Source organism: Bidens hawaiensis, unplaced genomic scaffold (assembly GCF_021521415.1).
Source record: "Bidens hawaiensis isolate Kalapana, Puna unplaced genomic scaffold, B.hawaiensis_p1.1 tig00004551_1, whole genome shotgun sequence".
NCBI lineage: Eukaryota > Viridiplantae > Streptophyta > Magnoliopsida > Asterales > Asteraceae > Bidens > Bidens hawaiensis.
The window spans coordinates 1148195-1220283 of record NW_027491277.1 but is presented as its reverse complement, the minus strand read 5'-3'; the positions used below and the strand labels follow the sequence as shown (position 1 = coordinate 1220283).

Below are 72089 nucleotides of genomic sequence, written 5' to 3'. Positions count from 1 at the left end.
AATTTATGTGTTCATATAATGCAATAATAACAGAAGAAACTACATATACATTTGTAGATTTCATTAGAATTCGAATTCTATTAACAAAACTTGTACATGCAATTATTTTGGTTGTAAGACATCAACTTTAATTAAGTAAACTTTAGAAGAGTTCAATGAAATCACATTAAATATCTTAATAGTTAAGGATAATACTAATAAAATAAGTAATCATGTGCTAACTAACATTCAATCATATATAACCATAGCTATTTAACTAACATAACAGCATAACAATACCAATGTTCAATCTTTATTACTCTCTACAACAGATTGTTTGAGTAAGCTCCACCCTAACCTGATAAACATCATCATCAATGAAATACAAACTATCTTCCCGAATAAAACGATTCCATGGAATTGATTTCAAACATAGGAGTACAGTCTCCTTACCACCCGTAAGCGTAAAACTCTTTTTGTATATGCTAACAAACTCTCGAGTGGGCTTTGAAAATCTTATTGCAAACTCACAATCAAACGCAAGAGTACCCGCCTTTTTCACAATAGCTAAAAGAAGCCTGAATCGGTCCATGTAACGTCGGGCCTTAAAATAAAAACGTTGATTACCCAAGTGAAATGATCGAGAATAAACATGGCCAGATGTAAACAAATTCGCACACAGATCACGTTTTAATTCTAAGTACGCCACGCAATGTGGACGTGGTTGTTGGAATTCAACCACCTTAATGGGTCGCAATATGTAGGCCCGTTCCACGAATCTACGGTTAAGATTAGAGGTTTCATCACGGATATATGTATGCTGCTTGCCTGGGACCTCGGCTTGAAAAGACATTGCTTCGGTTAGTACCTTTAGCACAAATTTTTGGTCAAACTCATCACAAGCGAATGCACTTATAAGCATTGCACGTGTCATGTAAGGGTAACGAATAAACTTGGCAAGCCGGGTCGCGATGATTTGACGACGCTCCTCTATTTCAGGGTACTGGGCCCGCGCCCATTTGATGACAAAATGAAAAACTTCATCTTCTAACACTACTCGGAGATCATCACTAGCTATAATCGCCTCTACACCATCAAGTGGCAAGCCAAGAATCTCGTCCGAAAACCTGCCATTATTTATAAAATTGTAGAAAAATCACGAAACATTAATCACTTTGGATTTGGTTTTGATGAAGCTATACCTGGTTATGTCTTTGAAATGGACAGCATAGAACCGCTTGACAGCAATAGTTAGTGGCTGAAATGCTTCAGATACTAAAATGGTTGAAGGAAGATTAAGATAAACTAATACAGATTCAGGTGTCATCGGTAGATTTCTTAATAAACGGCCGCAATATCTTATGCATGAAGCAACATCAAACTTGTCAGCAACTTTTAGTACATCAAGTACGGCAGAAGCAGTTGTAACTTTCAAATTATTGCTATACATAAACACTAATAGTTTCATGAGACCAGCTTCCTCTGATAGTAAAGACAATAATTAAACTAAAAATTAGACATGAACGTAAAACATAAATAAGAAATTACTACAAACCCGTGGCATTGATTCGCAAGGTTGCATGACATGGTCTGGATTCTCTCATCCCGTTTGAAAACAACTACATGTCTGAAGAAACAAGAGTAAAAATAATATAGGGTAAATACGATACAAACCAATATATTTTTAGTGTTTTTTTTTTCATAAAAATCCCTCAACATTTTTTTTTGTAAATTAAAGTCTCTTCACATGTTAAATATCTACAAAAATCTGACATATTATGTACCAAAATATAAATATGACTTAACTTATTAGGCTCAAACTTTTTAATCCACAAGTTTTGTAAAATAAAAAATCCTTAGATTTATAGTTATTTAATAGATTTGAAAGTGAAGCTACATTGCATAACAATTTTTCATATTCATATATATAACCGGACTTTAACCTACAAATTAAAATTTCATCGATAAACAAAACATAAAGTATGTTGGTGTTTTTATGGTATTTGACCATTAATATAATAACAAAATTACAAATTTAAAGTCTTGAACATTAAGAAATCACCTTGTAGAAAAACGGACTTCTTGCCGCTAAAATTGGCGAGCTAATATGCAAGGTTTGATCTCTTCCTATGGATCAACAAACCCAAGTTTTAGTTCATATCATTGTAATATATAGTGGGAAAAAAAACAACGATAAGAGTAAAAGATTGATACCTGATGGTGATGGTGTAGACTCAGTCGGGTCAGAAAGGATATTGATGTGAAGAAGACGATCGGAGAATTTGCTATTGTTGAACGCAAAAGCGAAGTCGCCGTGGTCACAGTCATCTTCAGGAGCAAAGTCAGAATCTATGACCAACGTTGTAGGATCGAACATATCATAATTATTGGAACCTGTCATTGTATTGTATGTGAAAAACATACGAGAAAGATGTTGAAAACCCTAGTTTAAATCCTTTAACAAATGTGAATAAATTATAAAAATTAAATAATAGATATGTACCAAACCTAAAGAATATGTTAAATTTATTTATGGGTTTTATCAGTTTTGGACAATTTTAGGAGAAATAATTATTCTCCTTCTAATTAAGTTTATCTTGTTTTAGCATAGATGCATGATATTGTTTGTGTTGGCTTAGGTTACTCTCTTATGAGCAAATTTAGGGTTGAACTTAAGTTTCTCGCTTTTAATCATCCGACCCTAGAAATTGTTAACCTGAACATGAAAGTATTCGTACTCATGAAACCCTAACCCGAGTTTAACAAACCCGAACCCAACTCTTTTTTTAGTCGAGTAGTTATTACAAACCGGTTAGCCAAATATGCCCTAATTAATAGTATTAGATGCTTGATTCCAGTTAGCCCACCTAGATTACTATTCGGTTGATTACTACTCCGCTATTGCCTTAGTTCCATCGATTACTTAGGACCAAGACAAAGATGGTGTTGTAAGCGAAAGATGTACACATTGTGACGTCGTGTACAAATGTGATTCCATACTTAGCAAAACAAGCTGATCGGCAAACATAAATTGCATTTTGATCAAAAAGCAATTAGGAATGTTCGTAGCCCATATAACCTAGCATTTTATTTATTTTGTTATTATTATTTTCATAGTTTTTTAGACCAAATACTTAAAACTCGATTAACACAACCCGATAAACTTGAACCCAAGAAACGTGAAAGAGATTGGGGTTGGTCTCGGTGCCCAAATTAAATTTCTCAAACCTGAGAATCCTAACCCGAAAAACCCACAACCAAACACACATGAACTCACCGTAGTGGTGGACCCATGGTCAGAAAGATAACCAAAGATATTGGTTGAGTTGACCAGAGATGATGGTGCGATTGTCGCCACATTTTAGTAGTCAAATTCCAAAACTCTCTTTTTAATAAATTGAAAACAATCAAACGCTTAACTTTTTTTAACAACTATGTTTCATTAAAAAAAGAAACCTGCATCAATTTTTTCCATTCAAAACTCGCTAATTTTTCTTTATTCTTCACCCATATAAAAAAATCATTTTACACCTTCTTTTAATCTATTTTTCAATCTATTGATAGATACTCTCGTGTTGCTAAATGATAGAGTAGTTACTGCAGAGATAAACACATGTGCATGTGAACGTGTTTGTGACCGTTGAAGTTTGAAGAAGTCCTGAAGTTTACGTTTATTGCTTTTAAATAAAATGAACCAGTCAAGCATGTGGGATATGCTTGTATACCGATTCTTAGCTTTATTTTAGTTCATCTTTAGATTCCTTTTATATAGTACTTTGTGTTTAGTTTTGTTTGAGTCTTTGATGTATTTAAAACCATTTTGGCTCGTTATGAATGCAAGCATTTTTGTGAGAAACTAGATACCTAGCGATACTCAATTTATCATTAAACAATGTCTCGTTTATTATCTTCCACAAACGCCAACATGTCGTGATTCATGAATATGAGTGATTGAATAACTTTCTTCTTAACCTCTTGTCCCATATGTTTAAGCATTCTTTAAGAAGATCTCTTACCTCGAAAACATAAACAAGAAGAATACCACACCAATTCCCCCAATTTTAAATAAGTACCCTTCGTTTACGCAACTCGTTCAAGATACCAATTTTACCCATTTCCGCTTTCCACCTGGCAAAACTAAAAAAACCTTGTCTCCTAAACACACACCATTCCACAAAATCATGAGATCAATTAAACCCCATTTTCGAGCTCTCATTAACCCATCATACAAAAGCACAATCTCCACTTCATCTTCTTCTAAAACCTTCTTCAAATCCCATAACACTGAACACAAACATGAAGAAGCCATTATCAATCTATGCCAACGATCCCAATTACCCGAAGCAATTCAGTTGCTTAATAATATAACCCACCCATCTCAATCACTCTACTCAAATCTTCTTAACCTCTGCCTCCAACAAAAAGCCATAGAACCCACCAAAAGGGTACATTTGCATGCAAAGAGTGTTAATTATTCACTTGGGGTGTCTAGTTACAATCGAATTATTGATATTTATTGTAAATGTGGGAGTTTGGTTGATGCACGTAAGGTATTCGATGAAATGCCTGAGAGGGATTTGTGTTCTTGGAATGTTTTGGTTTGCGGGTACGCGAAAGCTGGACGGATTAACGATGCGCGCCACCTGTTCGATGAAATGCCGGAAAGGGATAATTTTTCGTGGACTGCGATTATTTCGGGGTATGTTCGGCATGGGTTTCCGAATGAGGGGTTACAGTTGTGTAGAGTGATGTTGAGAGATTGTAATGTTAAGTGTAATAAGTTTACGATATGTAGCGCGCTTGCGGCTTCTGCTGCGACTCAGCGTTTAAGTATTGGGAAGGAAATTCATGGGCATATTGTTAGGACCGGAATAGATTCGGATGCGGTTGTGTGGAGTGCTTTGTCGGATATGTATGGGAAATGTGGGAGTTTGGATGAAGCTAGACACATATTTGATAAAACGTCGGATAAAGACGTTGTTACATGGACCGCGATGATCGATAGGTATTTCAAACACGGTAGAAAAGAAGAAGGATTTTTGTTGTTTTCGAAACTGTTAAAATCTGGAAATAAACCTAATGAGTTCACGTTTGCTGGGATATTAAACGTATGCGCGCTTGATAACCTTGAATCGCTTGGAAAACAAGTGCACGGGTATATGACACGCATAGGGTTTAACGAGTCTTCGTTTGCAGCAAGTGCGTTAATTCATATGTATTGTAGATGTGGAAACATAGAGGTTGCAGATAGAGTGTTTAAGTGGATACCGAGACCAGATTTAGCTTCATGGACTTCGTTAATTAACGGGTACGCTCAAAACGGTCAACCTGAAGAAGCGTTAAAGTTGTTTGAGTCATTACTCAAGTCAGGAATAAAGCCCGATCATATAATATTTGTTGGTGTTCTTTCGGCTTGTACACATTCGGGGTTGGTTGATAAAGGGCTTGAATATTTTAACTCCATAAAGCATAAACACGGGTTGGTTTATACAGTTGATCACTACGCGTGCGTGATTGATCTTCTTAGCCGATCGGGTAGGTTTAGTGAAGCTGAAGATATAATTACCAAAATGCCCATGAAACCCGACAAGTTTTTATGGGCTTCGTTACTCGCAGGCTGCAAGATTCACCGGAATCTTGATTTGGCGGAACGTGCGGCTGAAGCATTGTTTAAGATTGAGCCTGAAAACGCAGCCACGTACGTCACGCTTTCCAATATTTATGCGGCTGCGGGTAAATGGGCTGATGTGTCGAGAATTCGAAACTTGATGGATGTTAATAAAGTGGTGAAGAAACCGGGACGAAGTTGGACTGAAATTAAACGAGAAGTATACACATTTTTAATGGGAGATACATCGAACCCGAGATTAAATGAAATCCATGAGTTATTAGAAGATTTGCAGAAAAGAATTAAGGAAAATGGTTATATACCGAAGACGGATTACGTACTTCATGATGTTGAAGATGAACAAAAGGAGCAAAATTTGTCGTATCATAGTGAGAAACTTGCGATTGCGTTTGCGATTCTTGTTACTCCACCTGGGACTTTGATTAAAGTGTATAAGAATTTGAGGACTTGTGTTGATTGTCATACGTTTATTAAATACGTGTCGAAAGTTGTTAGTAGGAAGATTATTATTAGGGATTCGAGTAGGTTTCATTGTTTTGAAGACGGGAGGTGTTCGTGTAATGATTATTGGTGAGATTAATTGATTCGTTATTGTGAGTCGAGGAGGCTGCATGTTTGACCGTTGACTAATCAAGACTCTTGTTCAGTTTTGGTATCAAGTTAAAGAGTATTACTGAGTTGCTATAATGTTGTAACCTTAATAAAACATGTTGAATATCATATTGGCTTGAAATAATCAAATTAGTACTTCAACATTTATTTTTGAATAAAGACCAGAAGGCGGTTTAAGCAACACAACTTTTTTTTTCATGTAATTTTAATAAAATAATTTTGCTATGCAAAAGGATAAAAAAATAGCCTTGAATATTAGCCATACGTTTGACTCGGATCCATGGTCTATATGAGATTGAACCGTTGCTAAGCCCTCTGATTCTCGGTTTTAGAGGTGCAAATGCTAATTGGTTAACCTAACCAAAACCGTTTAACCTAAAATAATCATAGGTTGGGGACTGGTTTGGAGTTTTCGAGCACAAGCTGATTAGAAACCAGTTAACCGAAATCGAATGGTTTTTAATAGTTTAATAACTGGTTAGCATTCTAGTTTGACTACTAGTCTTGAAGCCCACCATCCATGAGCCTATTCTTCGATCAGTCAATGTATATGATGGGTCATATAATCGGTTATTAATTTATTATCCTCAAATGGTGACGAGTCTGATGAGTTGATTATCACCAATTTAGTTGCGAACCTATCTTCGTTTGAGGTTTTTTTAGTATGAAAGACCCGGAGACCTGGGATTACTTTGGCAAATAGATCACTCTTTTGTCAGATGACCCGGCCCATCCTCCCATGAAGAAACTTAGGGGTGAGCAAGAAACCAAAAAAACCGATCCTAAACCGAAAAAACCGAAAAATCCAAACCGAAAAAACCGAACCGAAACGAAAACCGACGGTTTGGTTTTATGTTTTTGTAAAAACCGAACTTATGTTTTGGTTTTGGTTTTGCATGAAATAAAAACCGAAAAGACCGAACCGAACCGAATTTTTGAATTTTTATATTTTTATTTATTATTTTAAATAATTAATAAGAATTTAATAAATATGTAACTCGAATATTTTTCACCAAATGTATAATTATCAACTAGTTAACAATTAATAGAACTATTTATACTTATATTCATTATTTTTCATTAATTTTTCTTCGGCTTAAAATTTTCAAGCTCAAATGAAAAACTCGAAAAAACAGAAACCGAACCGAAACCAAAATGAAAACCGGAAAACCGGAACCGAAAAAACCGAAACTGAATGATTTTAAAAATCCAAAAACCGAAGTTTTGGTTTTGGGTTTGGTTTTACCCTAAAAGCACCACGCACACCCCTAAAGAAACTCATAATTTGGCAAAATCCCCTAGCTTAACCCAGAGGCCAGAACAAAATATTGCACGCAAGGCTCGAACCCACGGGCCACGGAAAAGTTATGAAACCACCACTGAAGAAACACTAAGTGAACCCACGGGCAGATTATAGATAATCTGGAGGTTAAGTAATGTTTCCCACGAGGATGAGGTCCAGCAGAGAAGGTTGTTCTTCAGGGGACCTGCAAAACAGACACCGTAAGCTCGTCACTGAGAAGGGGGGGGGGTCCCTTCTTGTGACCACCCTCCGGCGTGAGAATCAGACTAGATTGCTCTGAATATAAGTGTATATTAAGAGATTGCTAGATAAGATTGAGATATCAGATGATGTCCTTACCATTCCAAGGTGTTGGAGTATTTATAGCCGAAGGTAGGTTTCCTAGAAGGTACAGCCGGCTGAATAGTATTCCTGTTCTACCAACAGTGGACTACGCACAGGCCATGCTGGTTGGTGGATAGGCTACGGCCAACAGTAAAGGTCGGCTGTATACTGTTCCTTTACTGCCGGCTACGCACTGTTCCACCAACTGTAGGCTGCGCGCGTCCCATCGTAAGGGTTGGTGAGTAGGCAGCGGCTAATAGTGACAAACAGTACTAGAGGGTGCTCCTCCTCGTATTGTTGTCGGTGAGCTGTCACCCTGTGATTGGTTCATAGGCTGCTCTGGTCAAATTGTCTGTTCCGCCCATACCTTAGTAGGTATAGTACGAAAGACCTTCCAGAAGCATACGGACTGGCTCATTTAGGCGGGAGTATTCCCGCCTTGCTCATTCCTTCATGTGACTACTAAAGTAGCGAATGCCTTGTGCGTGTAGCCTTGCTGTTAGTGCGGGTAGCCTTCCCTGATGGCTTGTATCCGCAGCTGCGGGAACAGGCGGGGTACTTCGCCATTGGGAGGCTTTCCCTGCGGGTACAGCTGGCGTACTGCGCGTAAGGTTCTCTGAGCATGGTGGGCCCTGCTGGAGCAGTTGGTTATTGCGCAGACGTCCCTATTCAAGGTGAGTCTTGCGGGTCCAACTGGGCTCTGCTGGGACCTACCTCTTCAACCACGAACCAATTGGTCGTTTCATTTGACTTTGAATGTTAAATAATTAAATTCTCCAAAACCTAATTATTAAATCAAAATAACAACCTGAATAATTGGCTATTAATTTATTTTAGAGAAAATTCTCAAAATAGTATACTTTTAGAAAGAGAAACCCCAAATTGCCATTTTAATTTGAACATTTCTTAACTGTCCTTGTGAAAATGGACGACGATGACACATTTGAAATTGAGTCAACGGGTTTCAACATCCAATAATAAGCTGCCACTTATAAGAAATTTGAAACGACCATTCAAGTTTGGGGAAAACCGTCGAAAATCGGCCAAGTTCCAACCCAAATCTGTCTTTGAAATTCGTGGAAGACCAGGCTTGAACCAATTTCAGTTTCCTAAGAATTAAGGAATGTTCAAATTAAAGGGGTCATGTGAGGTTTCTCTCTTTATAAATTGGACACTGAATTTTATTAAAAATGGAAGCATATGAACTGATTCGGATTAAAAGCACGTAACAGTAACGTGTCAAATCACTGTTCACATCATCCCTCAGCCGTAAAAGAGGGGATATGCTCAGAAAAGTATATTATTATATATCATTAACCATAGGTCAATAACCTCCCGCGCATAAAAGGGTCAACCCTCTACCACAAGCTGGAGTTTCACTAGTTTACCCATCGGACAAAAGGTTTACATTCCTTTCTCTATAAAAGGATATAACTCGGTCATAACAAGAACACACCAGATTTGGGAGCTAACATATACTCTCTGATCTTCTCTTCTTCATGGAGAAGCTTGCACTTTGCATGCTTCTTTCTTACTCCAAAAACTACATTGCTTCACTAAGAATCGCATCCAAAATCAGTTCCAAACATCTCGGTCTTGGATCTTTAGTGAACAATAACAATAACAACTAAACTAGTGAACCTCTCTCTACGTTTTACAAACGTAGAGGGACACGACGACCTGCGTTAGGTTAACCGGAACCCTTGAAGCCTGTTAGCCTAACCAGTCTATTCACTATCATTGGTCTTATAATTGTTGTAGCAACAGGTTACAAGTCCCTATTTCAAACCGAATGCGAGTGTGATATCGGTCTCCATTGAAACTGGTTAAAACCAAATTGAAACGGTTAAAAAACAGTTTCAAACCAAGCTTATAGCTTTTCATTTGGAAACCTGTTGCAAAACCCGACCGGTTTAGGCAAAAACCAATTTTGACCATTTGCTGGGATATTAAACGCGCACGCTTTACATCCTAGAATCGTTAAGAAAACAAGTGCACAAGTATATGACACGCATTGGGTTTCACGAGTCCTCATTCGCAGCAAATGCGTTTAGTTATATGTATTGTAGATGTGGTAACATAGAGGTTGCAAATAGAATGTTTAAGTGGATACCAAAAACCGAAGGCCGATATGCTTCATGGACTTAGTTAAATTACGGCAGAACGGTCAAGCATTCAAACACGATATTAAATGAGATGGTGAGGGAAAATGGTTATGTACCGAAGACGTATTATATGCTACATGATGTTAAATGAATGAAAGGAGCAAAATTTTCTTATCATACTGAGAAACCTGTGATTGTGTTTACGATTATGGTTACTCCAACCGGGGGGGGGGGGGATAAAAGTATTTTAATAGTTTGAGGACATATGTTAATTGTCATACGTAAATTAAATGTGTCAAAAGTTGTTAGTAGGAAGATTATTGCTACGGATTCTAGTCGGTTCTATTGTTTTGAAGATGGGAGGCATTCATGTGATGACTATCGGTTCGATTAGTTGATTTGTTATTGTTGAGTTGAGGAGGTTGCCTGTTTAACCGTTGAGTAATCAAGACCCTTGTTCCGTTTTGGTATCAAGTTAAGAGTCCTATTGAGTTGCTAAACGTAACTTTAATAAAACATGTTGAATATCATATTAGCTTGCGATAATCAAATTAGTACTTCTACATGCATGTTTGAATGAGCCATAAATTTGATTCGGATTCATGGTCCGGTTTGAGACTGAACCATTTGTAAATCTTCGGGTACGTATTGAACCACTAATATACCAATAATGATCTAATTCTCAGTTCAATTGTTTTTACACACAACTTCTCTTTTACACATACCTTCTCTAAAATGTATAAATAGCGGCTCCTTTTTTTTACAATTTAAGTACGCTCTTATTCATGTTCCAGTTTTGTGCCATTCTGGTTAGAGGCCCACCATTTATGGGCCCATTTGTCAAATGTATATGATGGGCTTAGTTAGGTTGGATGGGCACCATCATTGACCTCTTTAGATTAGGTCAACAAGTAAAGCCAAGCTAGGAGTTGAACTTCACTTGAAAGTTGAAATATACATGCAGCTTGATTTCCTACAAGTCACAACCTAGTGTCGTTAATTAGCGCTAGGGGATTCATACACCGTTGAAAACGACTGAACATCCCAAACGAAGCAAATCAGCATGTTTGAGGTTTATACGATCAAAGTGATAGCTTGAAACAAGTTTAACGTTTTGGCTAATGGTTTGGAACTTGGAACCAACCGTCCATGTTTATTACTCCCTCCGTCCCATTATAAGTGTCATTTTTTGACTTTTCAAGTCTTTCTTTTGCAACTTTGACCGTAAATTTTTTGTTCGTGTCATATAATACTTGGATGAAAATTATATCAATGTAAAATACATTTAAAACCCAATCCATTCATATATTTTACATCAAGTATTATATAAGACAAACAAAAATATTGACGGTCAAAGTTAAATAAGAAAGACTTGAAAAGTCAAAGTAGAACACTTATAATGGGACAGAGGGAGTATTTTTTTTATGGAACAAGCTTATGCATTTGAAAATGAAATTATATTCATAAACCAGCTATATCATATTTAAAATTTTAATACACAGTTTGAATTAATATAAAAACAAGTTCAAACCGCCAAGCCAAACCCTTGGCTGGTTGGACAACCAACCCACCTAGTTTAGTTTGCTACTTTTTAATATCGTAACCAATGGTCCGGTCCTGTAGCAAAAACGATGTAACGAAACATGAGCCTCCTGTATTGAACAAATTAAATGTATGAGTTAATTGGAGTTGTTAGTTTCCATTATTGATTTAAAAAGTGTGCCTAGGCACGAGGCACCCTTGGAGGTGAGGTCCAGCGCTTAAGGCAGCTTAAGGCGCATGTTGTACATGAAGTGTGACAATCGTCAATTTCAGGTTAACTCCGTTAACTCAACTCCGTCAATTCAAACTTTAAGATCGTTGAATCTATAACGCACACTTCATTACATTTAAACTAGGGTTTAAATGACGCGTAACACTTACTACATGTGTAGTCTTTCGGGATTTGCACCGAAACGCAAACGAGTTGACGCAAACGATTGATAAATAAACGATAAACGTAAAAACAATAATTATGTGATTATTATGTGTTAGGATTATGTGCTATGTGATAAAACTATGGTCATGTTAACTTATTGGGCAAGTATGATGGAATGTTCTAGAAAAACAACACTTGGAAAGAAGAGGGACTAGAGTGTAACTTGTATTATTATAAATACATCACTAATAAACAAACCCTAACTTATTATTAACCTACAACCCTAAATCGGCTCTCTCTCCCTCTCTTGATCCACGGCTGCCGTCCACCTTCATCACACACACACACATCAATCAAGAGATTAATCCAAGAACTAGGTGCTAGGAAGGTATACTTGATCATCTCTTACCTCCTTGTTGTGTAATTTTGATGTTTAATGGGTTGTATGTAAACCCTAACTCAGCCGATTATATGTATGTATGTGATCAATATGATAGTTGTTAGTTGGATAATAGATTGATAACTAGATTGATGTTGTTGCATGATTGATTGTTGTTCTTGATTTGAATTAAAACACAAACCCTAATCTTGTATGTATGGTGTGATTTATATGCATGGATAGTAGTTATGGTGTCTAGAGGGTTATATGGATGCATGATAGTTCATAGATTGTTATGATGTTGAGTTTTGATGTGAACAGATTCTGGACAGAATATATATACGATGTTTAACTGACTGTAACGAAGTGTAAACGTGAAAATTGATTGAGATTGTGAGTACTGCAGTAAACTAGGTTGAGTCTAGTTTCTATAAAGTATAAATTCGTAATTTTTGGACAAGTGGAAGTATACTTTTATGATTTTACAAAAACGTGATGCAAAGCTGAGCTGTTAGACCTGCTGTTAGGTTATATTGTAAATTCTATATCTCATGAACTACGAGGCCAATTGGGTTGGTTCCACTTCTGGAAGTTGACTCACTGAGTTAGGAACCAAACCCAAGTGGTCTTGCATTTATTGGATTTTTCTTTTACCGGGAATTGCAAATAACATTCTGTTGTGCATGAATCTGACTGATATGAGTTTACTGTAGTGTTTTGATCATTATGAGAAATCTATATGGAATAAAAATAATATAAAATATGTTCTGGAAACCTAAGACATGTATGTTTCAGTGGTGATTTTTGGTGAATTAATTGAGATGATATGATCGGTGAAATAGTACAATCTTTCAAGTAGAAATTCTGTCACAATGAAACTAGCTGCTGAGTTGTATAGGAATGCATGAAATATGATAGTTTTTATATAATTGTGGTATTTTGACCAAAATACCCTTGCGGGGAATAATTGCTAGTTGATTGCCATGAATTGACCAAATTGCCCTTATGGGGAATAATAGTTAGTTAGTCTTTGTTTGTTGACCAAAATGCCCTTACGGGAATAATTGCTTGTAAGTATGTTATTAATACATGACACGAAAGTAATTGCTCACTCGTGTATCGTATCACAATTGTACTTGTTTAAATCACACACGGTTCACAAACGAAACACGAAACATGATACGTGCATAGGTATTATGTGCCGAGTCTAGAGACTCGTTAAACGTTCCGATACTTAGAAAATCTCTTTGTTATTTTAGAACGCTAGAGAGTTTTCTACGACGCGCATCACTCGGTGATCTAATTTGGAATATTCTTCGCAAACAGTGAGTTCACTTACCCCGCTCTTTGAACTGTTTTCAAACGTTTTTCACTTGGGGGAGATAACATACTCCGATAAACGCATTTTTGAGATAAACACATATTTAAGATTTTGTTATAAATTATATATATCACTTGTAGAGGCTAAGCGGCACGTAACCCTTGAAGTCCCACGCATCGAACCGGTTAATATTTGGAATAGCGAGTCACTGTTGAGTAGTACTACTGGGTTTGACAAACCCCACCCGACGCTAAGCTCAACTGGAGGTTGAGTGGGTGTAATTTTGGCTAACACTTACCATGGTCTGGGTTGACCTGGTGACGGGCACTTGATAAACAGTCAGCTTCGGTCTCGAACCACTTAGTAATACTTGTTGTATAGATTAGCTACCTATCGATATATAATTTGACATAACATTATCTGGTAACACTTAAACGCTGTAACGTGGTTACACACTTAAACGCTGTAACGTGGTTACACACTTAAACGCTGTAACGTGGTTACACACTTAAACGCCGTAACGTGGTTACGCAAAACATTTAAACGCCGTAACGTGGTTACGCAAAACTTTTAACGAAAACGCTGAACTCAAACGCTAAACGATTTATCTTATATAACTTGTGAACTCACCAACCTCGTGTTGACCCCTTTTAGTATGTTATTCTCAGGTAGCCGAGGCGGGCGCGCGGTTTAGGAGCATGCATTAATGAAAACACTTTTATTCTGCAAACTTAATTTTAACAGTTACATTTGGTTTTAAGTCGTCCTGCGTGACGCAACTTTTGAATTAAGGTTTTACGCTTCCGCATTTACTTTCATTTAAACGTTTTTCTTTGGTTTGGTTATAACTAATGAATCCGATCCTGCCAGTTCACACCCTCTGACGGTAAAACTCCGTTAGTGGATTTTGAGGGTGTGACATGAAGCGCCCCTAAGGGCAGTTTTTCACAAAAATTAGGTTTCAGGTGCGCGCCTTTTGCCCTTGGCCATTTTTTAGCATCAGATTGTTGTATATAGGTATAGAATTACAAACAAATCACTTAAGATCTCCGAGATAAATAATACAAAAGATATCTACTATTATAATAAAGGAAAATTGGTTTTTGATAATCCCAACTATGGCCTATTGGTAAATATCCATCCCAACTTTACACTTGCCTGCTGGCAGTACCAACTACTTGTGCATTTGTTTTTAACAGGCCGCGACTAACGGTTTACTAACTCCGTTAGTCCATTGCTGAGTTGGCATGCATACGTGTTAAAAAAGGTCTACTTGGCAGCATTACGTGGCATTTTATGCTGAGTAGGCTACCTTGTTGGACACACCTATAGATACAAACTTATTATCATCTTCATCATATCCACACTTTGCAACCCACCACCACCACACCACCCCTGCAACCATCGCCGGAACACATGACCACCACCATGTCCATTCCCTACAACCACCACCGGAACAGCCGCTGTTCATCCTTCCTACACCACCCACTACTACCACAATTTCCAACAACTACCACCGTCTCCGGCCATGACCCGCCATTACAGAACCACCTCCACCACACAACACTTCCGCCATAACCACCTCAGCTATCACCTTCGGCGATTAAAACCGTCATCACAACCAGTCGCAAATCGAATAAGATTTCAAACCGCCGTCGCTGATTCCATTTTCCGGCGAACACCTTCAGCGATTAAAACCGCCGTCGCTGATTCCATTTTCCATAACCACTTCAGCCATCACCTTCAGCGATTACCGTCGCTGATTCCATTTTCCGACAAACACCGGTCGCAAATCGAATAAGATTCCACTTTAATAATATGTCGTTCAACTCGTTTTTACTTCCTTATCAAAAGCCCCAACGTCTTAACACACAAATTGTTATCAATAAGATCGAATTTTTGTAACCAAATTGAAGGTGTTTCTAGGGTTATAATCGGAGAAGAAGACCTGCCACATAATCATGCCACGTATATGTTTTTTTTGACACCTGGGCGTGCCACGCCAGCAAATAATTAACGGAGTTAACTTCTGTTAGTCGCGGCCCGCTAAAAACAAATGCACAGGTAGTTGGTACTGCCAGCAGGCAAGTGTAAAGTTGGGATGAATATTTACCAATAGGCCATAGTTTGGATTATTTGAAACCAATTTTCCTATAATAAATAAAAACCTATTTGTGCCACTTGGCACCTAATTATACTATATTTGTAACACTTGGCAAATTTTTGTTCAATCATTAAAACTTTTTTTTGTTTATTTAAATTAAAAGGATAATCAAAATTAGTAAATCAGTTCATAACCGACTCTTTCTTTAAATATGTCCCTCCATTTAATGAATTAATTATTTAGTAATTAATAATAATAACAACTAATAATAACAGTGTAGCATTGTAAGGTAAAATTATTGTATTTTTTAAGACTCCAAGAATAGAAGTATCTCCATCGGACATAAGTCACATGAGCGCATATTATTCTTCCATGAATCATCATCATCATAATTATTTAAAAATACAAGATTAAAGAACTTAGCTTAAAGAATTAGTGCTCGGTTTTTATCATTTCAGTATATAGTAATATTTATAATTAATCATATTATATATACAAGTGTTCAATTCAAAACAAATTTGAAGTAGAAAATTGCGAAAATCGCACAAAACACTTATACATCATGCATTAAAAATATAATCACATGCAATGAAATAGAGTATATATGTCTATATTTGTGTTTGTGCCATTTTGCAAGTTTTATTTTCAATAATTAAAACTCTTTTTCTTAAAAAAAATAATCAAAATTGGTAAATGGGTATCCCGTAACAAACTTTTTGTTATAAAAAAAATTATATTAATTTTCATATAATTTATAATACACAAGCTGACTTTTCGTGACTCCCTAAATCATATATGACGTAATTGACTTTCTCCCTTAATGATATCATACACATAATCTCAAGCTATTCCATCTATCAAATCTTAGTTATGTTGATTTATCTGTAAATACTTTCATAATTTCTCCAAAACTCGATATAAACGTCCAAGGTTTACAATTTGTTTACATGTTTGATTTTGGTTGATTTTATGAAAATCTAGGTTAATGTCTTAAATTTTTTACAATAATATTGAATTTGTTAAATAGTATTTTCTAATTTCTATCACTATATATGTGTTTTTATTGATGATTATTTTACATTTGCTTATATCAATGGATATTTGAACTCATAGGGTTCCCATGTAATTTCAAATTGGGGAAAAAGTTTATGAGACTTTACAAACTTTAAAAATTGGATGTAAATGTTACGCTTATGACTAATTTGAGAACCGAGCACTGATACATTTATAGAATATGTCTACTTTGTTGATATAATTGATGAACTGTGTAATATTTTGTCTTTTTATATCATAAACGAAACGGTGTTAGAGATCTATGTATTACTTCTTATTTGTGTAACTAACTTATCTGCAAAGTTGACGTACATTATTTCTTGTAAAGAGTATATAAGTAAAATAAATATATGTATTTATTTATGGATAATTATATGTATTTCATAATTTAGCATGAGTAACTATTTTGTTAAGATTATATTGGGTTGTCCATTTATCACAATCATCTGATCATCTTTTTGATAGTTTCTCATATTTTGTTTGTAAATCAAACATATATAATTTAATGTTACTAGCATAAGCAGATAAATTTGTACAAACTTTTTCAGTAAGACCAAGTTTTTTTTAGGGTTGAGATGTACCACCAAAGACTTTATATGAAAAGCATGTTAACACATTTTGTATTTTTTATATTATTTATGAATCAAAATATTTGACTAATGATATTCTTTTCTTATATAATGGGTATTACCAATTACGTATGCACAATCATATATAAACAATTTTTTTTAGATTTTTGATAACTTTATCATGATTCTTTTATCCTTTGTAATTTGTAATTTATTTGACATTATAAAATCTTTATATTCATTTATTAAAATTAAAATATTATCTATCCAACCCGTGTATCACACAGGATACTAACCTAGTTTATCAAATATAAAAATTAAACATAAACAAATCTCCTATTCAAACACACCCCCTCAGTCTAAGGTGGAGGATCCAGCGGATGCTTAAAATTCTAAATGTACATGTGAACTTTTTATTTCATTTGTTAGAAGCAAAATGCTTAAACTACGTCAAATTATTTTTAGGAAATTTTAACTCGGTGTAAAAAGTACCCTAATTTTAACGGTTGACCTGAGACTGTTTTGACAAATATTTTCATGGGTTGAACCTAAAACAGATCCAAACCCGTTTATACTAAATCCAAACCTGCACATATAGGATCCAGCGGATGCTTAAAATTCTAAATGTACATGTGAACTTTTTATTTCATTTGTTAGAAGCAAAATGCTTAAACTACTTTAGGAAATTTTAACTCGGTGTAAAAAGTACCCTAATTTTAACGGTTGACCTGAGACTGTTTTGACAAATATTTTCATGGGTTGAACCTAAAACAGATCCAAACCCGTTTATACTAAATCCAAACCTGCACATATAGTATTAGTTTCGCGCCGTGTTATAAAATCACATCCATGCATATACTAAATGATCAAATGTATCTTGTATATTTTTAAAATAATAATGAAACACATTTACTATACAGAAATTTCATCAAACAAATAATTAAAATCATGACAATTTTACATTGAGCCTTCTTAACCAAACTGAATGAAGCACCATATCTATCAAATCATATGGCCTTGATGGTCTATGAATAATAAAATGCCTTTGCACCTTCATCACCATCTTCTGCATCTTCAAGTAATCATCCATCTCAATACCTTCCAATATTCTTTTAATATCCGGTATTTTCCCAACCGGAACATGAACCGAAAACTTACTCCAGTCAAGAACGTCACTGAATGGTAATACATAATGATCAGAAACAATCACCGGAACACAACCCGCAGAAATCGCTTCAACTATTCTTGGACTTGCTACTTCATACCCACTAGGACACAAGCAAAACTTTGATCTACCCAATAATTCGGTGTAATTCAGGGTTTTTGGGAGATAAGTAAATACTTTTAAGTTCTTGGTCTTTGTCTAGCCAGGTTTCAAATAAATATTTTCGGACATGTCCGTGGTTGCCACCAGCGAAAAAAGCAAGGATTGAGCGGTTTTCAGGTGGTAGTCCGGTCCGAGGTGGTTATAAGGAATGCTGAGTTCTGGCAAGGTGACGTCTCTTTCTGGCCGGAAACCTTCAGAACTGTTGGCATTGCAAAGCACTCGAATGAAGTGTTCGTATAGCTTAGGATTCGATGCTGAAACATCAGGTGCCTGAAGAGAATAAATCATTTTGTTAAAAGGTTGTTGGTTAATTAACAAATGTAGACTAAAATACATGTTTAATTGATGGGTATTTATGTAATGGTTTTAAGAAACTAACCGATAACTGAACTGAATTAGCCAACAACCTAGATTAACTGACGGTTATAGTTATGGTTAATCGCGTCCCATAACCGAACATTAAATGAACCGAACCGAAAAGAATAAAGACGTGACTATGTGAATATGAATATATATGTAAAGATGCATATATGTGGACCGGGTATATGTATCCATGTTGTAACGAAAAACCTTGAAAATATGTATACATGTATATTAACCTAACTAGGGGTGTGCAAAGTGAATAACCCGTCCCGACCCGACTGAAGACCGACCCGACCCGAGGACCGATCCAACTGAGAATAAAAGACCGACACATGAACCGATGGGAATTATCGGTTATCGGTCTTCATCCAATCGGTTTATCGGTTCTTCGCATATACGACCGAACCCGACAAATAATCTTCAATGTTTTGAACCAGTTATGTATGAATCAAGGCAATGATGGGTTCAATTGCATGTTTAAGTCCATTAACATACTCTTCATCAGGTACAGTTACCTTCAATCCTTCATGCAAGATTACAATTTTTTTTATTTTTAATTTGAAGTAGATGTTGAATGTTCTTCAGATTCATCTTCTATAACTGATTAGAACAGTATGATTTCTCAATTTTGGTGTTTAATTGATCAATATAGGTTAACTTATTGTTTGATTCACTACACACTCCAACTATTTGATGAAATGTCTCAATGAACATTCGTTTAATTATTGTTGTTTCCTGAACTAATGCTAATTCAGTAATTTAAGACATCCACAGTCAACAAAGTTATTATAAGACATTTGCAGCCACTGGTTAATCGACCTCGGTTAATCTACCCCGCGTTGACTACTTGTTAATTTGTTATACACATCGACTAATTGTTAAACACAACATGAAAACATAAATAAAACTTTGTGTATCAAACTTGTGAACGATGATGGTAACGATAAATAAAACATGAAAACATCGACTAGCAGATTGATTTTGATTGAATGGGGAACCAAATTATGATACAGATTGCAATATAGTTTGATTATGATAGAACGTAAAATTGAAACTTTGTTTACGTAAAATTGATACAGATTGCATGTTGTTTGGGGTTATGTAGTTATGGCCTGGCCCATGTTGTATTTTTTTTAGTAATGTCAATATCTAATATCGGTCTTCGGGTTTTTTGTAGGTCTTCATGGGCTAAGGACCGACCCGACCCGAACCTGATTTTTACTATATATCTAGGACCGATTTTATGCGTCTATAATTAGGGTCGGGTCGGGATCGGGTTATTTTGGGCCGGTTCGTCGGGTTTTTTCGGGTCGGACCTATTTATGCACACCCCTAAACCTAACCTTCATTTGTTTCTTTTTAATGTAACTGATTATTTTTCCATGTTCATTTAGTTTAAAATTTAGTTCAAACTTGGCTTGGTTAATTAACCAAAACTAACCGAAACTGAACTATAACCGAGCTTCTAATGATTAACCAACACCAAAGTTCGCTAGCTTATGATTATGGTTAGTGTAAAAACCGACAAAAGACATAGTTTGGAGAGTCAAATCCTTCAAGAAACGACTAAGGGGAAAGCAACTCAAATCAGAAACATAAGATGCATTTTTATTTAATAGTGTCGAATCTAGAAAAATAGGCAGGGTGAGTCATCAATGCGTGGCCGAACTGATGATTGTAAACGAGGTCAATATAGATCACGTATTTAATGCTTCAGTTGTAATAAACTTGGGCATTTTGCAGCGGATTGTCAAGATCGAAAGCCAAAACGAAGTGAAACTTGTTAACAAGAGAGAAAACGAACTAGTTGTGTAATTAGTAGCTTGGCAACCCGAAAGTCATACTCCTAAACTAAGAGAAAACTTTACCCAAACGCCGCCGGCCGCGAGTTAGCGTTTGGTACCTTGACAGCGAGGCTAGCAACCGGCAACCAAATGACATGTATGAGGTCATTTTTTTAAGAACTAAGATTAAGATTGTTCTCTATGGTGGGGGCACCGAAGCCCTTCCACCGTGCCACGTGAGCATTGGGAGCATCGCTGTTACATTTGGAGTTTTACACACATAACGTCCTGCGGTGGTTTAGAGCCACTTGGGCGCCCCAATATATATATATGTGAAAGAACCAAACGAGATCCATGCATGTATTAGCCTTATTCTCATGCGATGTAGAATTGATGGCAGCTACTATAGGTGTGTGTCAAGCCATTTGGTTAAGAATACTACTTAGTACGCTAACCAATTGATAGAATAAAAATAGGCAACAAGTCAACTCATTTGATAAAATATGGTATTCCATACCATTTTCTTCAAAAATATGTTAAAATAGAGCATATTCAAGTTGACCACGTGATAGGTGGAGAACAAAGAGTATATATCTTGACCAAAGGGTTGTCAAATGTATAGTTCGCACAATAAGAAATTCATTCGAAGTTAAAACTAGTGCTAGACCCATCAGAAAATTAAAGGGATGAATATGGTTGGTTAATTTCTCAAGATGTTAACCCATCTAATAAGAATAGAAGCCTTCGTTGGAGGGCCAACACCCTCCCACGGAGCACTGGCACTTAGGGAAGCTAAAGAACATTACGTTGGCAAAGGCCCCACCTTGCGCCAGGCATCCCTTCTATCCTTCTGACACTCTAGAAAAGATTACTTCAAAAATTATCCTAGGTATGGCACAAAATGGAGTATCTTGGTGAAAGAGACCCCAGGAAATAGAATGGCGACAACGCATAGTACTATATAGTACGATTGTCACTATCAGTCAGTTGCTTTATCCACCAACTTTTTTAAGCACATGCAAGGCTACAAGCTCACTGATTGATGGATCTCCTAACAACACAGTTGACCCATTCCTTCTCTCTCATCCTTTAGCTATAGATACTACTCCACCACCAATGGTAAAAGGATTCCAACTCCACAAACGAATACTCTCTAGTATTTGACTCTTATACATTTCTCAGTTACTCATACTGATTCTCACGTCAGAGGGTGGTTACGAGAAGACCCCTTCTACTTCTCGTAACGAGCTCACGGTGCTTTATTTTGCAGATTAATCACACTCAAATCAGCCGGATAAAATATCACCCCGTTGAAAATACGAACCTTAACCTAAGGGCTATTTATTTGGACCTAGAATTAAACTAGTGTTTCTTCATTGGCGCCAATTATGAGACCAGGTCAACTGTTGTGTCATTGTCATTGTGTGAGTTTGATTGTTAAGAGTCGGTTACTTGTTTTAATTAGGGTTGTCACTTTCACTCGAAACCCAACCCGAAAAAAGTCGTACTTGAACCTGAACTCGAACCGAAGTAATTCGGGTTGGTTTTCGGGTTTAATTTATTAGTTTTTGGTCAACCCGAATAAACTTTTAGTTTTGAAATTAAATATATTTTAGGTATAATAAGCTTAGTCTTAGCCACTAAAGTTATCAAAATATGACCCTAATCGATTGTTCTCATTCCAACAATTATGGATCGATTGTTAATTGTTAGCTTATGTTTTCCGTTTATTAGTAATAACAACAGTAATCGAACAACCAAATCACGTCCGATTGAAGAAAATTATGGTTCGAGTTAGTTACTTAGTTTTATTCTTCTTTTGAATTGTTTTATCAAGTTATGTTGATTTATTATTTGATTATTTGCGTTACAAGTAAAGAAGAATACGTTGTTTTAGTTTTAGCATTGAAGTTTTTTATTTATTATTTTTTTTGTTTTTTGTTTTATTTTCTATGATACTTGAAACCCGATTAACCCAACCTCAAATAACCTGAATCCAAAAAACCCATGAGAGATTTGGGTTGGGTCTCGGGTTAAGATTTAAAACTTTGAAACCTGAAGAACATGACCCAAAAAACTCGAAACCCAAAAAACGAACCCAAAGAGCACCCCTAGTTTTAATTGCTATCGGTTTGTTTAATTTTGGGTTATCAATTCCTAAATTTTATAGAGTGAGTATTCCTCAAATTCATTTGTGTTTGTGTGTGTGATGCGCAATACATCACAGAAGTGGAGCCGGCTAAGAAGGCAAAAATTTTGATAGCACAAAAATGTTAAAAAAATACAAGAGGGGTGAGTTACATACCCAGTCATGGCAACTAGCAAAGAAGTGATCAGCTCCACTACTTCTATTCCAATAAGGATATTTATTAGATATAACACCAATGTAATCAGTGACAACATCCTGGATGATTCGGCGATCATAATCACCATGACTTCGGTATAGATAATGACGAATAGCAACCACGCTAACTGGGATGAAGAACACGTGTGCTTCGTTAGGATTCTGTGTGAAAAAACGGCTATTTCTACTCTCGATTTCATCCATAATTTGTCCTTCGCTCGAGTAGATATTGTTCATAGGTCCTCCATGGAAAATAGGAAGTTCTCCTTCCTTGTATGCCCATATTTTGAAACTATTCTCCATCTCTATGTGGCTCCTGAAATATACACGTTATATATTTAGTATTTATAATATTCATCTTGATTAATTTTAAAGCTAAAAAACATTTACATTTTCTTGGGCTTCATTACAAAGAATCCTTATTCTAAATTATTTTTTTACTTCAATGAGTTAAAAGAAATTATAATATTTGTTACACTTACAAGCATGTAACAGTGTATAGTTAGTGTGCAAATAATAAAAGAAAAGTAGTGAAGATTTAGAATCTAGTCAACTTCTATTTACTAAGAAGCGACAAGATGTAGAAGTCACTTATCTCTAAAAAGAATTTACAGTAATTAAAAACAAAAGTAATTGAGAATTTAGAAGTCATTTGTCACAACAAATTTCTCCATGATATGCAAAACATATACTTTATAATTTTACATATTTTAAAGTTTATAAAGATGCCCAGAATAATATGTAAAATGCATAATTTAGCTAAAGTGGACATGAGATTTAAAAGTGAAAATGCTTTCAAGCAAAGCTGTACCTTAGACTTATTGGTTTTGCGAAAGATATAGGTTTGTAGGTGGTCTTTTTCTTAAATTCAAGGCAAAGTAGATGAAACTTTCATCTTCTTTTCATAAATTATCATCAGTTTCAATAACATTTTTGCCAATATCGTATTTATATATTTATTATCATATCAAATACTCTCACTTTTGTATTTCAATAAAAACTTGTAATTAGTAACATGACATGTATCTTAAGAGATGACCTATATAAAAATTTAATAATAGATTAACACATGATTGCTACCAAAAGCTAACCATACTAGTTTGTCCCTCCCATGAAATCATGACATGAAGTAAAATAAATTGAGACACATGCATGGTTAATCTCTTCACAAACATAGCTTTAATTCAAGAAAATTAGTGATAACATATGCATGGTTAATTTCTTTTTAAACATATATAATATATAGCTTTGATCCAAAAATATAACTCAAAAAGAAAATAGCTCTTAACTGATAAAAAGCATAAGGATTTCTGTATACATCTCCTCTAGGTATGAAACTCCGGTCAAGAAAACGCCATGGCATATTATATATCCTCATTCGACCGGCTTCATGTATCGCGGCACGAGCCCTCGACAACCGTTCCTCCACCGTGTCCTCTTTCTTGATCACCTTTCAAAACACACACACACAAACACAAAACCCTAACATAAGTTCACAATGACTTAATAAATAGAAATCCATAATTTCATGTTAAATTATTACTTCATCCAAAGTGTTAATATTAATATTAATATTAATATTAATATTAATATTAATACTTACATTGGTAGTGGATGGAAGCGGTGGTGAGGCTGGAACAGGAGTTATAAAATAGTGTTTTAGAGAAGAAAACGTAAAGAAATTGAATTGGGTATTAAGGCAAACAAAGAAGAGAATAAGAAATATTGTTGTGTAAAACAATGGAGACTTGTAACCGGTTTTCCAGCCATCGGTGGCCATATGGTGGTGATCGGTGGTGGTGGTGCAGCTAGGGTTTTGTTTCTGATAGTAGTGATTGGTCTAACAGAGAATAAGTCCTAGGTTTCGTCAAACGAGGTAGCTTTGTTATGTATTTCAATAAAAAGTCAAAAGTAATATATTAGTTTTATTTCTGTTTATTTTAAGTAAAACGTATCAAATTTTAAAACAGAAATATTGATAAACTTAGCACTCCTGAAAAATAAATTGTCTTTTTTACATTATTTAACAAGTTTTTTTTTCTAGTATTTACTATTATTGGGGCAGTTCATTGTATAAAGAACGCTTAACATAAAAAATATATAAAGTCTATATGCATATAGGTTGCATAATTATTAACATAGCTTGTGTGGTTATTTTATAAGTTACGTAATTTTTTGTTAAGTAAATATTTAGATGTTGCGTATTGCATAATTATTAATATAGTTGCGTGGTTTTTTTTGTGTAACTAGTTAAGTTATGTGCGTAATTAATTTACTTAATACGTAATTATTTACTTAATACGTAATATGGTGCAAAAAGACTTTATACGCTTTGTAACATATCTATGAGCATTTGTAATGGACCATTTACCTAATTTTATTTTATTTTTAAAAAGAGTTTTTTTCTTTAGTGTATTCTTTTTTTTTTCTTCCCTGTGACTTGAACTTCATTATTTTCGGGAGGATACCTTTATACTGCTAGGCCAAAGACTTTTTGGTCCTTGTGGAAGTGTTGAGGTGACTACCCTTCTATTGTCAAATCTTTTGTGGCAAACATGGTTCAACTATATCGAATTTTAAAGTGTTGTATAAGTGGCTACATTCTGAAAACAATGTTGACAACAATCATGTCGCTTTACTTATTATGGCCTACATATGTTAGCTCTTAATCTTCGCAGCTAGAAGAAAGGTCACCTATTCGGCTTCATGACCATTGGTGATTCTACGATAATGTCGGTGATTCATTACTTCCAAAACTAGGAGATCTCATGACTCATACTATTCCTCCTAAACTAGAGGTATGCAATTCTTTTTTAAAATAAATGTAATTGTTAATTATATCGTCAAAAAACTACTAAATCATTTACAAAGGGCAGGGACGTAACGCGAGCTGATGACTCGCGCTTACTAGGAATTCCTCGTTCAAGACCAACAATTGCAATGATCTATCCCCATCACGATGAATTTTCAAATATTTCCCGGGCTTGTCGGCCAAGGCTATATACTCGTTGAATACATCAGTGTAGCGGGCGTGCGGCCTAGAACATCTAAGGGCATCACAGACCTGTTATTGCCTCAAACTTTAGTGGCCTAAAAGGCCATAATCCCTCTAAGAAGCTGGTCGTGGAGGGATACCTCCACATAGAGTGAAATGGGCTTTGGATGGGGACGAAAACTCGGGTTTTTTTCACAGTTTTATCAATAACAGAAAGCTAAGAAATAACATTCACGGGATTGAAGTAAAAGGAGTGTGGATTGATAAACCAAAACTGATAAAGAAAGAGGTCTTTCGCTTCTTTAAGAGTCGTTTTCAAGAGGTGATAATTTCTCGTCCGACTATGTCTTGCTCGAACCTGAATAGAGTTGGGGAGGGGGATATGGCTGATTTGGAAGTTCTGTTCTCAAAAAAGGAAGTTAAAGAGGCGGTTTTCGGTGCGGTTCGAACAAAGCCCCGGGCCAGATGGTTTTAATTTCGCTTCTATTAAAAGATTTTGGAATTTTTTTGAGGATGACTTCATGGAGATTATGGAATTTTTTATGCTCACGGTCGGATTAATAAAGGGTGTGGCTCCTCGTTCATCTCGTTGGTTCCTAAATGTCAAAATCCATCTGGGCTAGGGGATTTTCGACCAATAAATCTGGTTGGAGTCATTTGTAAGGTTATTTCGAAGGTGGTGGCGAACTGGTTCAAAAAGGTGGTTCCGTCAATTATTTCCGAGTCTCAATCAGCTTTCTTAAAAGGGCGCCTTATTTTCCTAGTGGTTAACGAGATCTTCTCGTGGGCCAAAGTTAATAAGAAAAAGGTTTTTCTCTTTAAAATCGACTTCGAAAAAGCTTATGATAACGCTAATTGGGGTTTTGTGGACGATATTTTAGACCAAATAGGGATGTCGGAGAGGTGGAGAGGGTGGATTCGGGGTATTCTGTCGACGTCCAGGACTTCTGTGTTGGTCAATGGATCCCCCAGTTTTGAATTTAATTGTACTAAAGGCATGAGACAAGGAGATCCACTCTCCCCCTTTATCTTATTGGTTGTTATGTGTAACAACTCGGCTTTCAAGTTAATATTTTATATTAAATACCTAATCCGTTTCGACATTCGGGTTAATTCTTAACACGTTTATCAATAATATTTTTCATTATTTAATATTATATAAATTTTCAAATAGTGGCAAAAATACCCCAAACTAAAACTTTTACCTCTATATGCTTCCACCTTATTATTACGAGGACTAAATTTCAAATTTGATATTAATATGGTTATAACCTGTTTACCCGCAAACCCAAACCCATAATCAGTACCAAACCCGTATCCAATTCATCACCCTTAACCCGATAATTAACTTGAACCTCAATCTTTGTGATTTTATTTGGAAATTTGATCATAATACTTATTAACTTTACCTTTTTTCGGCCTAACCGATACCCTAAATATGTTAACTCAATCATTATCGAGCTGTCATTCCTTATTATCATGACCGACACCCTATTGAACTTGGGAAACAAGAAAACGATCGATATATTTCAATTAAACGCGCCTGCACCTACACACCACCGTCGCCAACAATAACCCCAAGATTAATTGGATTATAATGCTCGTTTATACTCTGTTCGTTATCCACTTTTGGCCGGCCTTTGACGAATCTGTTTAACCCCATACGCGTCATCCTTAAAGGTAATCAACTATATGGTTTAAATCTTCGTTTATCCCTCTTCATTAACCTTATCATTAATCGGCCAATCCGTAAACGATTTGGCCGATTGATTCCTAGGGTTCTTGTTATGAACCTGGATCTTATGGTCTGTCTGTTTAATTATCTTCGCGATCAGGTTTAGATCAACAAATCAACCTAGCCCAGATGGCTAGGGTTAAGCGTTTAAGACTCGGGGAGGCTGGGGGTGCAGTTTCGAGCCCGTTTTGCTATTTATTTTTCTTCTTTTTTAGCCTTATGCTATATAATATGTATAAAATAAACATAATAATTAACTAGTATTCTCTTTTTTAGCCTTATGCTATATAATATGTATAAAATAAACATAATAATTAACTAGTATTTTATAAAAACCGACATATTAGCCGACTACTTTTTCCGAACCTTGTTGAAATTTATGTGAACGGATATATATATATAACAAGTAAAGGTTTTAATAAATGTTAGAGATTAAAAAAAAGGGGTTTTATTTATTTAAAATACATAATTAAAATATATATTAAACCTTATAATTTTACATAACTATTAAGTTTTTTTTATGAAAGATCATATTTTATGTAAATATCACTAGTTATTATTTGTTATCTATTATTTACAATATTAATATAAAGGAAAGATTTATTATTAATAAAGAAAACGTGTTATTAGTTCAAAATAAACATTTAGAACGAATCTCTTTGTATAAACTATGAAAGCTTTATAAATACGTAATTAAGTATCTTTATGTGTTTTATATAATCAACACTATATTATAAGCTTGGAAAATAAAAGTTGTATTTCAAAATAATAAAATTAATAATAAATAGCTTTTGTATGATTATACTCGATCATTAAATTTCCGAATCCTTATCTAGTCACTCATTTATATTCGTTTCCACAATTATTCGCTACTAGGACATCTCGTCGGTATTTCTCGAAGAACTTGATCCATCCTCCACCATATTTTATTTATCCCGTTTGCTCGTCGGTTAAGGTGAGTACCACATTCCCCTATTTAACTCGTTTTCTCACGTTTTGGGGACATATGCGTAAATATACTTTTCATATATACTTATACTCAAAACTGTAACTATTGTCTTATGTGTTAACAACTTATACCTTACTTGTTTATGTGCTTATTTGCTTTGTATGCTTTCGCATTCGGAGAGGTCCAACATAATTTCATTCTAGTATGATCATAAGCCAGTCGTTAGCCTTTGTGCTTCTCGACATCTTAGTTACACTTGCTCATTTGGTTAATTTGTTATTCTCATATGACTTGTTGCAACTACATATTTTTTTTGTTATATACTATATGTACATTTAAACTGGTGTGTTGCTCACTCAACCTTGTGTTGGCAAACTATATTATTTTCAACGAAGATGCAGGTTATTGTGTGAAGTGATTATCAAGATTGTTTGAAGCAACTTAGGATGCATGTTAGAGAAAAGATACAAGAACTTAATTTTGGATGTTTAATGTATTGTTTATTTATAAATTTGTTGTACATGAATATTTGTTTTATTTGAAATTATTAATTAGATATTGAAACTTATATTGTGCATGACAGTTACCTTGAGAGCTGTGACAATCCCCGACATTTCCGCCGTAGGTTGGGGTGTGACATTATGGAGGCTCTATCGTCTTTGATCAAGAAAGCCTGTGACGAAGGTATTTTTAAAGGGTTGAAACTTCCAAATGGTGGGTCTTTGATTTCTCACCTCCTGTTCGCTGATGACTCGCTCATTATTGGGGAGTGGGTTGAAGATAACGCTAAGAATCTCTCCCGTATTCTTAGGTGTTTCTACCTTTGCTCGGATTAAAAATTAATTTAAGCAAATCCAAACTCTTTGGGTACGGGGTGGATGAAGAGGAAGTTTCCCGCTTTGCGGGATTGATGGGGTGCTCATCGTGTTCTTTTCCCTTTACTTATTTAGGCCTGGGGCTAACATGAATAGATTCAATAGTTGGTCTCCTATTTTGGAGGTCTTTAATTCCAGATTATCTAGATGGAAGGCTTCCACCCTCTCTATTGATGGAGGTTAAAGAATGAGCAAGACAGTGGTTGGAAAAGAGTTATTGAGTCAATACATTGTTCTAGTAGGAGTTGGGATCCCGTTCCGGTTAATAAAAAAGTTACCAGGGTTTGGAAAAATATTGGGTCTGTAATTAACAAGTTAAAGTGAGGGGTCGGGTTTTTACTAGTCTCATCAAAGGAAGCATTGGAGATGGTAAAAACATCAAGTTTTGGCTCGATTATTGGCATGAACAAGGAAGGATGAAAGATTTGTTCCCGAACCTATTTAAACTTGAAAAAAATAAACGATGTTTGGTGTTCGAAAGAGTGAGAATGAACGGTTTTTGGATAGATTGGTTTTGGGAATGGTCTCGATCTCCAGTTGAAGGCGAGGAAATGCATGAATGGGAGAAGATCATGACATTTATTTCAAGGGCTGTTGGCCCAAATAGGCCTGATCATTGGGTTTGGGCCGATGCAGGTGGAAATAAATTCTCGGTGGCTGCAGTAAGGGAGTTATTGGAGAGAGACCATGAGGTTAATAACTGGCGTATCTTTGAGTGGTCGAAGTGGGTGCCGAGGAGATGTCAGATATTCTTTTGGAGGGCTGAGATGAACCGTATCCCCACTTTGGAAGCTCTCCAACTCAGAAATATTCCTTTAAGCTCGGCCCAGTGCTCGTGTTGTGGAGGTGGAATTGAGACCGTTGACCACCTTTTCACTTCTTGTGGTTATACGGCTGTGGTTTGGGATGACTTAGTTTCTTGTTGCAAAACTCACAGGTTCAGTGGGTCTAAGTTTGAAGATGTGGTGGACTTTCATAATTCTCCTTCGGTGCCTAATGCTTAAAAAGATGTTATCCACAGGATTGTTATAATTGCTTGTTGGAGGATTTGGAAAGCTAGGAATGAAAAGGTGTTCTCCAATAAAGTGGTTAGAATTGAAGAGATAATAGCAGACATTAAATCTCTTAGCTTTCTTTGATATTGTAATAGACCGAGATTTAAACCGATCCATTGGAAGGATTGGTGCTCGTTTAATTTGATGTAATCCTGTTTGTTTTTTGCCCCGTCGGGCTGTTTATATAAAGTTAACTTTCAAAAAAAAATTTGTTTAATGTTTAAAGGTTGTCACTTACAAAAATGGAGGCACGAACGTGAAGGTGCATTTGATATAGTGTGTGAGATTTCGGCAACACAACTACCTTCAGCTAGGGATGAGATCGGGACCGTACCGGTACCGACTGGTCCTGGTCCCGAAAATCTCGGTCCCGAAATTCGCGAATTCTTGGTACCGATACCGGTACGGGATCAGGACGGTACCGGGATTGAAGGTAAAAATTCGGGAAATATCGGTCCCGTCCCGTACCGTACTGTACCGGTACCGAAAATTAAAACTTTGGTACCGATTCGGTACCGACGGTACCAAATCGGTACCGATTCAGTACCGGTACCGGTACCAGTACCGATTTCGTTCATCCCTTAGCGACCATGAAAGAAATGTTATGTGGGAAGGAGTCAAAACTAGGAACCGCCACCGCCCTATGGCTCTTCCCTACTTAACTAGATTTTTAACTCTCATATATATAATTTGAGAAAACTCCTCTGTTAGTCCATGTGGTTTGTTGATTTTAACCGCTTTGGTATAATCGACAAACATTTAACAATTTCAGTCATTAAAGTTTTCTATTGTAACAATTTCAGTTCAATTAACGCCGTTAAACCCCATCCAACATGATAAAAAAATAATTGTTAATTAATATTATAATGTTATATGTTAAACGAATAATAATTGGTATATATTATGTTAATATTGTTCTATGTTACGTCAATAATTGTTAAAATGTTAACAAATAGTAAACGAGTCGAGTTCAAGTCGAGCTCGAACTTGAAATTTACTCGCGAGCTAAGCTCGAGCTTTAGAAACAAATATTGAAACGAGCCGAGCTCAAGCCATGTGAAAGTTAAATTAGCAGAGCTCGGGCTCGGCTCGTTTGCACCCCTAATGCATTATGCACAAATATAACATAAGTGCAGTATGCACAATATAACATACGTGCAGTATAGGGGTGCAAACGAGCTGAGCCCAAGTCGAGCTCAAGCTCGGCTTGTTTTGATCTCTATTTTTAAAACTTGAGCTCAGCTCGTTTACTATTTGTTAACAATTATTAACGTAATATATAACAGTTTTTATTATTCATTTATTATCTGGTAACATATTATATAATATGGATATTGGATTTTAGTAATACAAACTTTATCCTGTTGGCTTTGCTAAACCCACACTTCAAAAATGTACCTCAGTAGTCCCAAATTTTGACCTATTGGCTACTAACGAACTTTTCACTAACGTAATAGATTCCATTAGTTTTTTATGATATGATAAAAATAGTGACATGGACTGCTTATGTGGTAAAAAGTTATTGTTAAATTAATTAAATTTTTTTTAACTAAAATAAACGAACCGAACAACTTTTTTTTAACAAAAATAAACGAACTGAACTACTTTTTTAACAAAGGTAAACGAACCAAACTACCTTTGTGCGGCAAATTCGATCGATTTCGGTTACGTTCGTTATGATACCAGAACTAAACATAAGAAATAAATTCGTCAAGTAAACATATTTAAAATAAAATAAAATAAAAAGTCGAGACACTCGTATAGCTAGAGGTGCACAAATCGGATTTTTCAAATACTCGGGTTCGAGTATGGAACCGGGTTCGGGTATGATTGGGTATTAAAAAATCGGGTATTGGTAATACCCGGGTCGGGGTCGGGTCCGGGTATTGTCTCTAAAAACCATACCCTATGCATCGGGTTCGAGTCGGGTATAGAACCGGGTATTCTAAAACCGGGTATTTGAATACCCTATTTTCGAGTATTGAAAAAACCTTATTTTCGGGTTTTTTTGGGGTATTTTCAGGTATAGATTGGAGTTTTTTACAATGTTGCACTTTTTAGGGGTATTTTTTGGGTATACATCAGGAATTTGAAATACCCGGTTTCGGGTATTGAAAAAACCCGTTTCAGGGTATGGAACTGGTTCGGGTTTTCAGGTATTACCGGGTACAAATCGAGTCCCCGAGTTTAATACCGAAATGCATCCCTATCCGTACCCTACGGGTAGGGTCAGGTACGGGTTTGGGTTTTAAAAAATTGGTTTCGGATTTTTATTTAAGGTCCGGTTCCGGGTTCGAGTTTTTTTGTGCACCTTACATATAAAAAAATAAAATATTTAAAACGATGCTTGTTCGATCAGTAAAACCCGGGTGTTGGTAAAATCCAAGCGTTAAAACTCGGATGTTAATAAAACCCAAGCATTGTTGGTAAAACTCGGGCGTTGATACTAAAACTCAAGCGTTAGAACGGTGAGTCAACAAAAATTCGGTCAAAATATATTATACGTTGTTACGTACAATACAAAAAGGATCTAAAAACAAAAAAAAACACATTTTCCTAGAAAAAACAATGCAACAACAACCAACTTTGTGCCGCCAAATTGATCAATTTGGTCATTTCGGCACCAAAGTTCATTATGTCTCATATATTATGTGAATTTTGGAAGATTTGTGTATCTTTTTTTGTTAGCAGTGTTCATGTATGTAACACATAATTATTGTTACAATAAAAATTGTTTTTTAAGCCATACTTATCTACTTTTACTTCTAAACTACTTCAAAATTTTTTTTTACTATTATGTCAAATTTTAAACCTTGATCTTCACTCTTAATACCAAGGGCCTATACCACCCCGCAACGCTATAATGACAAAAAGGATTTGTTGAATTGTGTGTACCATAATTCCCTTGATAGTTGAAGGTCTTGATGCTTTAATTTGCCTACTACAAACGTTAGGCACATTAAAAGAACAGCCTCATGACCACACCCAATGTGAGAGTAAGTCAGAATTCATTAGAGAATATAATGTAGTTTATCTTCGAGTTTATTATCATTATTAGATATGGTATATTATGGTTAAGCTTATTAACTTTATTTGAATAATTAGTTACATGGTCTTCAAATATGTAAATACCGAAACAACAGGTCGATTTTCGCCAATATAGACCCATGCCAGTATACGTTTTGATAGATCAAGAAATCGTCAAAGAAATTAGTAACCATTTAGGCACAAATCTAATGAATATTGTATTATTGGCCAAAAAATAAGAAGCTTTTACAACATTTGTCTTTGCATATACCACATGTCTTTAGTTTCCCTTTGAAAACCTGACATAAACAGTTGATTCTCTTGTTACAAAACTAATCTTACCGGTTGCATGTTCTTCTATGGTTCTAAATAGTGAACCAAGCATGAAAACAGTGGATACCGATCGATCAAACATGAATCACCAATCTAAACCTTTCAAACTTGTAATTTTGCCATTGCTTTGATTACTTGATCCTTCTTGCACTCTTCAACTTGAACAACATTTGGAGTGTCATATGTAATTACATGTTCCAGTGGATAGCTTCTGTTGCTATGAAGCTTACGCGCTTCATTACAAACTCCATTTATCACCACCGTTTTATGTATCCCACCACGTAAGCTTTCGTAATCAGTGTCCCCATAATCTCCCATAATAACCACTGTATTCACCAAGCTCATACCCCATCTAACATACAAGTACCTAAACAATAATATCTTTAGCTACTGTTGACTTTGTTGACTAAGTTAGTTAGTTATTCTCTTACATACCTTAGAGCCTGAGCTCGAGAAGCAGCCACCGGTATCACATTCAACTTTGTACCATTTTGACAATATACACTCCGGCATCTAAGCGCTTGTTTTCTTAAAAACTCACGAAGATCCTTAACATGCGGTATCTAGACAAAACAAAACATATTAACAAGATTGGAGTTTGACTAAACCAAGTTTGACTTTAACTTACAGATTCTAAGTTCTTGATTTTGAACGAAAAACAATGTCGAGAAGCAGAATCACACTCGACAACGAGTTCTTTATCTTTTTTTCGTTCACTAATCGAAGCAGCCCAATGAACTAACGTGTTCTTCAAGTGGTCCCCACCCCAACGATAATCAATATGCGAAAGGTAATCAGAATCCGCAACAAACGGAAGACTTTTCGGGCTGCCTTCATTAGAAGGATAAAATATATCACCCCCACTGTTACAAATCACAGCATCAAATTCTGAGAGGCCTATTTTACTAGCTTTCATAAACGAATGAATCTCGGATATTGACGAAGCTGTCGACAATATTAATCCTAAATTCTCCCCTTTCTTATCCACTCTCACAATTTCAACAATCATGTTTATGATATCAACAAAGTGTTTGGTCAAACCACAGTCAACCGCTACAACGAATACGGCTTTCTTCCTTCGCAACTCCAGGAGCTCAGTTTCTTCCTTTACCGGCAACTTAGTTAAGTTTTCGAGCTTTTTCCCGACACTGGTTTTGCTTTTTAGTGACTGGGAATTTGTGTCTGACTTTTGGGAACAATCAACGCCTCCGTGATCGTTTATAACACCTTCTAGTGAGATCTTTAAGTCGTTAAGGTCTCTTAAGGAATCTTCGGGTGATTGTGATTCTGAATATTCGTATCCGACTGCACAACTTTCCCAGTGTGGATGACGTGGCCTGCAACAAGCTAGTCGAGCTAGATATGTTTTGCAATGCTCGGGCCATGAGAAAAGATGAATGTTTTTTAAACCGTTTTGTTTACATTTAGACCAAAGTTGCTTATCGGCTACCAGCTTCAAAAGTGCGTCTGCTATTGACTGCTGGTTGTGCGGGTCAATAAGTAACCCGTTATCAAGAGCCTGCAGTTGCCGTTTTATTTTCAGTATCAGAAACATATCTAACCCATAATATAAACGGACCGTGTTCAGGTTGACATGTTTAATTAAATGGGTCATGGTTGGGTTGACCTGTTTAACCCGTTTTGTTAAACGGGCCGACCCACCAACCTGCTTAAGACCCGTTTAACCCATTTTGTACAACACACCAACCCAAATAACACATTTACATAACTTGAGTATAATCTGACAACCTATTTGACATGTTTAGATTTTATGTCCGGGTTACATGATTTTATGTGTGTGCAGGTCAGGGTTGATGTTTCTGACAGTTTTCAGGTTGACAATCTTAATTTAAACCCGTTTACGTATGAGCGGGTCAAATCAAGTTATATTTATCAAAAGAGGAGGATGAAATTAGTTAAAAGTTAACTTATTATTTATAAAAGTTAAGACAGAATTTCTCAAATGGTATTTCAGGTCAACAAATCCGACCCGGCCCGTTCCAAAGCTATATGTTTTGACCCGTTAACCAACTAGTTCAACCACCCAATTTATCAGAAAACACACCTTCTTAATATCAACCGGGCCTCCGTTTTTAGTAGCCACCATGGGTAAACCATATGCTGCTGCCTATTCAGAATAACAACTCATGTTCATTTCGATGCTTAAAAGTTAAATGTTGACCTTTTAGAACCGGTAAGTATAACTATATAAGGTAGAAAAGAACCAAACCTCTATCAAAGTGAGACCAAACGGCTCGATAAACGCTGGATTAATAAACACACCCTTCGTTCGGGCTACTAGCCGATATATCTCAGGAACTTCAGATTGCTTATGATGTTTTGGATAAGAAACTTGACCATACATATCATATTTATCAATCAACTTCAAAATCGATAACAAAACTGCTGAATTTGTTGTAGACATTTCATCAATATTATCACGGTTTCCCATTATTAATAAGAGGTTTGCAAGATCCCTCAGTGCACGACACTCCCCAAAAGCTTTGACCAGAGTGGTCAAATTCTTTTTCGGGTCAGGTCGAGCCAGAGCCAGGATGATGGGCTTGTGTGGGTTCGTGAAGAACCGTGTTATCTGCAATGAATAACCAGAAAGTTGTTGTGAGAACACATATATGTTGTGAGGATTTAAAGTGTTCAGATTGTTATCTAACAAACCTCAGACCAAACGGGCGGGTTTGGAGTTGCTGAGTTATCTTGATATCCTTCTGAATCATCATCTGCACCACCACTGTTTGGAACTATATGCTTAAACTCCATTCCTGGAGGTATTACCTAACACAAATTTGAAGTTTGGCATGCTTGAGTTAGACAAGAAGGTTTCGGGTTTGCATGCAAAAAAAAAACCAAAGCGAACAAAATTATGGATTTTTAAAATAAGTAATTTATAAGAATTTAATAAACAGCGTAACCCAAATGTTTGACCCCAAAATGTATAATAAATTAAATCAATTAATCATTCATTAACAAAGGCCCAAATCCATTATTTGGCCAAATTTTTTTCGGCCCAAAAATTTCAAGCCTAAATGGTATAACCGAATAGTTTTCAAAAACGCAAAAATGAAATTCGGCTAATTAGTACGGCAACTATGGTTATGTTTAATCTCTAATGGTTAAAAAGTAGCTTAAAAGGAAACAGGTCAAAACCGCCGAAAGTTTAATTCTTCATATAATCTAAACACAACATTTCCTAAAGATGCTTATAAAGTCAAACAAAAAGTGTTCCAGGTCAACCCAACCCAACCCGTTACTTACAATTGGACGAGGCGAGAACCTGCCAAAGCAGCTCACATTTCGTCTATTTCTCGCTCTTAATTTCCTCTCAAGAACGGGATCAAACGCATCATACAAATTCCATTGCTCGTCAATCTCTTGCCGCGTACTAGTAATAATCACTTCGGACGAATCAACCGTTATCTCCTCGGCCTCAATCCGCCTCATTATTCTATAAGTCGTATTAATATCATCCTTTGATTGTCTCCCTTGTTGCAATATTTGTTCCAGTTTATCGCGCCCAAGCGAATGGCCCGTAAACAACATAGGGACATTTAACGCACCCGACAAAAGTGCAGCAGCGTTTCCCGCATCTGCATAATGCCCGTGAATCGAAGCGGGCCATACAGGCTTCCCGTCACCAATTTGCTCGCTTAAAACTTTGGACATTTGTAGAATGTAGGTTAACGCACCATCAACAAACTCTGGAATGTGGGGCCATAGGAGTTCTTTAGGGATATATTTGTCTTTTGGACCAAACGGGATGCGGATTATGTATGTGCCACTGCTCTCGCCAGTTTCGCAGTCGTCATCGTTAAGTGGGTTTAACATTTCAGTTGGTTCACCGTATGACCAGTCCACACCGGGTGCTGATACTTGCCTAGTCAGCAAATCTACTCTGTAAACCCCAGGCATTGCACCTAATGCTCTTGCTAGTTCTACTACATATTTCACCTGAAATACACAATTTTTTATTAGTCTATTACAACATTGCAAGTTTTCAATCGTGGGCTCGTGACAGGTTGGTGGGTTGACGGGTTGAATTGTTCAAACCGAAGATGACCCGCGTTTATATTCGTGTCAAAAACATCAACCCTATTACCCTAACCCGCACACACTTAAAATCATGTAACATGAAAACAACCCGTTTAGCCCATTCATCTAAACGTGTCAAACAGGTTGGCGGGTTTTAATCAAGTTGTAAACATGTTAATCATGCTGGTGGGTTGTAAAAAATGGGTTAAGCAGGTCATAAACAGGGTATTGAGTTGACCCGTTTAACTAAACATGTTGACTTCTTTAACTAAACGTTTAAAAAGATCAATCTAAACGGGTTAAATATGCCAACCCAAAACCTGATTATTTACCTGTCCACCAGTATCAGAATCGCGGCCTAGCTCCATATTTTCACCACGAATGAGACCATGAAGACTGATTAATACAATGTATAGTTTCTTTTCCTTTTGTTGAGTAGCAAAGTTCTTCAACACATCCATCGAGTTTATCCTTTTCATTCCACCTTTCGTGCTAACGCCGCCCTTAGGTGATATCTCACTCACTGTATCCCCTCTCTCTCCTTCAGATAACTCTTCGGGCATGTCAGCAAGTAACGGTTTTGGGACCCGTGCTATCACACTTTTTTGTTTCATTTTACGACCTAGCTGCATATTCAAAATGATAACAACCTTTTAGTTGCAAATAATATTAAAGATATATTGAGCTATAAAACAATGGATAATGAAAACCTTTTTCTTCCTGCGCGCCAAGTTCCAAATCCTCCAGCTCATATTCTCTAATCTTGTGTTTCTTTCTTCTGAATCTCGGATCGACGAGGCCTGCAAATATTTGAACAATTGATGTATGATTCTTCTGTATGTAAAAACTTGTTGCAGACTTGCAGATGTATGAATAAAAGCTTATCAGTTTAACCTTCTTTATATCAAAAGTAGCTTTAAATCAACTTATATGCCCTAAGTGTACTATTATCTAAATTTTTCTTAATGCATATTGGATTTTATTAATCCACACCATTATATATTTACCGATAACAATCGGTACAGACAATTTTCGTGAGTTAGAGTCTTTAAGTTTCACTTTTGCTCACAATGACGATTATAAACCAAATGAGGAAATTTAGAAGCGTAATCGAGTGGGAATCACTGCTGCATTTGACACTTTTGGTTTCCTCGCGCCTGAAGCTATGGAGTTACTTAGCCGAGTTCAACGGCTCATGCATAGTAATGTTATGACTCCAAGATCAATCAATGTAATTTTTAAAAGATTGGGTTTTCCAATTCAAAAGGGTTAGCGTGTTGCCCGTTTGCCTTATGTTTCGATATAATCACTACTTATTCCAAACTTATATTTCTGTAGAAATTACATGTAACCTTATGAATTATTCGGTTTTAGAAAATAAAATTATTTTATTTATTACTTTATTTAATGTTCTAAACTTGTAAAACAGGATGCTAACAACTTTTCTTGCCTAATGTTACATATTGTGTTCATCTTAAAAAAAAAATAAAATAAATAATAATAATAATATATCATTTTAACTTTTCCGGTTAAAATTCTTCCTAACATGTATATTCATATAATGTAAAATAATATCATGGATCATCATCAATGTGTGTTCAAATTCAAACCAAATGATGCACATGCATACATACCATGGCCCAAGAACGACGAAGATCAGTCTCGTCGAATTTGGTAATAACCTCTTCGACGAAATATCTGGTAGGGCTAAACTTGCCTCTTTCTCTCAGCATTAGCGACGAGTTCTTGTCGTCAAGTCCCGGACCCACGTCCAGAATGGCTTCCAGGTAACTGTTTATCCAATCGTTTCCCGCCATTTCGATCTATATTACACAAATTCAATATTCAATTTTAATGCGTTAATGATAATAATGTTGTTTTGTTTTGATGAAAATGATGTGTGTTTGATGAATTTGGGAAATGAATTAATTGTTTGTTTGTTTGTTTGTTTGTTTGGGAGGGAGAGAGTTTCGCAGGGTGTACGGAAAACAAGCCGTACGACTTGCTGCTGCTTTTGGCTTTGTTCCACTTTTCATAATCGGGTCGATCGGGTTTAACAAAAAACAAATTCAGTAGTAGTTAATTAGATAATGGAATTGATACTCGTATAGTTCATCACATAAAATACATATTTTTAATTTTAAAATGATATGTATTCGGTTGGTAAAACGCGCTTGTTACAGATGTGAATCAAAAAGAATTCGGTTGGTATCGGTTACGTTCGTAATGCTACTGGAACTAAATCTAAAATATACATTCGTGAACAGCCAAATACCAAAAAATAATAATAAAATAACATTGTTATATTAGCATTTGGATCTCTTGCTCCCGAGGCGGTTCGCTTTTTAAAACGGGTGCAAAAGGTGGTCCACAGTGACTCACAGAGCCCGAGGAACCAAGGATTTATATTTAGTAGAATAGGCTTTGCGATCCAAAAGAGGATAGCGGCGCAGCTTGTTGCTCGCTTACCCATTATCCAAATGTAGTTTGGTTGGTGTTAAATGTTAATAAAGAAATTGAATCGGAGATGATATTAGAAAGAAATTAGAAAAGATAAATGTTTTAATGACGTGGAATTTGTAAAACTTACTCACGGTGGGTGCAAGCCAAGGCGAATTAGATCGATATCGTTTAGCTTTTTTATGATACCAGAACTAAATAAGATTGATACAAAAGGAAAACGGGCTACGGCGCTAGCTCCTTCGGATAGCAAGACTAAGGGACTGTTTGGCAAGTACTGAACCATTAAGTGCTGAACCATTAAGAGGTATGAATGACTAAGAGACTCTGAACCAGTAAGTGCTGAACAGTAAATGTTGTTTGGTTGGACATCTGAATAACTGTGCATAATGACTATTTTACCCTTCTGAACAATTTTGTACTTAATGAATAATCTGTTTAGTTAGAACTCTTAATAATTGTATAGAATGACCAAACTTTCATTATAACAAACCAAAATACATCTTAAAACAAACTATCATTAAATACATGTTAAAAATAGTTAACCTAATAATACATCCACAAGTAGGCAAAACCCCTAAACATCAAACAAGGCATGAGCTATATCTACTTGACTACTTGTTCACTCTATTGTTGAGTTTAGACAATCCTTATATAGTCTCTTTGATTCATAACATTATGATGATTGAGGGACTAAAAATAATCTTAAAATACCATAAAAATTAATCTCAAAATACCATGACTGTTGTGCCCCGAATATGAGAATTGATTGGAGAATTGAATCTCTGGTGAGGATTCAGAATAGCAACATATAATCTTAATCACCGAGGATGGAATAAAAATCGATTGAATCATACATTGATATTGAACCTGATTAGCTACATCGTCGTAGCAATAAAGAGTTGTGGTGTTCGGGTCCGGTGGCGACGGCGGTGTTCGATGGTGAGAAGGTGTAGAAACTGATGAAGATCGGCGGTGAGGAAGAAGAGAGCTGTATATGTTAGGGTATAATTGGCATGTGTGTGCGCTGAATGGTTCAGCCAATTTTTGAAGTGGATGATTCAGAGGTACACTGAATCATTAAGAGGTTTTATTCAAACTAACCAAACACAACCATGTCTGACCGATTCAGATATATACATCTGAATGGTCCTATTAAGTACCAAACAAACAACCCATAAGTCATTTAAAAATAATATACATAGATCGTGGGGTCATAACATTACTATTAATGCTTGTTTTGGCAAAGCTAAGTAGTTTTACAATCTCGGACGTTAAGAAACCAAAAATATCAAATGCGAAGATTATAAATATGTGTTAATTGTCAATAGCCAAGGCACACTTTCAATGTATTACATAAACCGGTTTTAACTATAGTTAAGCAAACTGATTTACGCCTCTGGCCACAAGTGTTAAAACTAAAAAGAGAATCATAGAGCAACATCTTATGTACAATAAACAAGATATAATGTTTTTCTTGTAAGTTAAAACTGGACTTTCGAATATAATAAGATGAGCCTATATAAGTTAGAACGACAAAAAATGCTGAGTAATTTAAACATTAGCTATTTCAATTTTGATGGGGGTGGTAAGGTGATTGGAGTGTTAAATAAAAAATCAAGGGTTCGAAACTCATAGTGTACAAATATTTAGTCGTTCAAAAATTTTTTTTGAACATTATTTATCACAACTGTTTTTAACAAAATAAGTTTTTAAACATTATTAATATTCAACAACATGCGGTACGGCACGGGAAAGGAAATGAATCAAGCAGAGCATCACCAATCGGGATGACGATGTTTCAATACTCATCCCAAACTGCCACGCCAACGTCCCTTTCGACTTTCGAGCCTCCATCTTGCTTTCCTTTTCATATTTTTTTGTCTATTCTCCCTTTGGGCACCAAACTGATACACTACTACTCACCTTCCACCTCATCCCATGTCACATTCTCATCCTTGGGGGACCACATTCCGCCCCCACAAAATCTCCTTTTACCCTTATAAAGTACCTTCGAAAAATCTTTAAAAATCTTTGAGTTGCGTCAAATCATAAAAGTAAATGGTTAACTTTGTAGAATAGCTACTAAATTTTGAAAGTATTTCAATTAAGTCATTTAAGTTTAAAATGTGTTCCGACTAATTCACTTAACTTTCATATATTAAGCTAAAACATTAAGGATATCACAAACTATTTTCTTAGAAATTTTTTTGGTAAATTGGATTCTAATAATCCCGACTAAATGCTACTGACCGATAATAATTCTAACTGAGTTTATTCTCACTTGTGGTACTAAATTAAAAAAAAAAAATTGGCTTTTAGTGGTCATTCGTTAAAAATAAACTTAACGGCGTTAAGTTTTTTTTTTATAAATTTTAAACTGATTCTTAAGGCTTTTGATCATAAGGAGGATACATGTCGACTGATGTAAAACTTAGCACGAAACGATGCTCAAAATTGGAGCATCGTTTGAGCTAAGTTTTATATCAATCGAGTCATATTCTATTAAGAGAGACGAAAAGATTAAAACCACTTCTAACAATATTCATTCCTCCCCTACTCTCTCATCCTAACGCCTTATATCAACGGTGTCTCACCGATTCTCTCGTTGGGCCTAGTTACTTTCTTCTCTTGACTTGGGCTGCTAAATGGACCTTGATCAATGTTCATAAACTGTTGTTGTATATTAATACTCGTTCCCGCCATAATTTTCAAAACTATAACATTTCCTTTTATTGAAGTTTACCATTCCAACAAGCTAGCTTTGTTTTGAGGGTTTAGGGTTTTCAATTAACAAATAGTCTTGAATTTATAGGGTTATAGGGTTTAGGGTTTTCAATGAATTGAACAAGACTTATTCGGATAAAGATTGAACACTTGTTTGGTATTATTATTATTATTATTATTATTATTATTACTTGTTCATTATTAATCCAAGATTTATTATTATTATTATTATTATTATTATTATTATTATTATTATCAAGTCACAAGAAACAAGTTTTGAAGCAGCCATGAGAGGTCCTTTAAGCAAGTCACGTGAATCTCCTTCCCACTTCTTCAAGTTCATCAAACCGGCTTCCGGTTCGATCTCCCAACTGGTCAGTTTCTATCTCTAAAACTTCTTGTTAAGTAGTTTTATTGAATATATATTAACTAGGGGTGTGCGCGGTTTGGTTTGGGTCAGTTTTCTGGGCTAGATCTTTCTAAAGAATCTTTAACTAGTTTGCATATATGCATATGCAGTCTATACCTATGTCACACCGAAAATATATAAAAGGCCGAAGAAACAACAAAACGGTCGTATTGAAAAGAGGGTGTAAAAAATGGCCTGTGAAGATGATCGATTGGGCGTTTGGCGAAGGTTGGGATAAGTTTGTAAGAGAAAATGGTGTGCAAGAATTTGATATTGTGGTTTTTAAGCATCAAGGAAATATGGTTTTTGATACCACGGTTTTTGACACTTCTTGGTGCAAAAGGGAGTTTTATGATAATCAAGTTACTAAACCATCAAGAAAATGTAGGCGGATTTTGTTAATAATAATTGTGCAATTGATCGAATTAAGATGTCAGTAGTTTGTATAAAATGCAAATGAATCTAGTTATGAATAATTTGTAGCAATGAAGATGATCAATACTAATGATCAGCATCCGTCCTTTATCAAGGCTTTGTCAAGTAGCGACTCACGAAATCGATTGGTAATTCAATGATTTTGAAATCCTCATGCTTTGATCTTTTTGTGGAAATAATTGATGTGTTTTTATGTAGTATATTCCGAAGAAATTTGCATTAGCTAATGGATTAAGTAATGGAGAAATGATCTTAAAATATGCTGAACATGATGGATCATGGAAGGTTAAGTTCGCAAACCATTTGGGCGTATACTACTATATTCAACCTGGATTGAAGGAATTTTGCGTTGCAAATGGTTTAAAGAAAGGAGATCGTCTTAAATTTGAGCTCACTCGTAATGGGGAAAAACCGACTGCCACTATTTCAAGTATGAATTAGTAACTCTGTTTGAAATAATTTAAAAAAAAAAACGATTTATGTTAACCGGTTTATGCATTTTCCTGTTATTAACATCTTTGTGTTTTACTCATTAGGAGAATAGAGCATGTTGAAGAAGAAGAAGAAGAAGAAGAGTGATTGCTGTATGTTTCGGATTTGTCTGTTGCTTTAAAGTAGAGTGGCTCTTTGCATATTCCTTTTGCTGGCTGTTTCGAAAATCTTTACATCTTTGATAATCATTTAAAAAATAAAATACAAGAATCTCATAATATCACTGTGTAATGATTTAAAAAAAAATGTAAACGTATCTGTTGACAGTGTTTTAATTTAGTAGCGAGCCAAAAAGTTTTTATCAATGGGTAAAAACTAACCTGCTAACAAATTATCTTTATCATTAACGGGTTACTTATGGGTCAAAACAATGTTAGTTGTTAATGGGTCAAAATTATCTCGGTAACGTACAGGCTAAATTTTGGTATTATAAACGGGTCATGGGTCAAAACAATGTTCATTATTAGCAGGTCTAAATTATCTCAGTAACATGTAAAAATTATTGTGTATTATTTAACGAGTTACCCATGGAAACTGTGTTTTTCAATAACGGGTCAAAATTATCCTGGTAAAAATTTGGCAATATTAGCGGGTTACTTGTCAAATCAAGACGAAGTGCTAATGAAGTTGTAGCACCTAAGATCCTAAAAGAACTGGATACAATTCCTGATGATAATCGTAATCTTTACTTTATTGGCACTTTGAGCTCTGGTGATTGTGTTAAATATAAACTGGTAACTGGAAATTTAATTGACAAACTTTTATTCTTTTGCTTTTTTTTTTCTTTTTTGATCATGGCAAATGTGTGATATTATGGTTTATATTAATATGTTTTTGTGTTTTTTGGTGTCTTGTACATCTTTTATGCATTAGATCTTAGGGCCATGTAGTCTGAATCTCATGGAATGGTGGAAACTCCTTACTTTGTTGACACTTTTGAGGTCAAAAATCTTTTATACACCGTATTCTTTGTTGATCTTCATGTTGAAATTGAATCGATCAAGTGGTTAAATTATTCCTTGTGGAACACAAAGGCTCGTGGACGGTTAAGTTGAGAAACGTTCTAGGAAGATACTGCAATTGAAGAAAATTTGTGTTGCAAATGGCTTAAATAAAGGAGATAGCGTTAATTTGAGCTCATTCAAAGCGGGTTGAAACCAATTGCTCAATTTTCAAGTATGAATTTGTTATTTTGATTGAAACAATTTATTTTGTATAATTTCTTAAACTTGGTACTTAAACACCTGCTGTTGTTCGTTAAAGTAGTTGACTTAGTTCGGATCAAACATGACAATAAACTACAGTAGAGCATGTTGTCATGAGGTGTTAAAGTTGAGAAATTGGCATTGAGTTATGCCCAGATGTTTTTGAATTTGTTTATTAGTTGAAAAAAATTAAAAATCTAGAAAATGGGACACTTGTGTGTGTTGATTTAAGACGTGTGAACATTTCGTTGTGCGGTGTTCTTTGACAACCCAAACCATTACAATTCGATGTTATTTGGTTACTACTTGCAGGCCCTCACACTGTCACACAGCTGCAAAACACCTTAACTTGCAGCTGTCCTGAATGACACGAATGGGTCTTGAAACCGCACCCCAACGTGTGACGGCACCGCCATGTTTACCGGACAAAATATAATAAGAGAAATAGTAGGGTGTGAAATTATGAGATGACACGAGCCTACGATATATATTGTTGTTTTGTTCGGTAATCACCAATGGATCTTCAAATGACAATTAACTATTTCTGTTTTTCGCATTATTGGGGTCGACAAAAACTAGACAATTAGAAAAATAAAATATTTTTGTTGGAATTTGTGGAACATGTGTAATCACCAGCATATCTGGTAAGTGAATTTATAAGTTTTGTAGCAGTTGTATAAGCGTATGTTGAATAATAAGAACGTGTGTTTAATTCTTTGCATTGCCTTTATTAATATCACAATTATATTTTGCCCATTTCGAAACATATGATGATTTAGTTTGTGATTCCTTTATATATACATATACTAGTTTGATCCTCCTGTGTTACGGGAGTTTATTTAAAGTTTTGTTTTTAATCGTTTTGCTATTTTATGACGATTTATTTTATTTTTTTAACGTAGTTCTATTTTAATTTAATACATATATATTAGTTTGTTATTATATATTTTAACGTTTGGGTTTTATCAGTTGAGATGTTTAGGTTTTTAGTTTTTTAACGAACACAAGCATGTTGATTATTTCAAATGCACAAACATGAACACAAATATTTGTCTAATGAAAAAAGGGGCGTTGATGTAGTTGACAATGGTGGGTAGTATCGGAAGTTAACCGACGATGGAGATGATAGACCATCAACGGAGAACATGTAAAATAGATAAATTAAATTATGGTTTGATGATGAAAGTATCGATCAGTAAATGAGATCTTATAACGCATTTGAGGGTTATTAGAGATTGGTAAGACCCATAACCCATGAAAATTATTCTTTGATGATTAAGAGGAGTTGTTTAACAAATAAATGAGATGTTATAACCTGTTTAAGGGTTATCCGGGTTTGGTGAGACCACTGACCCGTGAAAATTATTGTTTGATTATGAAATAGTTTTACAAATAATTGAGATGTTATAACCCATTTAAAGACTATCCGGGTTTGGTAAGACCCATACACGCGAATTTGGGTCAAATACATGAGAAGCCTCCATTTATAAACCAAACAATCTGGTGGCTCTAGAGAATGGGGGGAACAACCTGAGAGCGACACCTAGGATTTTATGGTAGGAAATTATATAGATAGTTAGATATATATATATATATATATATCTATATATATATATAGGGGGAAGTTAACGTACAAATGAAATTAATGTACTAAATGTGAGAATCAAGTAGAGTAATTATAAATACAAATAAAGTAATTATGTAAATACGTCGTAGAGTAATTATGTAATTACTCTATGATGTGATTACATAATAACTCGTATATATAATTACTCTATTTGATTCTCGCGTTTAGCACGTTAATTTCATTTGTATTTGATCCAAACCCTATACATATATATATATATATATATATATATATATATATATAAGATTTGGTTTATTTTAGAAGTAATCTTATGGTGAAAAGTGCGAGAAGAGATTCTAATCAATCAAAAGTTTTCTATTTAATTTTGTATTAAAAAATTGTAGATGTATATTAGTAAAAAGTTTAGGAGTTTCTTTTGGTAATTAATACTAATTAATGTTAAGTTACAAATGACTATACATTTATTTTTATCTTTTAATTTGATTTAATCTTCAAAAAATACATAAAATAAAACCACCATACTCATACTATAAAATTACATTAACCATCATAAAAACAAATACCTACACAAATCATAATATTAACCTACACATAAAAAAACTAGTTCATATTATCACCTACACAGATCACATGATTAATATACATGCACATAACTAGTTCATGGTAACCTACACAAATCACAATATTAACCTATATATACAAATTTACTTCATGTTATAGCCTACCCATTTGTATTTACCTACGCATATCACAAAATTAACTTACACAAACAAAACTTGTTCTTGATATCACATAAAATTAATAGCATTAACCTACACTTGTAAAATATTCGCAATGTAGAAACGCATCATGTTTTTTTTATTTTATTTTAATTATTTTATAATCTATCTTTTATGTGTAGGCAATACGAGTTATGTGTATGTGAATATTATTTATATGTATGTGAAAATAAAATGAACTAGCAATTTGTGTAGGTGAATACGAGTTATGTGTAGGTGAATATTAGTTATGTGTTGGTGAAAACAAAAGAAACAAAATTTGTGTAGATGAAAATAAGTTGTGTTTGTAATACGAGTTACATTTTGATAAAAATAAAAATAACTAACAATTTGTATAATTAAACATGAGCTATATGTAGATTATTTTGTTACTTGTGCACGTGATCAATTAATTACAATTCACCTACATATACATTTATTTTCATAAGTAGGTACGTAAATGAAAATTCAAATAAATCTTATGAAACCATGAATTTAAAAAATTTTCTCATGATTATATTTATTAAAATTATTCTAGAGGATGTTTTATGTAAAAGTCAATTTATCTTTTCTAAAATTTGTTACTTTCTACAAGATTTAATATGAATAATTAATTAGGAGTAATTAGGGGAATTGATGCTTTGAACAACTACGAGATAATCAATGGTTGAGATCGACTTCTCGCACTTCTCGCATGATCCATTATATATATATATATATATATATATATATATATATATATATATTGGAGTGGGTTATAATAAAAAGAAATAGTTTTCTAGGAAGAGTAAGAATAAATCTAGGCCTTTATATCTATGATCTAATGGTTGAGATTGGTAGTTTTCAAAATAGCAAATAGTTTCTTAGGATCAAGATTTAGGCTATATAGTTTCCTAACTCTAAATTTTATGTCATTCCTACCCTTCCTACAAAACTATGTATTTTTATTTTAACCCTTTTCTATATTATATATTATATATATAGTGGAATGTTAATGTATAAATACAACATTCTAAACATGAGAATCAAGTAAAGTAATTATATATACAAGTAGAGTAATTATGTATGTAATTACTCTAGTTGTATATATAATTACTATACTTGATTCTCACGTTTACCACGTTAATTTCATTTGTATTTGATCCAAACCCTAATATATATATATATATATATATATATATATATATATATATGGTTGAGATATTGTACAATAATGTCATAACATACGATAGGTACGCGAGACGCTCAAAGACAAAAATACTAAAATGCTCAACCAAAAACTAAAACGCTCAAAAATGGTTTTCGTGAAAAAAGGTAAAAAAATTGATCGATTAACGTTCCAAAACTGTTTATTTTGGTGAACCAATGATTAATTGGATATATAATGACGATTTCGAGATCTTGTGATGTGATTTCATGGATTGATTTCATGAAATATAAGTATTCTTGTTTGTTAAACAATTATTGTATTGCACATTTTCTCTCTCTCTCTCTCTATACACACACACACACACACACTATATTAAAATGCATATAGGATGGGCAAAATAGTCATTTCACAAAAACTCTTAACTTTAAGAGTTTTACATGTGTCTTTGCATAGGTTACAACCCATTCATGCGTACAAAACACTTTCATGTTGAAACTCTTAAATGGCGGCAGATGCTTTAATTCAAATTTTTAATTCCAATCTCTCATATCCAGTTGTACGCTTGAATCAAGAGGAAGACGTACTGAGAGAGTGAGAGAGAGAAATATACAGCTCGGCGAAGAAGATCTATGGAATTAGGGTTACATCTCTTCTCCTCCTTCTAGGTAACTTAAATTATCTTGCATTCCTGTCTCTCTTTCATCAAAACAAGATTTCATCTTTCTTCTTAGCAGATGCGGACTAAATCTGCCAAGAAGATGCAGGACGATGGGTCTTCATCCACGTATCCGGCTATGGTGTTTTTTAGAAAAAAATGGGCGAATTTGATGCACTGTGATGTGCTTTCGCTAAGATCTATTCCAAAAGGAGCTGTTGTTTGCAACGTTGAGCATCTGGTTATTACACCATTGTTATCAATAACAATCCTGATAATGGCGCTGCTAGGTATAAATTTTCTTACGTTAAGCCCTAATTTTCATTTACATCTGTATGTGATTAGAGTTATATCTCTTGACGTGTATTAAAATAATTGATTGTAATTAGTAATCTATTTCACACTTTAGTTGTTTTTTTGGTTATTAACTTGTAATCCTATAAATGAACATTGCGTCTTTTTTAATTTTGGTTTCATAATCTCAAAATTTAAAATGGTCATATATATATGTGTGTGTGTGTGTAAACGTGAATTATTATGTATTGTTAGTGTGCCAATATCTGTAAAATGGTCATACATGCCTGCTTCCTTGCTTTCTGAGTCTCCTCTTGTCGTGGGCGTCGATAGTGTGCTTGAGTGCATTAAATATTACCCTAAAGGGACTTCGTGTGGGCGGGACTGATTGCGAGCCCAACACATTTTAGATGCGTTGTGCGGAGAGGGGTCTCCTATTGCGGATGGTTTGCTCAAGGCTATTCATGTGGTGGTTAATTTAATTTTGGGAGGAAGGTGTCCTAGGGTGTTGGCAGAGTTTGTTGCGTCTGCCCCCCTTACGCCGTTGCTTAAACCGGACAATGGGATTAGACCTATTGTCGTTGGGGCCATTTGGAGGCAATTGGTCTCTAAGGTGGCTATGAGGGGTGTCGGGAAGGAGATGGCTAAATACCTCGGTGATTTTCAATTTGGGGTGGGAGTCCCTAGTGCGGCAGAGGCCGTGCTCCATAGTGCGAACAAGTTTCTAAATCAGTTTCATTCGAATGGGTCATTGGCTATGCTTACTGTTGATTTCTCTAATGCATTCAACTTAGTCAATAGGACGACCCTTCTACATGAGGTCCGGAGTCGATGTCCTTCCATTTCTCTTTGGGTGGATTTTTTATATGGGCAGTCAGCTAGGTTATATGTGGGTGATACTTACATTAAATCCACGCTGGGGTTCAACAGGGGGGGCCCCTCTTGGGCCTCTCCTTTTTGCCTTAGTTTTTCACCCACTTGTTCACCAATCAGAGATCGGTGCAAGCTTCTATTTCATGCTTGGTACTTGGATGATGTCACGATTATCAGGGACACTAGAGAGGTGACCAAAACATTAGATATTATCAGGTCTGAGGGGCCTCGTTTGGGTCTTGAATTAAACGTTAAGAAAACAGAGTTATTTTGGCCAACATGCAATGGGGTGAAGGTGCAGGAGGGGTTGTTCCCTTGCGGGATTGGAAGGCCGGCGCTTGGTTTGAAACTCCTTGGTGGAGCTGTAAGCTGGGATACGGGGTTTATCAGCAGTTTTGCTATGAAAAGGGCATCTAGCGCTGTGGAATTGATGAGCTGTCTCCCAAGACTTCGGGATCCTCAATGCGAGCTTCTTTTGCTTCGCTCATGTATGGGAGTCGCCAAGCTTTTGTTCGGTTTGAGAGTGTGCCAACCTATGTATGTGGGGGAAGCTGTTTCTATATTTGACAATGGCCTTCGAAGGGCGATTGAGGACATCATGGTTTGTGGAGGTCCGTTCTTTGGGGATCTCCAATGGAGGTTGGCATCACTCCCGACCCGTTATGGGGGTTGAGTCTATGTTCGGCCGAGGATGTATCTACATATGATTTTGTGGCTTCGAGAGCACTATCATGGTGTTTGCAAGATCATATTCTTCGGGGTTGTGATATTTATGGGTTGGACTCTGATTACGGGTGTGCGATGGATCATTTACGTACTTCACTTCCAAATTTTGATCTTAGCGGGTTCTCAAATAAGGACACAGCCCCCCCCTAAATCCTAACATGTTGTGACGAATGCCTTATTTAGTGGAATGTCCAGATTTTAGAAGTGAAGTTTGATCTATCCCCTCGCCAAAAGGTGGTGTTTGAATGCCTTCGGGCTCCTCGGACTCAGGAAATTATAACGGCCATCCCCATTGAAGGATTAGGCCAACGTATGTCGGGTTTGGAGTATTGGCCTATCCTTAAGTACCGGTTAATGATCCCTATGTTCCCGACTGATGAGCCTTGCCTAATTTGTCGCAAGGTCTGTTTGGATTATTTTGGTGACCATGCGGGCCATTGCAAAGAATTGCTTGGCTTTAAATCCAAACATGATTTAGTTAGGGATGTTATGTGTGATTGATGTGTTGTAAAACACATTTACTTTCCGTATCATTTTTATCATGTTTTAATTGCTTTTTAGTTTAATTATTAAGTTTTATGGTTTATTTATGCTTGATTTTACAAAGTTGATTGTTTACTTGTAGGTTATGAGGTTTGGTGGAAAAAAGAGTTAAAATTGAAGAGTTTAGGGGCTTAATTGTTCAACTTTCAAACTTATAAGTCAAGGCCCGACCAAGCCCACATCTTAAAAGCCTTTTATAATATTATATTAAGTTAATAACAAGAGTTTCCAGCCATTATTCAAGCCATAATCCCGAAATCAAGAAAAAAAACCCTAAAACCCTAACTCCTTGACAGCTTGCGATCGGGGCTACTGTAACAACGGCAGAAAAAGAAAAAAACCGGCGGCTGAGGAGGCTGTGACGGCTGGAGAGGAAGAAGGAGGCTCGGGGTGATCTTGTGCAGCTACTAGGGACCTTATACATCATAAATCTCAGCCATACATCTTAAGTAATTGATCTTAAACTTTGTTTACTGTTCAAGAACCCTAACTTTGTGGATTTAGTCTTTTGCTTTGAATTGTTTTGCAATTGATTGATAGTTTGTCTTGTGATTGATATTGTTTGGATCTTGAATGAATATAATCATGTTTGAGTTGATGTTTGTGATGTTTTTCTTAAGTATACATGGCTGTCCAAAATCAATGTTAGGCTAAACTTGCTTGTTCTACCTAGGATAGATGATTGTTGAATAGTTTAGACTTGTATAATGGATTGTTAATGTTCAAGACTTAAATTATTGATGTAAAGTTTAACTAAACCATAAATTAGATTGTGTGTGATGGCTGTGTTTTATATTTTATTACTTATAATCCTCTTGAATTAGTTAATTGAATTAGTTTTGATTAATTGATTGCTTGTTAGACTCTTGACTTGGTGTTTAGGGTTTATTTGCGGGGTGTACAACCGTAGGGATAAGTGGGTAATATAAATCATCTAAAATCAGTTAAAATACACCTTCTTTGAGACCGAGAGGTGATAAGAAGTAATATTGTCTCGTTGCTTTTACTTGTTAGAATTAAGACCGCGCGAGAGCGGGTTTTTGTCTTGTCAAGTTTGAGTGTTTATGTGCAATTAGTTGGTTTAATTTGGGTTAAGTTAAATTATTCCTCTATCTTTGGTGACATAGTATTTGTCTCCATTAGGATAGTGTGTCGATGATACCGAGAGGAGAGTCGTCATTTGAACACGTTAATAATCGTTTTTCCGGTTTATTCTTTAAAATTAACTAAAACAAGTTAGAGTTTGTTAGAGAGACTGAGAGGTAATTTTACTTTCTTAAACAAGTTTTAGTTGTGTCATCTTTTATAACCGGTGTCATGAATATTTTTAATCCATTGTCTTGTTATTTCTGTCAACATGATTCATTCCTAGGTAGACGTCTTTATTCATTGAATTTAAACCAAAGTTTTCAAAGTTTTGTCAAAAGTTTTCATTCAGTTAAGTTAAGTAGTTAAAATAAATTCTAAAATAAATTAATTAAATATTTTGGTGAGTCTTGGTTAGAGTTTCGTAATTATAAACGTTTTCATGTGTCTTCGAATTCGATATCCGGACTTTCCTCATCTGTGCTATACGCGATCGGTACACTTGCCGTTTGTGTGAACTAGGATAGATTGTTTGGTTTTTAAAGCTTAGTTGCGACTTGTGTTTTATTTATATATATATATTTTCGCACATCAAGTTTTTGGCGCCGTTGCCGGGGATTAGGCCAACGTATGTCAGGTTTGGAGTGTTGGCCTATCCTTAAGTACCGGTTAATGATCCCTAAGTTCCCGATTGATGAGCCTTGCCTAATTTGTCGCAAGGTCTGTTTGGATTCTTTTGGTGACCATGCGGGGCATTGCAAAGAATTGCTTGGCTTTAAATCCAAACATGATTTAGTTAGAGATGTTATATGTGATGTTCTTAAACGGGAAGGGATTTCTACTAAAAAGGAAGCCCCTGTTAACTTTCTCATGGATCCTCTTGAATGGAGGTATACTTTACGACCAGCTGATATTCTTGTATTCGGGTGGGCAGAGGGAAATATACCTGTGTAGATCTTACAGGAGTGTCTCCTCTTATTGGCCTCAGGGACCGTGGGTTTATTGTGGGTCAGGCTGCATTGAAGGCTGAATCAGGCAAAGTTGTTAAACACGAGAAAGCTTGTTTAGATAATCAACATGTCTTTCTACCATTGTCCTTTGATACATTTGGTTTTCTGCCCCAGATGCTATGAATTTTTTTAGTAGGGTTCAGCGTGTTGTACGCGGAACCTCTTCAGCTCCTAGGTCTCAAAACTTCGTTTTTAGCAGGATTGGCTTTGCTATTCAAAAGAGGGTTGCGGCGCAGCTTGTTGCCCGTTTGCCTGCCACTTTATTATAATCGTTTTATAGTAAATAATCAATAATGTAAATTAAATAAATAAATAACCATCATAATATTGATTGACACATGTTATGTGATTTGGTTTATATATGTTGATATATATTAACTATCATTTAATTTGATTTGTATTCTTTTTATACTTCTATTATCTTATCATCCTAGAAATGCATGTGTATCCATTTTTTAATTTTGATTAGGTTTCATGTTATACATTTCATTATTTCAAGATTCAAATTCATCATATAGTTTTTAGAAGAGAGAACAATGCTGACAGAGCAAGTTATAAAGGCTGAGCAAGTTGAAAACCAAAGAAACGCCAAGATACATGCTTCATTAGGATAATCATAAACGTGTTATGAAATTAATTAAGATTTTGTTTTTGTTGAAAATCTGAAAAGGGTCAACAAATAGGGATGCAAATGAGTTGAGCCCGAGCTCATCTATCTTCTAGTTTGGTTGTTTCAAGTTTTATAACTAAAGTTTGAGCTTGTCTTGGGCTCGACTCATTTGTATATTATTAGTTAATTTGTATGCATTATAATTATATTTCTTAATATATGTTACTAAATAATATTAAAAAATTGATTTAATATTTTAAATAAAATTATATAAACAATAGGCTTGTTTAGGTTTGTTAGTGCATAGAAATTTGACACTGTGGATATGTTATCCTGGTATATGTTTTGGATCAGTTATCCTTAGCGTGTGTTCCAGATCCCGTCAGGATCAAGGATCCACAGTACTTATTATTTATTAACGGTTGTTCTCATGTGTAGTCTTAAATTTAGCAGGTATAACGGTTAGAAGACCCAGTCTATCCACTAACTTGCAGTCAAGAAGATATTGACGTGTCTGGATCAATTATCCTTCTGAAGAGTTCCAGAGCTACGTCAGGATCAGTGATCCTCAGTACTTATTGCTTATTAACGATTTTCCTTTGTTATGTTGATATTTTTGGTAGGTATAACGGCTAATGACCAAGTCAAAGCTATAATCTCGCAATCTAATTAATATACCGCGTGGATAATGAAGGAAACAATCACAATTAAGGAATGGCTTGATTGGCGGCTTAAATTAGGGATATCTGTTATTCTTTTCTTGTACATAATGAAGATATGATCAGCTAGGTAAAACACATGTACTTACACACACACTAGAGCAGAAGCAAATACTCTCTCTACACACTAGCTTTCTTTGTAATCTCGATCATATACTCCACAAACACTTGTAATCACCTTTTATTTATCAATATAATCGACGATGATAGTTTTCACCGTCCGAGGGTTTTTTGTGCCGGAGACCACGATAACCATATACTCATCGACCAAAGGTTACCTTGTTTATCATTGACTAAAGTGCTTCGACCAAAGATTATCTTATTAATCCTTGACCGGAGTTATTTTACCAACGATTACCTTGATAAGTTTTGACCGAAGTAAGACTATCTTGGTTAAGGGCTTTTTCCCTCGTGATCAAACCTTTGTGTTCACCAATATTACGCTCATACACTTGTCTTTATCGAGTTAGCACCTCACCTCACATAACAGATTTGGATACTTGATCCTTAGTAGATTTTTGTCCAAAACAATTTGGCGCCCACCGTGGGGCAATTGGTGCTATAATCTAGAAAATACCATATCAATATTCAACCTTTCATACCCATATCACCATCAATGGCCTCTCAATCAACCTCTGCTTCATTAACCATGCCATCCTCGGTTTCTCTCTGTAACATCCTACTTTCGGTTATATTAATAAAATAAAGTTCGTTTATTTTATAGCGGGTCGTTATCGGTTTAGTTGAATAGAATACGAGATGGACTTGTGTTGGGTAAATGGATATGGGTTATGGACTTGGGTTATGGAGGAATGAAGGAAATTCCATGGGCTTAAGCCCATGATCAAAAAATATATATATACCCTTAATCCTCCATTTAATTCATTTACACATATCCCTTACACCTCTCAAACACACACTTAAGCTCTCTCTCTCTCTCTAGCCTCTCTAGCCGAAATCTAGAAGAAGAATCGGATCCCGACCCAAGGTATGATAGCATTTTGTTGTATGAGCTTAAATCCGTTAGTTATGGTCACTAAACGACGAGCCGACACCGTTAAACCGTTTAAATCACGAGATCCGGGTGGAATCAGGTATAAACCGAACCTATGATGAGCTTAGGGGTCACCCTAGCTCAGATCTGGATCGAATGGGACGAAAAACGGTGAAAAACGAGTTAAAACTCGTTTTTTCCGACGTGTTCGCGGTTTTCCGGCGGCTTTCAGGCAAAGGCGGCGCCGGAATAGTGGTACGAGGATAAGGAATGTCAGGGAATGTTCTGACATTCCCTGACCTAACCCTAGTTCGCTATGGGGGCTTAACGAATTGAAGGTGATTCGTTAGTTGATTCGCTTAAGGGAGCACAGCGAACTAGCTCTAGTTCGTCTATGATTCATCTCCGATTCGTTAAGGGAAAAGGGTAACGAATTACCCTTGATTCGTTATGATTAGTTCGTTAAAAGAAATAACGAATTAGAAGGTCCAATTCGCTATATGGACTGATTCGTTAAGAAGTCCAGTTCGTTAAGGGTTCAATTCGTTATAAGAACCAGTTCGCTAGGATAATCCAATTCGCTATGAACCCCAGCCAGGGGCTCTGCCCCTTGGACCCCGCTGCCAGGGGCGCTGCCCCCGGACCCCCGTTCGTTGAGGGTATTAATTAAACTAGAAAGACGATATGTGTAGTGATAGTTATTGATACGTATAATTATTATATAGTTAGTCGCGCACAGCTAAAGAAGGGGATAACGGTAAACGGTGAACGCAACCGCCTTGAGGTGAGTTTCTAGCCCCACTTCCTTGTTATGTTTTCGGGGCTGTGTGCATACTCGATGTGATAGTTAATACACTTATCTTAAGTGGTAAGTGTATGCCTTGTATGATTTATGTATGACGATTGTTTGACGGTGCGTGAACGATCTTCGGATATTGCATGTACCGTCAGGTGGTAGTTAAGATATGATTGGTAAGTATGATGAAAGATAGGATGTATGTATGAATATATGATGTATGCATAATGTATGTATGTTATGATGATGGTACGTGAACGCTCTTCGGAGATTGCACGTATTGTCAAGGAAAGTATGCATGAACAGGTACGATACAGTTACACGAAACAAAGGGACCAAACCCTAATAATATATGTGATGTTAGGGACCAGACCCTAATAATATCTGTGATGTTAGGGACCAGACCCTAATAATATCTGTGATGTTAGGGACCAGACCCTTATAATATCTGTGATGTTAGAGACCAGACCCTAATAATATCTGTGAGGTTATAGAGTGAAAGGCTCTTTAAAACGTATGATTATGTATGAAAAGGAAGTATGAAGGTAAGAATGAAAGTATATGCACTTACGTGTGTATGTAAGAAAGTTAAGAGGTTAAGTATGAAATGTAAGAAGGCATTGTATGATTATGTGATTAACTAGAACTCACTCAGCGTAGCTGACTTTTAGTATGCACGCAGGTGAGTAGGATGAGGCAGCTCGCTTGAGGAGACACGTGGCACTGAATAAGGGGCTGGCATCGGAAGACTCAAGACGTTTAAGTTTAATGTTTTGTTTATTTTGAAAGACAAGATGTTGTTTTAAGACAAGAGGTGTTTTGTTATGAAATGTTTTATGAAAGCTTTTATATTCCGCGAATGTTTTAATTAACTCTGATATTTAGAACTGCGTTTATGAGTAAATCCAACACGAAAGTAAGGCTACCGGTAAGGGGCCTTACACTCTCTCACCAAAGACTTTGTCGCCGATGCCTCCTCCAATCACGGGAGCATCACGGGCTGCTGCTACTGCTGGAAACAAGACACAAATTCCAGTCTTCCAGAGCTCAAATACCACTGCTGCCACATCGGTGGTTAACTCTAACAATGATGTTTCTGCTATCTTTTCACAGGTTAAAGCATACATGGAGCAGCAGAATAAGACTAACCAGAAAACCCTTCGTGAAATTGAAGATCTCAAGAAAAGAAAGAGGCCACTGAAGGATGAGACTCCTTTGATGCCAAGGATTCTGGATTTCACTACTCCAGGATCTGTGGCTCAACAGACTCAAGGATCCTCCATCTTCCAGCAAGGATCATCCATCCTTCAACAGGGGTCCATGGGTCAGTAAACTCAAGGATCCTCATTCCCTCAACAAGGATCATCTATCCTTCAACAAGGATCCATGGGTCAGCAAACTTAAGGATCCTCGCTCCTTCAGCCAGGATCCTCTGGGATTTATCACCAAGGATCCTTCAACTCCCAACTTCAAGGATCCTTCTTCCAGAATCAAGGATCCTCAGGTTTTCAACATCAGAGGTCTTTGGAGGTCCATGAATGAGACATCATCCCCATGCAAACCATTGCCTCCAGTGGACCAGCTACCATGGCAGATGCTTCTTACCTTGGCTACACTTCTGGGATGCCAACGTTCAATCAACCGAGAGGTAACATGTATAATCATATATCCTTAGACACTAACCTTGGCTCTATGCAGGATACAGGTATCAACCAGGCTATGGCTAAGGAACTTCAGAAGCTTAAGGATATGATATCCAACGTGCCAGGAGTGGTCTGTCCGATTCCTAAAATACCAGAAGGAAGCCACAAGTTGTCCAGATTCGCTCCACCTATTTTGATGCTGAAGTACCAAAACGATTTCAGACCCCCAATATGAAGGTGTATGATGGAACAACTGATCCCGAAGAGCATGTGGCTCAATACAGGGAGAGAATGGAAATCAATCCAATTCCCGAAAAACTCAAGGAGGCTTGTCTATGCAAGGGTTTCGGATCCACACTAACAGGATCTGCATTAAAATGGATGCTAAGTCTTCCTCCCTTTTCTGTTACTTCTTTTTCACATTTAGTTAACTTGTTCAATAGCCAATTTTCTTGTAGTAGGAAATTTGAGAAGTTAACTAGTGATTTGTATAGAGTTATCCAACCTTATAATGAATCCCTTAGGATTTTGTTACAAGGTTTGGCAGGGAGGCCCTAGAGATCCCTAGTCTTGATATGGCTACGACTGTTGAAGCATTAAAGATGGGACTCCAAATGGGCTCCCCATTTTATGATGATCTTGTGATGACTCCATGCGTAGATTAAGTCAGAAACAAGGCACTCAGATTTATAAGGCTAGAGGATGATAAGAAGATCCAGGAACGGTTAGGAGCTCTAGCAAAACAAGAGTTACCTAACCAGAAACAAGGATCCTCATTCAGGAACAACGAATCAAAGCCGTACTCCAAATTCAACAATCAAAATGTTCGGGCAGTTGAAGAAGGAGAAGATGATGAGGACTACCCAAGTATTTCCGAGTATTGCTTCTCTGTTGATACCCATGGTTTGATTTGTGCTATGAAGGATCTTGGAGAGAAAGCAAGGTGTCCTCGAAAAAAATGAGAAAACAACATCCTTCAAAGACAAGTCCAAGTGGTGTGCATTCCATGAAGACTTTGGCCATCAGACAGAAGGTTGTATTGGTTTAAGGAGGGAAATTGGATACCTCCTAAGCAAGGGTCATTTCAAAGAGCTCTTGGGAAGAAAAAAATCTAGGATCCAGGATCCTGAAGATACAGAAAGCAACTCCGCCCGCACCAGACGCACAAGTAATCAACTTCATCTCCGGTGGCTCAGATATATGCGGTACTTCTTTCTCCTCAGCAAAAAGACACGCCAAAGAAACAAAGTTGGAGAACGACCAGTCATATCCACTACTTTGACGACTGACAAAAGAATCTTCTTTGACGAAGAAGATAAGACAAGCATCCAGGATCCCTACCACGACTGTTTGATTATAACTTTATTTATTGCTAACCATTATGTGCGCAGGATCCTAGTCGATGGTGGAAGCTCGGTCAATATCATCCAACATGACGTACTACAGAAAATGAACATCCCGGACTCAGAAATCATCCCGAGAACGTCGGTGCTAGTGGGTTTCAGTGGTGAAACTAAGAAAACATTGGGGGACATCAAACTCCCAATATACATCGAAGGGTTAAACTCTTACCAAAATTTTGTGTTATTGACAGTCTTTCTTGTTGCAATGTTATTCTTGGTAGGCCTTGGATACATGGAATGAAGGTTGTAGCCTCTACTTACCATCAGTGCATTAAACTACCAACTCCTTGGGGAGTAGTAAGGATAGATGGTGACCAAATGGCAGCCAAGAATTATTATTCTTCATCAATGAAGCCGACAGCTAAACAAATGGTAGCATAGCAATTACAGCAACATCTTAGGGACGTGCTGGAAGCTCGGGAGCGAGATGTAAAAGAAGTATCTTTAGATCCTGAAGATCCAGACATGAAGGTGTTCCTAGGATCCTGTATCCCTGACGAGATCGAGGAGGATATGGTATCCTTCCTAAAGCGACGAAAATCCACGTTTGCCTTCAGACATTCAGAAATGACAGGTATTTCTAAGGAAGTAATTACTCATAAATTGGGCCTTGATCATTCTATTAAACCCGTCCATCAGAAGCGAAGGAAATTCGGTCCCGAGAGGAACGCGATCATACAAGAGGAAGTTGAAAAACTTCTTAAGGCCGGTATGATCAGAGAGGTTAAGTATTCTCGATGGTTGGCTAATGTGGTTGTTTTTTCTAAAAAGAATGGAAAGTGGAGGGTGTGTGTCGATTTTACCGATTTAAACAAGGCATGCCCCAAGGATCCTTTCCCGTTACCACATATAGACTCCATGGTGGATGCAACGACAAGGCATGAGATGCTTACCTTTATGGATGCTTCCTCTGGATTTCAACAAATTCAGATGGAACCATCTGATCAAGAGGATACAGCATTCATGACTCCTACCGGCATATATTGTTATATTGCTATGCCGTTCGGACTAAGAAATGCAGGGGCAACATATCAAAGATTAGTCAACATGATGTTCAAGGATCAGTTAGGCAAAACCATGGAAGTCTACATAGATGACATGGTAGTGAAGTCGAAGAGGGCTGAGGATCATCTTAGAGATCTTGAAGAAGCATTCAAAATCCCTGATCAGTATAATATGAAACTGAACCAGTCAAAATGCCATTTTGGTGTTAAAGCTGGAAAGTTTCTAGGATACATGGTGACCAAAAGGGGAATAGAAGCGAGCTCTGAGCAGATAGAAGCCATCATTAATTTAAAGTCTCCTGTGAATGCTAAAGATGTCCAAAGACTGACGGGAAGAATTGCTGCTCTCAACAGATTCATTTCCAGATCCTCAGAGAAGTGCAGAGACTTCTATGATATCTTGAGAAAAAATAAAAGTTTGAATGGACTCAAAGGCATGAAGATGCACTAAAGGATCTTAAGGATTATATATCCTCGGCGCCTGCTTTGATGAAGCCAATAGATGGTGAGCCGCTGTCTCTGTACTTAGTTGTGTCAGGTAATGCAATCAATGCTGTTCTGGCCAAGGATCATGAAGGACAACAGCACCCGGTATTTTATGTAAGTAAAAGCATGTTAGACGCAGAGGTCAAGTGTTCTCACCTTGAAAAATTAATTCTTGCTTTGATTATGGCCTCAACCAAGTTGAGACACTACTTTGAAACACATACTATTATTTTAAGAACTAATTATCCTATTAAGAATGTGCTTAGAAAACCAGAATTGTCAGGAAGGATGGCCAAATGGGCTGCGAAATTGAGTGCGTATGATATTCAATATGAGCGCAGAACAGCCATTAAGTCCCAAACGCTTGCAGACTTTGTGGCTGATTTCAGTAGTGACATGCAAGAGGAAGCTGATTTGGAGGTTCAACAACTGGAAGAAACCAAGGATCCTTGGATCCTCTTTACTGATGGAGCATCCAACGTAAGAGGAACAGGATTGGGTATCCTACTGAAATCGCCATAGAGGGACATAATACCCCAGTCCATTGCATGTGCATTCCAAGCCACCAATAATGAAGTGGAATACGAAGCTCTGATCGCAGGTTTGCAATTAGCTAAACACATGAGGATCATGTATCTTCAAGTATATGTAGATTCTTTATTGATGGCTAACCACTTTAATGGCTCATATGCTGTTAAAGGTGAAAAACTAATCAAATATCTAGATGTTGTGAAGGAACTATCAAAGTTCTTCGATTCTTTTAGTATTATACAGGTACCAAGAGAAGAGAATGTTGGGGCAGATGCTTTAGCAAATTTAGCTTCATCATTAAAGATTCCAGAAGATACGAGAATCCCAATCATCCATGTACTCGCACCAGCAATAGGAGAACAAGAAGTTGGGGAGATAACAACTGACAAAGATATTGCGCCTGTGGATCCATTATCCTCAAGTAATCAAGGATCTTGGATCCTCCCGATCAAGAAGTTCATTAAAAATGGAGAAATTCCAGCCACAGAGAATCCTAAGTCCTTCAAACTTAAGGTATCACAATACATTTTATTAAATAATATTCTGTATAGGAAATTGTTAGGCCATGATTTTTATGCTGAGGATCCTTTATCCTTAACTGTCTTATGGATAGTTTATCCTTGAAATATATGTCAGGATATAAAGGATCGACGATCCTCGGTATTGTTTGTTTACTAATGATTGCATTTAGTATAGTGATGTGTTAGACAGGTGTATCAACTTGGAGACGCATTTGCATCAATTATCCACATGGAACACCCTATAGCTGGAACATGGATATAGGATCCTAATTCAACACAGCTGGTTATAGACGAAATCTCTAGAAGATCGAAGTTTAAATATCACCAGCGGCTGTGTGACTCGTTATTCCGCTTATCTCGCTACTGAACGACTATACACACGTGGTCAAATTCATGGAGCGGCTAGTGGAGGACTTCCGTGTAATTAGGAGATATTGTTATTATTGTTATATTATTTAAACGGGCAATGATCGACTAGGAAGGACACTTGTATTCTCACACACACTAGAGCAGATTCAATAATTCTCTATATACACTAGCTTACATTGTAATTTCGATCATATACTCCACAAACATTTGTAACCACTTTTCGTTGATTAATAAACTTGACGGTGATAGTTTTCACCGTCCGGGGGTTTTTTGTGCCGGAGACCGAGATAACCATATACTCGTCGACCAAAGGTTATCTTGTTGATTATTGACTAAGATACTTTGACCAAAGATTATCCTATTAATCCTTGCCGGAGTTATTTTACCAACGATTACCTCGATAAGTTTTGACCAAAGTAAGACTATCTTGGTTAAGGGCTTTTTCCCTCGTGATCAAATCATCGTGTTCATCAATATCATGCTCATACATTAGTCATTATTGTGTTAGCACCTTACCTCACATTTACAAATTTGGATACTTGATCCTTAGCAGAATTTTGTCCAAAACAATTTGGGGCCCACCATGGGGCAATTGGTGCTATAATCCATATTATTCTCATCAAGCTTCATTTTTCCATACCCTGAACACTCACAATGGCCTCTCAATCTACCTCTGCTTCGTCAACCATGCCCTCATCAATTCCTATCTCATCGAGGACCTTGCCACCAATGCCTCCGCCAATCACGGCAGCACAACGAACTACTACTACTGGAAGCAGAACGCAACTACCAATCGTCCAGAGCTCGAAAACCACTGCTGCTACCCCGATGGTTAATAATAATAGTGATGTTTCGTCTATGTTTTCGCAGGTTAAAGCATATATGAAGCAACAAAACAAGACTAACCAGAGGATCCTTCGTGAGATAGAAGATCTCAGGAAGAACAAGAGGCCAACAGAAGATCTCACTCCCCTAGTGCCTAGGATGCTGGATTTCACCAGTCCGGGATCCTTTGCTCAACCTTCGCAAAGATCTTCACTGTTTTAGCCAGGATCCTCTATCCTGCAACCAGGGTCCATGGGTTAACCGGATCAGGGATCCTCAATGTTTCAGCTAGGATCCTCTATCCTGCAACCAGGGTTCATGGGTCAACCGGCTCAGGGATCCTCAATGTTTCAACTAGGATCGTCTATCCTGCAACCAGGGTCCATGGGTCAGCAGGCTCAAGGATCCTCACTTTTTCAGTAAGGATCACATATCCTTTAACAAGGGTCCGTGGGTCTACAAGCTCAAGGATCCTCGCAATCTCAGCAGGGGTCATCAATGATACCACCGGGATCATCTGGGTGGTATGCTCAAGGCTCCTATGGTTACCAACCTCAAGGATCCTTTGTTCAGGATCAAGGACCTTCAAGAATGCAGCATATACATTCTTCCAAAGTCCATGTTGGAGACATAATTCCCATGCAAACCATAGCTTCAAGAGGACCCACTCCTATTGCCGACTCCTCTTTTCCAAGATACTCGTTTGGAGTACCAAACACCACCTAGCAGAGAGGTAACTGGTACGATCCTATATCTTTAGATACTAACCATATTCCCATGTAGGATTCAGGCATCAACCAGGCCATGGCTAGGGAATTACAAAAGCTAAAGGATATGATATCCAGTGTCCCAGGAGTGATATGTCCAATTCCTGAGATACCGGAGGGGAGTCACAAGTTATCCAGATTCGCTCCGCCCATATGTGATGCTGAAATTCCGAAGCGATTCCAAACTCCCAACATGAAGACATATGATGGGAGCACCAACCCTGAGGAACATGTTGCCCAATATAGGGAAAGGATGGAAATTAATCCAATTCCTGAAAGACTCAACAAGGCTTGCCTTTGTAAAGGATTTGGAGCCACGCTAACGGGAGCTGCACTGAAATGGCTACTAAGTCTTCCACCTTTTTCGGTTACATCTTTCTCTCATTTAGTCAATTTGTTTAACACTCAATTTTCCTGTAGTCGGAAATTTGAGAGGTTAACTAGTGATTTATATCGCATTATCCAGCCTAGTAATGAATCCCTTAGGGATTTCGTTACAAGGTTCGGTAAGGAAGCTCTAGAAATCTCAAACCTTGATATGACTACTGCTGTTGAAGCATTCAAGATGGGAATTCAGAAGAGCTCCTCTTTTTATGATGATTTAGTGATGACTCCATGCAGAACATTAGATGAAGTCAGAAACAGGGCATTAAGATACACCCGCTTGGAAGAAGATAAAAAGATCCAGGATCGTCTCGGGGGACAAACAAAACAAGAAACACCCGAGAAGAATAAAGGATCCTGGAATAGGAACAACAATACAAAGCCATACGCCAAGTTCAACAATCAGAACGTGCGGGCAGTTGAAGAAGGAGATGACGATGAAGATTACCCTTGTATCTCCGACTATTGTTTCTCTGTAGATACTCATGGCTTGATTTGTGCCATGAAGGATTTGGGAGAAAAAGCAAGGTGGCCCCGGAAGAATGAGAAGGTCTTCGGCTTCAAGGACAAGTCTAAGTGGTGTGCCTTCCATGAAGACTTTGGCCATGAGACAGACGAGTGCATTGGCTTGAGGAAAGAAATTGGGTACCTCCTGAGCAAGGGCCACTTTAAAGAACTCTTGGGAAGGAAGAAATCCAAAACCCAAGATCCTGAAGACCTCCCACAGAAAGCAACACCACCACCACCACCACCAGATGCACATGTGGATCAACTTCGTCTCCAGGGACTACGAATTATTTCGAGATTCCTGTACCATAGAAGAAAATCCCGTAGAAGAATTCGAATTGGATGATGAGAGAAGACCGCTCATCCCAACTACTCGGGTGACTGATCAGAGAGTCTTTTTTAACTCAAGGATCCAGGATCCTCAGCAGAACAAGTCCGATGTGCCAGCAGTTAATTTTATCTCAGGAGGTTCAGACATATGTGGAACTTCTTTCTCTGCAGCAAAAAGATTAGCCAAGGAGATCAAGATGGACAATGGAGATCATCCAATAGTCTCAACCACATTAACAACCGACAAGAGAATCTTCTTCGATAAGGAAGACAAGCTGAACATCCAAGATCCTCACCATGGCGGTTTGATTATTACATTATTTATCTCGAACCATTATGTACGCAGAATCCTAGTGGATGGGGGCAGCTCGGTCAACATTATCCAGCATGACGTCCTCAAAAAAATGAACATCCCAGATTCAGAAATCATTCCTAGAACATCGGTGCTAGTCGGTTTCAGTGGTGAAACCAAGAAGACATTGGGGGACATCAACCTCCCAATTTATATCGAAGGGTTAAATACATACCAAAAATTTTATGTTATAGATAACCTTTCCTGTCGCAATGTTATTTTAGGTAGGCCTTGGCTCTATGGAATAAAGGCCGTAGCTTCAACTTATCACCAATGCATCAAGCTACCAACTCCTTGGGGAGTTGTAAAGATAGTAGGTGACCAAGCGGATGCTAAGAACTACTATTCATTGTCAATGAAGCCAACAGCTAAGCAAACTATAGCATAGAAACTACAACAATATCCTAGGGACGTGCTGGAAGCTCGGGAGAAAGACCTCAAAGAAGTATCATTTGACCCCGAAGATCCAGAGATAAAAGTGTTCCTAGGATCCAGTATCCCCATCAAAATGGAGGAGGATATAATATCCTTCCTAGCGCGAAGGAGATCAACTTTTGCCTTCAAACACTCAGACATGACAGGTATTTCGAAAGAGGTAATTACTCATAAACTCGGCCTTGATTTATCTGTTAAACCCGTCCATCAGAAGCAAAGAAAATTCGCTCCTGAGAGGAACAAGATCATACAAGAAGAAGTTGAAAAACTTCTTAAGGCCGGTATGATCAGAGAGGTTCAGTATCCTCGATGGCTAGCTAATGTGGTCGTTGTTTCAAAAAAGAATGGAAAGTGGAGGGTATGTGTCGATTTCACATATTTAAATAAGGCATGTCCCAAGGATCCTTTCCCATTACCACATATAGATGCCATGGTGGACGCGACGGCTGGACACGAAATGCTCACCTTTATGGATGCTTCCTCTGGATTCCAACAAATTCAGATGGAACCATCTGATCAAGAGGACATAGCCTCATTTTTGAAGATTCCTGAGGATTTGAAAATCCCAATAATCCACATTCTCACGCCAGCAATAGGAGAACAGGAAGTTGTGGAGATAACAAAAGACAAAGAAATCGTGCTCTGGGATCCTTTATCCTCAAATAACAAAGGATAATGGATCCATCCTATCAAGAACTATATTCAGACTGGAGAAATTCCAGCCACAGAAAATCCCAAGTCCTTCAAGCTCAAGGTATCCCAATATACTTTATTAGATAATATGTTATGTAGAAAATATCTTGCTGGTCCATATCTGAGATGCATCGAAGATCCTAAGACCCAAGAAGTACTTAAGGATTTTCACGAAGGAGATTGCGGAAATCACACAGGTGGAAGAGCATTATTTTCCAGGATACTCAGAACTGGATACTTCTGGCCAACAATGAAGAAAGATGCAGTGGAGTATTCAAAGAAGTGTGATGCTTGCCAAAGACACGTGAACATCCTTCATCAACCAGCGGAGCCTCTATATCCTATATCCTCCCCACGGCCTTTCATAAAATGGGGTATGGATATTGTAGGTAAACTACCAAAAGCACCAGGTGGAAAAGTCTTTATGCTTGCTATGACTGACTACTTCTCCAAGTGGATTGAGGCAGAAGCATTTGTGCAAGTCCGAGAAAATGAAGTAATATCTTTTATTAAATGAAATATTATAACTAGATTTGGTATTCCCGCTGAAATTGTTTGTGACAATGGTTCCCAGTTTATCGGGAAGAGAACCACTAACTTTTGTGACAGTTGGGGCATCAAAATGATCACTTTGACTCCGGTTCATCCTCAAGCCAATGGTCAAGCAGAGTCCAGCAACAAGATCATCATCAACAATCTAAAGAAGAAGCTAGGATCCAAGAAGGGAAAATGGGCTGAAGAACTTCCTTATGTTCTCTGGGCAGAAAGAACTACACCCAAAAATGCGACAGGCCACACACCCTTCTACTTGGTGTTTGGATCAGAAGAAGTGATTCCCACAGAAATGGTGGTTCCTACTGCGAGAACCAGCATCCGTGATCCTGAAGCCAATAAAGAAATCCTTCTTGAAGACTTGGATACTATAGAAGAACTCAGAGATCTAGCAAAATTAGAATGACAGCTTATCAACAAAGGGTAGCTGGGGCATATAACAAAAATATCAGAATCAGGAGATTTCAAGAAGGAGATCTAGTATTGAGGAAAGCCTTCCAAAACACAACAAATCCGACTGATGGGAAGCTAGCGCCCAAATGGGAAGGACCTTATCAAATTGAGTCGGAAGCAGGAAAGGGGGCATATCATTTGCTCACAATGGAAGGCAACAGGTTACCAAGAGCATGGAATTTCATCCACCTCAAGAAATATTTTTTCTGATCGGGATCCACTATCCTGAGAGGATATATTATCCAGAAAAGGATTTAGGATCCTTAAATCAGTAACATCTTTCTAATCTATTATTTCTTTTGAATTATTATTAATTTAAGGATAATATATTCTTAATACTTTATCTTTTCCAAGTTTTGAGTAACCATGCAGGATTGTAGTGATTCATTTGATGTTCAAGAGGTTGGCCACCTCTCCTTTGCGTTTAAGGTACTTTACTATTTCCCTTGGCCTTGCCCACGTTTGGATATGACCCCCGATGGTCATATCCCCTAAGGTTTAAAGGTTTTAACATTTCTCACGATCGCCGGTTGCGCACGATATCCAACATCTGAGATGCATCGAGGATCGTGAGATCCAAGAGGTACTTAAGGATTTTCACGAAGGAGATTGCGGCAATCACACAGGTGGAAGAGCGTTATTTTACAGGATACTCAGAACCGGATACTTCTGGCCAACAATGAAAAAAGATGCAGTGGAGTATTCAAAGAAGTGTGATGCTTGCCAAAGACACGCAAACATCCTTCATCAACCAGCGGAACCTCTATATCCTATATCCTCCTCATGGCCTTTTATGAAATGGGGTATGGATATTGTAGGCAAACTACCAAAAGCACCAGGTGGAAAAGTCTTTATGCTTGCCATGACTGACTACTTCTCCAAATGGATTGAGGCAGAGGCATTTGTACAAGTCCGAGAAAGGGAAGTAATATCTTTTATTAAACGAAATATTATAACTAGATTTGGTATTCCCGCTGAAATTGTTTGTGACAATGGTTCCCAGTTTATTGGGAAGAGAACTACTAACTTTTGTGACAGTTGGGGCATCAAAATGATTACTTCGACTCCAATTCACCCTCAAGTCAATGGCCAAGCAGTCTAGCAACAAGATTATCATCAACAATCTATAGAAGAAGCTGGGATCCAAGAAGGGAAAATGGGCTGAAGAACATCCTTATGTTCTTTGGGTAGATAGAACTACACCCAAAAATGCGACAGGCCAGACACCCTTCTCCTTGGTGTTCGGAGCAGAAGCAGTAATTCCTACAGAAATGGTGGTCCCTACTGCTAGAACCAGCATCCGTGATCCTGAAGCTAATAGAGAAGTTCTCCTTGAAGACTTGGATACTATAGAAGAACTCAGAGACCTAGCAAAAATCATAATGGCAGCGTATCAACAAAGGGTAGCTGGGGCATATAACAAAAGTATCAGAATCAGAAGATTTCAAGAAGGAGATCTAGTACTAAGAAAAGCCTTCCAAAACACCACAAATCTGGCTGATGGAAAGTTAGCACCCAAATGGGAAGGACCTTATCAGATTGAGTCTGAAGCAGGAAATGGGGCATATCATTTTCTCACAATGGAAGGCAACAGGTTACCAAGAGCTTGGAATGCCATTCACCTCAAGAAATATTTTTTCTGATCAGGATCCGTTATCCTGAGAAGATATATTATCCAGTAAAAGGATCAAGGATCCTTAAAGTGGTAACATCTTTCTAATCTATTATTCTATTCGAATTATTATTATTATTAATATGAAGATAATATATTCTTAACCTTTTATCTTTTCCAAGTCTTGAATAACCATGCAGGATTGTAACGGGACATTTGATGTTCAAGAGGTTGGCCACCTCTCCGTTGCATTTAAGGTACTTTATTATTTCCCTTGGCCTTGCCCACGTTTGGATATGACCCTCGATGGTCATATCCCCTAAGGTTTAAAGGTTTTCACCTTTCTCACGATTGCCAGTTGCGCACGCTATCCAACATATAGTTCGGGGCAGCGGGACCAGTACACGCTTAGTGGCTGACAATTTCGTTGTCTCCGGCTATATGGAGGATCCTACGAATTATGGTAGACGTACCATACCTCCGGTTTATAACGTTTTCACGTTATCTCACGTTTGGGCTAAATCCCGATTCGGGCGAGACCCCAGTTAACATCCGTATCTTTGGGCCAGTCCCCAGTTTGGGCTTGTCCCCAGTTTTTTGGGCTTGTCCCCTTTTTATTTTATGGGCTTGTCCCCAGTATGTTGGGCTTGTCCCCAGTTACATGGGCTTGTCCCCAGATTACACGGGCTTGTCCCCAGTTTTTTGGGCTTGTCCCCAGTTTATTTTATGGGCTTGTCCCAGTATGTTGGGCTTGTCCCCAGATTACACGGGCTTGTCCTTAGTTGCACGGGCTTGTCCCCAGAATATTTTTTGGGCTTGTCCCCAGTTTAACGGGTTTAACCCAATTAATAACATGAATTGTTTGCAGCGAATTTTCTAAGTTCTTACTAAAGATCAAGAAACTAAGGATCCCGGATCCTAGAGCTACTCTTGTAAGGAACATTAGGAGTTCGATACTTCTAGTAACCTAGGTCTATTTGGACCTTCTGGTATGATCTTTATTGATTAACTTAAGTTTCATATTTATTATAACTTTGGATATTCCGGCTAGAAAGGCTAATCTTCTAAAAATAGTTATTTAATTACTGAAGTCTTTAACTAATTTTCGGATATTTTATCCTAAAATTTTCCTTATATAAATTTATTGATTACTTAAGGATATTCTATTCTGAAAATTTTTTAAAGATCTTATATCCTAAAAATCTAATATTCGAAGATTATTTACCGAACTCTAAACAATGCTTAAACTTATATACAACAAGTTTTTGAAAATAAGTAACAAGCGAATAGTCAAAAGACTTATGTTAATTAAAGTAAATAAGCCACAAGGACTTATCCAAAATTTCTTAACCCGGACTTCACCATACGAAAAGATGGACCATCCATCCGGGTTAAGTAAGAGTTACTAATAGTTCATAAAGTGCAGGAAAATAAAAAAACATGGGCAACAAAGGCTTCATCCCCACAAACAGAGGATCCCTCCACCTTTGTCACTCCCGCATATTGTCTTAAGGATCATAGATCCTTTATCCTAAATACTATTGTTTAATACAGACCATAGA

The 72089-nt window shown here is 36.7% G+C and overlaps 2 protein-coding genes and 3 pseudogenes across 2 annotated transcripts; 2 read left to right on the top strand and 3 right to left on the bottom strand.

Moving 5' to 3' along the window:
- Nucleotides 1-295: 295 nt before the first annotated feature.
- Nucleotides 296-1604, bottom strand: LOC143626975 (BTB/POZ domain-containing protein POB1 pseudogene; annotated as a pseudogene).
- Nucleotides 1605-4160: 2556 nt separating this feature from the next.
- LOC143626946 (pentatricopeptide repeat-containing protein At4g37170 pseudogene) lies at nucleotides 4161-6264 on the top strand (annotated as a pseudogene).
- Nucleotides 6265-18236: 11972 nt separating this feature from the next.
- LOC143626945 (putative glycosyltransferase At5g11130) lies at nucleotides 18237-25217 on the bottom strand (annotated as a pseudogene).
- An 8769-nt stretch (nucleotides 25218-33986) lies between these two features.
- Nucleotides 33987-39947, bottom strand: LOC143626944 (putative sucrose-phosphate synthase 1). The gene is made up of 10 exons (XM_077096869.1): nucleotides 39765-39947; nucleotides 38841-38930; nucleotides 38463-38756; nucleotides 37357-38049; nucleotides 36760-36876; nucleotides 36314-36676; nucleotides 36149-36211; nucleotides 34712-35602; nucleotides 34519-34646; nucleotides 33987-34450 (listed from the first exon to the last, which is right to left on the bottom strand). Exons 1-10 carry the CDS (start codon nucleotides 39945-39947, stop codon nucleotides 34186-34188), a joined length of 3087 nt encoding a protein of 1028 aa, XP_076952984.1. The 3' UTR covers nucleotides 33987-34185.
- A 3845-nt stretch (nucleotides 39948-43792) lies between these two features.
- Nucleotides 43793-44705, top strand: LOC143626973 (B3 domain-containing protein REM10-like). The gene is made up of 4 exons (XM_077096887.1): nucleotides 43793-44158; nucleotides 44210-44289; nucleotides 44360-44591; nucleotides 44698-44705. Exons 1-4 carry the CDS (start codon nucleotides 43825-43827, stop codon nucleotides 44703-44705), a joined length of 654 nt encoding a protein of 217 aa, XP_076953002.1. The 5' UTR covers nucleotides 43793-43824.
- Nucleotides 44706-72089: the final 27384 nt, after the last annotated feature.

Excerpts from the sequence above, each read along its gene's own strand:
- LOC143626944 (XM_077096869.1), bottom strand. The coding sequence starts at position 39,947 with ATGGCGGGAAACGATTGGATAAACAGTTACCTGGAAGCCATTCTGGAC. Across the intron at positions 36,212-36,313 it reads TTGGTCTCACTTTGATAGAG|GCAGCAGCATATGGTTTACC; the intron begins GTTTGGTTCTTT and ends TATTCTGAATAG. Across the intron at positions 34,647-34,711 it reads AAATCAAGAACTTAGAATCT|ATACCGCATGTTAAGGATCT; the intron begins GTAAGTTAAAGT and ends TGTTTTGTCTAG.
- LOC143626973 (XM_077096887.1), top strand. The coding sequence starts at position 43,825 with ATGCATATGCAGTCTATACCTATGTCACACCGAAAATATATAAAAGGC. Across the intron at positions 44,159-44,209 it reads GCAATTGATCGAATTAAGAT|CAATGAAGATGATCAATACT; the intron begins GTCAGTAGTTTG and ends AATAATTTGTAG. Across the intron at positions 44,290-44,359 it reads GCGACTCACGAAATCGATTG|TATATTCCGAAGAAATTTGC; the intron begins GTAATTCAATGA and ends GTTTTTATGTAG.